Source organism: Asparagus officinalis, chromosome 7 (genome assembly GCF_001876935.1).
Source record: "Asparagus officinalis chromosome 7, Aspof.V1, whole genome shotgun sequence".
Taxonomy (NCBI): Eukaryota; Viridiplantae; Streptophyta; class Magnoliopsida; order Asparagales; family Asparagaceae; genus Asparagus; species Asparagus officinalis.
In genome coordinates, this window is record NC_033800.1 from 96,277,394 (window position 1) to 96,349,482 (window position 72,089).

The following is a 72,089-nucleotide window of genomic DNA, read 5'->3' on the forward strand; positions in this document are numbered from 1 at the left end:
CCATTTACTCCACATATGATTCAATCATAGGAGCCTGTAGATCTCCTCGTCGTCTTTCCAACGTATCTTGAACCGCGTAATTCCAAGTCCGGACGACGAACATACGATGGAAACAAACTCGACGCACCAAAAACAAGAAAAACCAAACTGAGACACCCCGGGGTGTCATGGCTTGGCCAAGACACTTACAAGTGTATCGACCAAGCTAAGACACTCCCAAGTGTCTCGGCCACGCCGAGACACTTATAAGTGTCTGCAACACGAAAATGCTGATTTTAGTTGTTTTCGGCGGTTTTTTCGATTGTTAACCGCCTGGATTTGCTCCAACTGATCTGATAATGTGGTTAAGTGGTTTCAACTGAAGATAAGAGGGAATCGGCCATTCTTATCCGAACACAGGGCTCCTGAAGCCTATAAATACAGCCCCAGGGCCTTTATTTTTTGAGATCTGGAATTCTCGAGCGTTAGCGAAGCCCTGCCGAATTGAGGACTGAAGAGCCACGAATTTCAGAGAGGAGGAGGAGACTTCAGTGGATTCTTCAGCATAAAAAAGAGGAGTTCGTCAGATATGCACCCCGGTTCTTCCCTTAAGATTACCCCGTTACGGTAATCTTAAGAAGAGCAATTATCTCGTTGTTATCGAGATAAGCGCTTCGGCTTCTTGATTCCTTCGCGAATCGACGAAGCTCCGGATCTGATCTGATCGTTTGGTGGTCCATGGATATCAACGTCCCCGTCACAGGCTAAGATCCCATGCAAGCAGAAGACCGATAAATGATCTATGTGTTGTTTGATGAGAATTGTATTTTCATTGTGTAAAAGTCTTATAAAAAGACTATCTTTTTGTATTTTCATTGTAACGACTGAAGTTGTAATGAGTACCTCAATGGAGAAACCGATTTTCTCCCTAAACAGTCTCCTCCGCCGCCGCCTCCGCACCACCGCCTCAACCTACCCAACCCAGGTACCTTGGCCTTCAATTATATCTCAGTTCTATAAGTTGATCTGAAATATTGTTCATTTTTTTGAGAAAAATGGTCTTAATATTCATGTTCATTTAATTTTTGAGATAGCTTAATGTTCATGTTCCAACAATATGTGCCTTGTGTGAAGCATCAATACATCTGAAATGGGAATTGTAACCAATGTCATACTAAAAATACCAATTTGGTCATTTAGCCCTTTTGTTATAGAGAAAAGTATTTGAAGTTTATGGTCGTTTTCGTATATTACAGTGGCGAGGTAATCCTGGATGCATGGCTATTCTGCTAGTTACCATTGCGGTCAATGGTCGGTGTGGAGGATATGAATTCCTATGGACTTATTCTGTATCGCATTTTTGGGATATACACAAATTTCACAAAACTAGCATGAAATTTGTAGAGTTTTGCTCAAACTGCCTTGAACCTTAATGGGTAAATAGTGCTTAAATTACCTTTCACATGATATTGCACTTATAAACCTTGTCTGTGTTCTATTATGTATCCATGCTAGGATTAGCTGAAGTGGATCTCCTTTCGCATGATTGTTTTGTTAAATCAAACTGCCTTGAATCCAGGATTAACTGAATCATCATGTATCCAACTGACATATATCAAACTACAAATTGGTTTATCCCAAAAATGCGTGAAATTTTGGTTAAATTGACATATATCCTTGATATAGTGCTTAAATTGACATATATCCTTGATATATATCCAGGATATATATCAATAAAACTAGCATGAAATTTTGTGTAGCTTATAGTCTTATTGATATTTAATAGAACACAGACAAAACTGACATATATCTAGGATAGAGACAAGCTATGCTCTGACATATATCAAACTGCCTTGAATCATCATGTATCCATGCTAGGATTAACTGAAGTGGATCTCCTTTCACATGATTGTCAAGCTTATAGTCTTATTGATATTTGCGTTGTAGGATGAATTTTGCGTTGTTTGATGAATTTTGCTTTTTTGGTCATTATTGGAATTTGCGTTGTAGGATGAATTTGGCTTCAGAAACTCAAAATGTTGAAGAGTACTCTCAAGATGGTAAGAGGGCCAAAAAGGCTAGGTTTGACTATGTAATATGGTCAGAGCAAGAGAATAGAGAGCTACTAAGGCTTTTAGTGGAGGAGGTGAAGAATGGCAACAAGATGGATAATGGAAACTTCAAGAAATATACCATCACACTAAATGTGTTGCCATTCATGAATGCTAAATTTGGAAGAACTTTTAAATTTGATCATGTAAAGAATAAGATCAAAAGTTGTAAGAGGAAGATTGAACCAATTGAATTACTATTGAGGAATAATTCCGGGTTTGGTTGGGACCCAATATCTCAGAGAATTACTTGCTCCGTTGAGGTGTGGGAAAATTATAAACAGGTTAGATTCTTAATTACCCAAAGTTTCTAACTACATAATATATTGTATGTTTGCTAATTATAAAAAAAGAAAAAATTAATTTGTTATCTTTGTTTTTTAACAGGCTCATCCTAATACACCAATGCTTAAAGATAAGTTGTTTGAAAATTTAGAGGATATGCAGATGGTGGTGGGTAGCCACTCAGCTAGTGGGAGAGCTGCTGGAGGCTTAGGTTGTGGGGGGTAGAGAGTGCGCCATTACATAATGCATTGGGTGAGGGTATATTGGATGATGACATTGGACTTGATACTATGGGTGAAGCAGAACCTACCCAACCACCAGTAGATCCTCCACCACCTCCCCCTAATTGCACTCCAAGCCCTACCACTCCCGTGGCTGAATCTGTTCCATCGACCTCTAGCACTAGCAGAAATATTCGTAGAGCACCTTCCCGCACCACCGCCTTTGCATTGTCTCAACCCGCCGTGCAAGAAATGGCGAGTGGAATTACAATTATAAGTAAGGCTTTACAAGAGTTAGTTACAGAGGTGAGGTTGTTGCGAAGTCGCAACCAACCGTGGGTCGAGGGAGTGGCTTCAATTCCAGAATTTACCGATGAAGAATGATTGACTATCCTTAGTCAAAATATTTCCCAAGACGTGAAGGATATGTTTGTGAAGATGAATGATGATCAAAGAAGAAGGTTTATGATTTGGCGTCTGACTGGAGTATTTCCAAATGACGACAATCACTATGCTTATTAATGACTTTTATGTTATATGCTTTTGGGAACATAGATGTTAGTTATATGCTTTTGGACTTTTTATGTTAAGCACATGAATGCTTTTGGATAGTTGTTTGCATTATCTTTTAGAGTTGATGTTAAGCACATGTACATGTTCTGATTTATAATCAGAATGTTTTGTATTTTGCACATGTACATGTTCTGTATTATATCTAATTTGGTTGTGTGATGGGAATTCTTATAGTGATTACTGGTTGTGTGATGGAATTCTTGTAGTGATGGGAAAATTATGAATGCTTTGGATAGTTGCATGATATGCTCATCTCTAAACATATAAATGTGATTTGGTGAATATCTTGTATTAAAAATCTTACTATTTTTTTTTCATTATTAATACAGGATGGAAGATAATCAGAATGTCTCTACTTTGCTATTTCATGAGGATATTGTTGATTATCTCCTCATTCGCATTATCAACATGGCTGCACAAATAGGAGGTCTAGTCATGAGTATCTCGCACCTCATATCACAAGAGGAGATAAATCTACCCATTTCCCAACTCAGACATGGCATTACGGACCTTGGCCTTCAATATTTGAAATCTAAGATGGAGAGCAATCCACGTGATTTTCGTTGAGTATATCGTATGTATTCAGATTGCTTTATGAAATTGTGTATGGTCTTGCGAGAACGTGGGCATTTACAAGATACACGGTATATCAGCGTTGAGGAGATAATTGCTATTTTCCTACTCACTGTTACTCAAAATCAATGATATTGCATCACCACTGAGAGGTTTGATCGATCCCGATTTGCCGTCAGTGTTTGTTTCAATAAGGCCCTACAGGCCCTTGTGTCATTAGCCCCTTGTATGATGGCTCTCCTCCTACCGATCCATCGGAAAAGGTCACATCCGAATCTCGTTTTTGGTCTTATTTCAAGGTATTGAAATTTAAATACACTATATAAGTCTTCATTCATTGTTATTATTATAATTTTAAAGTCACATTTCATATATGTTAATGGGAATATATAGGATTGTATCGGTGCTATTGACGGGACCCACATTCCATGTATGGTGTATGGCGAGGACCAAACTCCATATCGTTCCATGTATGGTGTATGGCGAGGACCAAACTCCATATCGTAATAGACATGGCTATCTTTCTCAAAATATTCTTACAGCATGCACATTTGATCTTAGGTTTATTTATGTCTTAGTGGGATGGGAGGGATCTGCCAATGATTCACGGGTCTTGAAGGATGCAATGAGTAGAAGTGCATGCAGTCTTCCACTTCCAAATGGTAAATTTTTTTTTTATCAAACTGTTAGATTTTATATTTATTGATTATAATTCTAAAGAAATGTTAATGCAGGTAAATTTTATCTAGTTGATTGTGGTTACCCAAATAGGCTACAATTTTTAGCTCCCTATCGGGGTACGAGGTACCACCTTAAAGAGTTTGGCTCATCTAACAACCGTCAGCGACCACGCAATGCTCATGAGTTATTCAACCATCGACATGCATCACTTAGAAATTGTATTGAACGTATTTTTGGCATTTTTAAGTCTAGGTTTACTATTTTTAAGTCTCAACCTCCAGGTTTTCCATATGAGACTCAAAAAAGTATGATCTGGGCATGTATCGGTCTGCATAATTTTCTGAAGATGGAGATCTCCAACGATGACTTTGAAGTTTTTGATCTTCCTCCGGAGGCACCACGCAATGTTGCTCCGATTGATGGTGATTCTGATGAGGACGATGACCTACAAACTCAACAAGCACAAAGGATAGTTGCATCACGTTGAAGAGAACAAATGGCAAACACAATGTGGGAGGATGGGACAAACGTAACCCAAGGAGTCTAGAGCAAAGTTATATGCCGGTAGATTATATTTATAATAATTAAGATTTAAGTTACCGACTGAGACTTTATTTGTTATAATTGAGACTTTATCATCATCATTGTAATAGATGTATGAATGATTAAATAATTATTGCAATTAAAAATTTATTAATATAGCATAATAGTTAAAATAAACATCAAAATATTTAAAGATTGATTAATATTAATAATATTATTATTATTATATCATTTTTAATATTTTATATTAAAATAATCATAAAAATAATATTATTGTATATTATAACTATTATTTATTTAATCATTTGATGTTATATCAAGTTAAACTTGAACTTAATTGAGCTATAAATATAATATTATAAAAAGATGTCATACCAATTGTCTCGCTCAAATTGTCCCATTACCCTATTTTACCCCACTTTATCCCACTCAAATTATCTCATTGGGTAAAATTACCCCATTGGAACAATTTAACCCAATTTACCCCCAATTTACCCCCAATTACCCCAATGAATACCCCCCCCCCCCAATTTNGTTTTAAGGCTAAGTTGCACTTAAACGCCATGTAGTTTCACTAACATTTCACTTAAATGAGCCCTATTTTAAGACCGAGCAAATAAATACCCTAAAATATTTAAATATTGCAGATCACTATTCCGAACTTAAAAAAAACCCCAGATGGTGTAAACATTTCTCTACATATCCAAGAATATCATATAACACAAGGTACTAAAGTGTAAATTTTAGAAACATTAGGGCGTTAAAGAGAGGTTATTTACAGACTGTATGTATTTATAAACAATATTGGGTAAGCAAAAGGGCAACAACCTGCAACATTAAGTAAACAAGAGGGCATCAAAGTATAGTATTTTAAAACTTCAGGCATTTATCTGTAAGATTTAAATACATGGGGTATTTATTTGGTCGGTTTGAAAATAGCAGTCACATAAATACATGATTGGTGAAACTATGGGCCATTTAAGTGCAATTTAGCCTAGTTTTAACCACGCTGATGTTGATAAGTAGAGGCTGAATACAAAATTACCAAGAGCTTGAATTATATCAGCGTCAATATACTATTATGATTACATTTCATTAATATTACCAGTTGTAATAACCACGAGAGCATTATCCATTTCTAATGTAATAAAATCCATGTGAATTATATAACATAATCTCTCTTGCCTCAAGCTTAGCAATTAGCTCGACTGATGACTACATTCATGAACGTTAAGATAGTATAGATAAGCACTTGAAGCTAAGAAAGTGACATAGAAAACGGGGAAAAACAAAATTAACCATTTGGTCATCTATCCGAGGAAAGAAAAATTATTACGGTTTATTGAGATTTTAAAAATTATTAACGTTCAATTGCAAATTGCTAAAAGACATCTATATGGCCGAGAAAATATTACGCGTTAAATACCATTTTTTAGAGCTAGCCACAACTCAATAAATAGCAATTTCCATATAAACCAATTTATAAATCAATTATAAAATGATTGTAATATAACAATAAGATGAACTTTAATAGGATAATATAATAAGATAATACTTCTGTGGAGAACTCAAGAAAGAAAGCAGAAAAACTGGGTTTTTCGTCATAAGTCGACTCATGCACAGGCATAAGTCGACTTAAGACAAGTCGACTTATGTCCGTACACGAGTCGACTTATGTTTTGCCCTCCAGTTGCCAGTTTCGTCTCTGTCAGGTCTACTTATTGAGACTGATAAGTCGACTTGCGTTCTGTTCTCTAGTTATTGTTTTGCGCTCAGTCAAGTCGACTTATGGTGACTGTTAAGTCGACTTATGGTAAGTCGACTTGTGCCCTCTATTAAGTCGACTTACGGGCTGTTTTCAGGCTGTATTAGGATTCATGTTTGCATTCTGCTTGGGTTTGATATAAATAGGAATATGTTGACTTCTAGGGTTTAAGTAAAGACGTTTTTGAGCAGCTTTTGAGAGAGAGAATTGTTGCATCTTATTGTGGGAGATTTGTGAGAGATTTAGAGAGCTTGGTTTTAGGGTTTTGAGTGATTTTGTAACCCTATTTTGTATTCTCTTCATCTCTAATAGTAAAAACTCTCCCCTCCTTGCCCCATGGACATAGGCAACTTGCTGAAACATAAAATTCGTTGTCTTACTGTGGTGATTGTGTTTTTGCTTGTGTGGTTGTGATTTATCTTGTTCTTGTTCGTGCACTATTTGGCTTTCGAGCACCCACTGCACACAACAAGTGGTATCAGAGTTTCAGGTTTGAATTGGGGCTTGTTCGAAGGATTCACTGAAGGATTTCTATTTGAAGAGTTAGATCTACAACATGAGTGAAGGAAGCACATCAGGTTCGTCTCTTACGAAGGCGATATAGAGTCTGAGCATCAATAATACGAAGATTAATGTTCCGAAGTTTGATGGCAAGATTAATTTCGAATTGTGCCATGTGAAGGATGCATTGGATGCACAGAATTTGGAGGAGACTCTTGAGTTACAGGAGAAACCTGAATACATGGAAGACAATGTTTGGAAAAAGATGAACAGTAGGGCTTGTTGAGTTATTCGGTCATGCTTGACGCTGGATCTTATTTATGATGTGATGAATGAGACGTCGGCGAAGAGATTATGGGAAACACTTAATGAAAAGTACCTTACTAAGAGCATTGAGAATCGGCTTCACTTGAAGAAGATGTTTTTACTAGTTCAAGATGAAGATGAGAGTTTCCATTAGGGAGCATGTAAAAAACTTCACGGAGCTACTTTCAGATATGACTAATATGGACATCATGGTTGAGGATGAAGACAAGGCGATGCTACTTTTGTGCTTGTTATCGAAGGATGATTATAGTACGTTCGTTCTCACTATGATCAATGGAAGAACTATTGTTAGCTACAATGAGGTGACCTCGGCGTTGGTGAATTATGAGTTGAGGAAGAATGATGACGAACCCTCCGAGAAGGCATCGTAAGATGCATTAGAAGATTGAGACCGTAGTCTAAACCTCCGCCAAGTCAACCGCTCAAAATCGAATAATAGAGGTAGCTATAAGAGTGTTAGTAGAAATCAATGTTATTTTTGTAAAGAAGAGGGACATTAGAAGATCGACTGCCCTGTTAGACCCTAGAGGGGGGTGATTAGGGTCTTATGCTAATCTAATCCCGATTAAATGCCAATTAAAATGTCTTATGCTAATCTAATCCCGATTAAATGCCAATTAAAATTATATTGATTAATTTGTTCTTGCAAGAATTATATGAGATAGATATGAACAAGAATGATTTATATTGATTAATTTGTTCTTGCAAGAATTATATGAGATAGATATGAACAAGAATGATATGAATAAGCATGAATAAAATATATGCTAAGCAAAACACAAGCACACGATATGTTTACGAGGTTCGGTCACAACGACCTATGTCTCCGCTCCTCACCTCGAGAAGATCTCCACTATCACAATCCGGTTTGGAAGCCAGAACTTCTACACACTCGGTTTATAAGTTTACCAAAAACTTTCACACAACAAACACTATGCAATCACACTTTACACACTAAGTGTAGGAACCTAGCCCGTGTCCTCCTCCTCAAGTGCTCGGATGTAACCTCTCCCTAGGTTTGTCAACCGACACCACTCCTATTGGATTCGACCCCGTCTCACGCCTCACACTTCTCTCAGTGTACAAGTATATTACAAGTGATACTCATAATAAAGGTTAAATACAACTCACGCCTCACACTTCTCTCAGTGTACAAGTATATTACAAGTGATACTCATAATAAAGGTTAAATACAATGGTTTGTTCTCGATAACAAATGAGAATGATACTCATAATAAAGGTTAAATACAATGGTTTGTTCTCGATAACAAATGAGAACGCAATGAAGCTCACACTCACTAAATCACACACCACTACCCACAAAATATAGTATGGAAAATTAAGCTCAATACAATGTGTGTGATAACAGTGAATGAAAATATGTAACTCAATAAATATAGCTAAGATATGAAAATGAAATTATAAGCTATATGAAAAGATGAGTTAGGAAAACTTCTCAATAAACAAGAAGAACGGTAGAGGATGATGAAGATAGGATCCTCAGTTGAATTGAAGGCCTCTTCTTGTTGTAGAAAACTTCTTTTGAAATAGATAATCAGAATCAGCTTAAACAGCTTTTTAAATACTCTTAAACTTTTGTTAAAACTTCACTGTAAAAACAAAACTTGGTATGATGAAAGAGAAGAGCAATGAGGTATTTATACCCACTCAAAATATCAGCCAAAACCAACTTGAAAAGACCAAAATAGCCCCAGAGAATCAAATCAGAATATAGCCGTTGAGAAAGCAATGATGAGTTCGATGGTCGACCGTGGAAATTTCGCGGTCGACCGCGAAGTACAAAAGTACTGAAAAAGAATTTTAAAAGTTGGCGGTCGACCGCGGGGGCTATGGATGAGCCACGATCGATCGTCACAGTCGACCACGATCTAATAAAAACCATACTAAGGAAATTAACTGCTGGCGGTCGACCATGGCGGTCGACCGCAAACTGATACATGGCAAAATACAAGTTTTGGGCTTATTTCAAAAATACGTTAAAAATATCAAATCAATTCCAAAAATAGTAAAACTTTGGGAAAAGTTTCTAATTGATAAAATAAACATGTTTGAAAAGGAATTTTTGGAAAAATAATTTTCGTTTGTGAAAACTCACTGTTTTTGAAAAGTGTTCATAAAACCTGTTTTTCGCGAATATGAAAATTGAAATATAACTTGTAAATTGTATATATATATCATGCATGCATTATATATATATAATGAAGTATGAATGAGCTGTAAACATGAAATAAAAACTATTGTAACAAAGTTTGATGAAAAATCATTTATATGATAGAAAGCGTCAAATCTGTGTTGTGTTTACATATTGAGCTTAAATATAAACATACAATATATGTAAGCAAACTACTCTTATACCTAGGTGAATGCACACACATGAACTTGAATCTTTAACTCTTGATTGTCGTGTGTTGAATTACCTGTAAAGAGAAAAACCAAACAACGAAAACTAGAAAACATATTAGCTATAAATTGTTTGATAAATCATCATCAAAACTATAGGGCCAACATGCCCAAAGTTGAAGGACAAAACCGGGAAGAATAAGAGAAAAGTTGTACAAGCTTCAGAAGTGAATATTGTAAAAGTTATTGATGAACATTTAGATACAGATTCTTCAGGTTATTCGTGCCCTGCACTACCGTCGGTTTGCTATGCCGACTCTACGGAGTGGATGCTGAATTCGGGGGCTACATATCACATTTTCCCTAGGAGGGATTAGTTCTCCAGCTTTGAGGATCTAGAAAGAGGGGATGTCGTGCTTATGAGAAATGACCACTATGCCCTATCGGTGGTATTGGTTCAGTCCGGATCAAAATGCATGACGGTGTGGTTAGGGAGTTGAAAGAAGTGAGGTTCGTGCCACAGTTGACGAAGAACATCATTTCTCTTGGTACTTTGGAGGCAGTAGGTTATCGAGTGACCTTAGAGAATGCTACTGTGAAGGTCACGAAGGGTTCTATGGTGGTGATGCGAGATGTCAAAGAAAATAACCTATACTACTTGATACGCAAGACCGTTACAAGGGGTCTGGCAGCTTCTATCACTACAGAGGAGGACACTACCACCCTATGACACATGAGATTAGGACACACAAGTGATAAGTCTCTACAGTCATTAGCGAAACAGGGGTTATTGAATGGTGCGAAAACCTGCAAGATGGAGTTGTGTGAGCATTGTGTACTTGGGAAGAAGACTAGAGTGAAGTTCGGCACCGCTATCCACAACACCCAAGGTACATTGCATTATATTCACACAGATGTTTGGGACCCTTCCAAGCACACATCCCTTAGTGTGGCTAACTATTTTATCACTTTCATTGATGACTATTCTAGGAGGAATTGGGAATACCCTATAAAGCATAAATATAAGGTCTTGGATATTTTTATAGAGTGGAAGAAGAAAATGGAGTTGCAGACAGGTAGAAAGGTAAAGACTCTTAGTTCAGATAATGGTGGAGAGTATAAGAGTGACCCATTCTACAGTTTTGCTGGGATCATGGCATTAGACGATACTTCACAATTCGAGAGACACCACAACAGAACGGGGTGGCTGAGAGATTAAACCGTACCTTACTGGAGAAGGTGTGATATATGATGACACATAGTGGATTGTCTAGATCCTTTTGGACCGAGGCGTTAGTTTATGCGAGCCATCTCGTGAATAGGTTGTTGTGTACTGCGATACAGGGGAAGACTCCAATGGAGAGTTAGTCTGGTTCGGTGGCTAGTGACTATGAGTTGCTACGGATATTCGGGTGTCCTGCTTATTATCATGTAAATGATAGAAAATTGAATCTAAGAGTGAGGAAAGCAGTCTTTGTGGGATTTAGAGAAGATGTTAAAGGCTTCAAATTATGGGATCTATAGGATAAGAATATAGTCATTAGCAGGGATATCATATTTGATGATGCGTACATGATGATGCCTCAAGTTCCTCAGCAGGTGGAGGAAGACCAGATTCGAGAGATATCGCAACAGGTGGAGGATGGTGTAACTCCACTGTAGGCTGTCTAAAAATCACAATAGATAGCTGATCCCCATCAAGCTTCAATGATGAGAGTTACAATGCGATGACTCCCATATCTCGATGATGAAAGTTACAATCAGATGACTTTCGTGTTAATAAATAAGAACTGCAAATGGAGGACTTTTCACATAGATCGAGAACAGTTACAAATAAACGATACTTCCGATAGCTGATGAAAACTCTATTCAATGGTCTTCACAATCAACAAAGAGGTTACAAGTCAACTAGGCCCTTTTAAATGCGGAATTCATCTTCGCGTTTTAATTCCTGAAACGCAGGCGACCCCCGCATTTCTAAGCTTCAACAAGCAAAACACAAGCGGCCATCGCGTTTTTGATGTTTGGTCAACACCCAACTCCGCGTCTCCAGTCTAAAACGCAGAGTTAGGGTCCTGAACGCCAAACTGGGCGTTGTTTGACTCATTCAACATGAGCTGAACGGTTCCAAAACTGTTTCTCACGATTTGGGGGCGGTTACACCCCACTTAGGAGCGATTTAAGGGGTAGTTACACCCCTTAATCCTCTATAAATAACTGAAAATCAATTCAGTTCAAGAGGGTTGGAGCGGAGGGGATTTGGCTCTCGGTTTTGGTTGGCTTTTCAGATCTAGAGGGCGGCAACGGGCATCTCCAATTCATCTTCTCTTTCGGCAGCAAAGAAGAAGTCTCTCGAGCAGATCATCGTGGAGCTTTCATACTTGGCTTGTCAAACCGATTTTCGGTTAAATCAACTCTTTTTCAAGAGTTTAAACTCGATCTGAGTTATCAACTCATCCAGAGTTTCAAACTTTCTTTGTAAGTTCTCCACAGCGTCAAATCGTGAGGAGGAGACACCGTTCCAGTGAATCAAGATGGTCAGATCGTCAACAGAGAGCAAATTCGATGCAAGCATTCGAAGGAGGCACTCCATCGCTACTAAGAAGAACCTAGAATTAAACAAAGGGGAGAATCCAGATCATTCTCCTCTCTTTTGTAATCTGGAAATCCAAATTATAATCAAGATTGAGAGAATAAAACATTTAATTCTTTCATTGTCTTTTTACTACAAATTTTCCACCAAACAAAAGGATGGCGACTCCGCTAGGGACGAGCTTCACCGATGAAGAAGTGGTGGCGCAATCCGACGTTAACCTTGTTGGAACGACCATTAAAACTTTGATTATCGAGTTTGATCAAGCCAAGTATGAGGAGTTACTCTCCTTCGGATCCCTTAGCCCTAAGGCTATGCGCAAGATCCACAAAGTCTTCAAGGAGACTAAAGCTCCAATTGTTGCTCCTATACCAAATGAAGCCCTCTCCTTTAGCCAAGTTTGCTCGAATAGCCCCTCCTCCGAAGGAGTGGGCTCAGCTTATGCCAAACGTAGTCCTCAGTGACGTGTTGTGCAATCAAAACGCATCCTTCAGAGGCGTGTTCTAACATCTAAACGCAAACCTCAAAACTCCGTTGATCTAGCTGAACGCAACTCTCAGGAGTGCGTCCCAGAACCAAAACGCAACTCTCAGGAGTGTGTTCCATCGTCTAAACGCAGACCTCAAAATTGCATTGATCTGGCTGAACACAACTCTCAGGAGTGCGTCCCAGAACCAAAACACAACTCTCAAGAGTGTGTTCCACAAACTAAAAGCAACTCTCAGGAGTGCGTTTCAGAATCAAAACGCAGATTTCAATATTGCGTTTTATCAACAAAACACAGACCTCAGGACTGTGTTTCACCAACAAAACCTAGACCCTCGGCTCGCTGACCGGGCAGCGAGACCCCCGAATACTCTGCGTAGCGCGACTAGATTAAGGGGTGGATATAAGAAGTTCATGGATTCAAAGCATCTAAACCAGATTCATGTTCACCAAGAGCTAGTCCTGTCCAATCATGGACTGGGGGTTCCAATTCAAACCTCACGATCAGTGAGTAATTCTTCTCGAGTCTTTACAATAGACTTAAGAATGTTCATATCAAGAGAAAGACCGATACAACAAGTCATTCGTTCATTCCAATGTGAACGACTGGTTCCTACGGTCCTCTCGGGACGTCAATGCTGCTCATATGCGGCCAAATCATTGATGTTCGACCAATTTTCCTAACCAACGATGACGTTCGCACAGGAAGAAGTCTCCAGAAATCGAGTATCCTGGAGTCACTATTAATGTGATCGGTAGAGGGAAAGCCTCCGATCATATCTCCGATGACTCTTAGACAAGTCGTTCACTGACCGTCAAAGAAATCGCTAATAAGTTTGAAGGAGTCTACCGATACACTCGGACTCGAACAGGAGCCATTCCTCCTATCAACTATCGGAGTTTAGCCAGAGGAACCAATTCCGATGATGAACATTTAGCCATTGCGGAGTCCTAATCATCAAGCTCTTTTGTTGGGCATGAGAGCTTCGCCCACATGGCAGAACATTCTGAAGATCTTTCAAAGAGGGTTGATGAGCAGGAGGCCGTGCTCAAATCACAGCAGAAGACCCTCAATGAACTCCTGGCCCTGTTGACTCAAATCGTCGCAGACAAGGCCAAATCTCAGAAGACAGATTCGCCACCTAGGCAAGAATCCTCCCAGAGAGGAAAAACGTCTTCATCCTGAACTCACACAAGTAAAGGGAAGGGAAAAGTGGTTGATGACACGGCTTCTGACCAAGAAGCCCACAACCTGGAATATTCCTCTGATGAAGGAAGAGAGACTGAGAACGAGCAAAATCTCCAATCTGTCAAAATGGAAGAATTGGAAGCCCGCTTCAATGCCATTGCTAATAGGAGCGCACTCCAAGATGAGGGAGTTGTTAGGCCATATCCAACCGAATGGGAGATGCAGCCCCTTATCCTCCAAAGTTCGAAGTCCCAACGCTACAAACTTTTAACGGCACAGGATCATTGAACCAACATATCTATCATTTCAAGTCACATACTGGGAATGTGATATCAAACGATGCCATACTAGCTCGATTGTTCATTGGCACCCTCAAGGGAGTTGCCTTCGAATGGTTCAGGAAATTGTCTGCGGGAGGTATCCAAAAGTGAGCGGACCTAGAGAGACTCTTCCTATCAAGATTTTTTGAAGAGGATACAGAAGTCTCCATCCATACCCTTCTCGTCACTAAGCAGAAGAAGAGGGAGTCCGTCAAAGCCTTCGTCAAGAGGTTCCGAACCATGGCTCTTTGGTGTTCGCCAAGTATGACACAGTCTACCTTAGTGGAGACCTATCGACATAACTTGCAGACTGACCTTCTAGCACAAATGAAGGTTGTAGAATGTCGTTCCCGGAGAAAACTAATTTCTCAAGGCGAACAGGCTCAAAAGATTGCTAGGATCAAAGCTGAAGAGCAAAGTAGGTAGGATCAACCTGAGCAATTGGGCCAAGCTCAATCTTCTCAGTTAGAAGGGGAAGATACTACAGCCACTGAAGACAATCCTCTTTAGTAGAATGGTGGGTCCAACAACTATCACGTTAACAGTTACCTCTGATAGTCAAACTCGTTAGATAGTGGCCCACTAGGCGATGTGCCCTGTCTACTCCTTTTCTCGCTGCACTTGTTCAAGATTGGGGGTTGGTTTATTAGTAGTTCATTGGATTATGAGTAATAAACTTTCTTAGTTGTCACAGAATATCTTTATCAACCATGAAATCCGCTAAAACTATCAAGTTAATAATACACCTCTGATAGTCTGTCTCCCCTACCAATCCTCTTTAAGTAGGATGGCGGGTCCACCGAAACTATCAAGTTAACAATACACCTCTGATAGTCTATTTTCTCCAAATTCCCCCACCAATCCTCTTCAAGTAGGATGGGCGGGTCCATAAAAAACTATCACGTTAATGATTACCTCCGATAGTCCATTTCCCCCAAATTCTCCTGTCAATCCTTTTCAATAGGATGGTAGGTTCACAAAACTATCACGTCAATATTTACCTCTGATAGTCCATCAATCTGCCAATCATCTTCAATAGGATGGTAGGTTCACAAAACTATCACGTCAATATTTACCTCTGATAGTCCATCAATCTGTCAATCCTCTTCAATAGGATGGTGGGTTCACAAAACAATCACGTTAACATTTACCTCTGATAGTCCATCAATCTGCCAATTCTCTTCAATAGGATGGTAGGTTCACAAAACTATCACGTTAATATTTACCTCTGATAGTCCATCAATCTGCCAATCCTCTTTAATAGGATGGCGGGTCCACAAAGCTATCACACTAACAGTTACCTCTAATAGCCAAACTCTTCAGATAACGACTTGCCGTGTGACGTGCCTCTATTCCAACCATAGTCGTTACACTCCAATGTCACTAAATGACTTGACGGATAGTGGCCCACAAGGCGATATGTCATGTCTACCCCTCTTTTTCTTCCCCTGCTAAGTCTTAATCAAGACTGGGGGTTGGTTACTTAGAATCCACTGGATTAAGAGTAATAAATCTTTCACATCGTCGAGTTAACATTATACTTCTGATGATCCATCACCCCCACGGAGTATGAATTCAGTTTGCATCGCTCCCAATTTATCACGTTAATAATACACCTCTGACAATTAACTTATCAATCCTCTTCAATAGGATGATAGGTACTCAAAATTGCTTAAATCGCAATCTTCCCCAGCAAGACGTTAAGTCTTCAAAATCTTATTCAAATCACAAGTATAAAAATTCATTGCTTCTGATGATAAACTCACTTAGCAATTCTCCCCAGCGAGACGCTAATTGCCAAAATCTTGTGCAAGTCACAAGTACACATTCTCTTGTCATGTTCAATAGAACACCTCTGACAACCAATCAACTTATCAATCCTCTTCAACAGGATGATAAGTCCCCAAAGTTGCTCCAATCACAACAAATTCCTGTCAAGTTAACATCACACCTCTGACAATCAACTTATCAATCCTCTTTAACAGGATGATAAGTCTCCAAAGTTGCTCCAATCGCAACAAATTCATGTCAAGTTAACATCACACCTCTGACAATCAACTTATCAATCCTCTTCAACAGGATGATAAGTCCCCAAAGTTGCCCCGATCGCAACAAATTCCCGTCATGTTAATATCACACCTCTGACAATCAACTTATCAATCCTCTTCAACAGGATGATAAGTTCTCAAAGTTACTCCGATCGTAATAAATTCCTATCATGTTAATATCACACCTCTAACAAAATTAACTTATCGACTCTCTCCAATAGAGTGATAGGTCCTCAAGTTTGCTCTGACCGTAACAAATTCTTGTCACGTTAATCCCACACCTCTGACAAAATCAACTTATCGACTCTCTCCAGTAGAGCGATAGAGCGATAGGTCCTCAAGGTTGCTCCGACTGTAACAAATTCTTGTCACGTTAATGATCACCTCTGACAAAATTAACTTATCGACTCTCTCCAATAGAGCGATAGGTCCTCAAGGTTGCTCCGACCGTAACAAATTCTTGTCACGTTAATCCCACACCTTTGACAAAATCCACTTATCGACTCTCCCTAATAGAGCGATAAGTCCTTAAAATTGCCTCGATCGTAATATTCTTCCTGTCACGTTAATCCACACCTCTGACGATACAATCTACTTATCGACTCTCCTCAATAGAGCGATAGGTCTACAAATCCGTCAAGTTAACATCACACCTCTGACGAAACAATCCACTTATCGACTCTCCTCAATAGAGCGATAGGTCTACAAATCCGTCAAGTTAACATCACACCTCTGACGACACAATCCACTTATCGACTCTTCTCAATAGAGCGATAGGTCCACAAACCCGTCAAGTTAACATCACACTTCTGACGACCAAATCAACTTATCGACTCTCTTTAATAGAGCGATACGCCTAAAAAATACTGTTAGGTTAACATCACACCTCTAACAGTCAAACCCCCCAATGAACTTGTTAATCTTTTTCAATAATAATAGCAAGTTTTTATTATAAAATCCCCAGCAGATTAAAGATTTCTTGGAATTATCCTAGTAATAACCAAGAAAATTTTTGAATTTTACTCTAAGTGAAAATTCATGCCAAGTTAATACTACACCTCTGGCACTTCCAACTTTCTTTCAGTGTTTCAAGTAAAAATATAACACAGGAAGAAATAGTGACCAAGTCTACGTATTCAATATCGTAGTCAGTGATTATCATTAAATTAATAATCTCTGAATCCATATCTTGTATGTATGGGGAATTTTATCCCGAATCCTAAGTAGGGATAAGTTAACGCCTAATACGCGTTGCAGTTTAGTCTTTGACCGTAAAAAGGATAAAAATCCATGTATTCAACATCATGGCAGGTCATTATTAATAACGCCAAAATCCATGCCTTACACACATGGGGGATTTTATCTCGATCCCTAAATAGAGATAAGTCTGCACCTCGCACACGCTGCCGGGTGGTCCGTTCTCGCGAAAATGACCGAGTCTACATATTCAACATCGTAGCACCAAAATCCATACCTTTTATGCATGTGAGACTTTATCTTGATCCCTAATTAGAGATAAGTCTACGCCTAACACGCGTTGCCTATTAGTCTTTTCCCGTAAAAATGATAAAGTCTGTGTATTCAAAAGCATAGCATCAAGTCTAAAAGGGCTCATTCTCTTAGCACAATGTTACATGTGGAACGGACTTAGATAATCCACATGCTAGCCCGACTCAAACGGTAGTCGGTAAAGGCTTATCAAATCCGTTAATGGCTGAGGGTTTGCCAAAAATCCTATGCATGTTTGTAGGTCCATTAACTTAATGGATATGAGCCGAGACTTGAAATAGATGAGCTAAAGATAACTCTCAAAGATTTAGTCACAAATGCATGAAAGCAACTTCCGCGTCTTAAGTCAAAACACCGAGGTCAGACCCGCGTTGCAAAAACCACAACGCCAAGGTCACACCCGAGTTCCAAATTAAAAATGAAAGGGTGAGACCCACGTCTCAAGTTCAAAACGCAAGGTTCATCCCCCACATTCTAGAAGCAGGATTATGATGCATACCTTCATACAGGTCCTGCGTGGCGAATCCCTTCAACCAAGATGCCTTCGAAGCGAGTGCAGAGAACAACTCCTTTGTGACAAGGAATCAACATCTCCAAGATCAGAGTTGAGATCCAAAGTATTTCAAAAATTCATCCTAGTCAACCGCGAACTTTCAGAAACTTTGGAGAGGGTTCTGTAGGCTGTTTAAAAATCACAATAGATAGCTGATCCCCATCAAGCTTCAATGATGAGAGTTACAATCCGACGACTCCTATATCTCGATGATGAAAGTTACAATCAGATAACTTTCGTGTCAATAAATAAGAATTGCAAATGGAGGACTTTTCACATAGATCGAGAAGAGTTACAAATCAATGACGCTTCCGACAGCTGATGAAAACTCTATTCAGTGGTCTTCACAATCAACGAAGAGGTTACAAGTCAACTAGGCTACTTTAAACGCGGAATTCATCTTCGCGTTTAAATTCCTGAAACGCAGGCGACCCTCGTGTTTCCAAGCTTCAACAAGCAAAACGCAAGTGTCCCTCGTGTTTCCAATCTTTAACAAGCAAAACGCAAGTAACCCTCGTGTTTCCAAGCTTCAACAAGCAAAACACAAACGACCCTCACGTTTTCGATGTTCGGTCAACACCCAACTCCGCGTCTCCAGTACTCTAAAACACGGAGTTAGAGTCCTGAACGCCAAACTGGGATCTAGTGTGCAAGCTAAAGAAGTCTCTTTATGGTTTGAAGCAATCGCCGAGACAATGGTACAAGAGATTCGACAGCTTCATGATTGACCATGGGTACACAAGAAGCCCATATGACCCATGTGTTTATATGCATAAACTACAGAATGGTGAGTATATATATTTATTATTATATATTGATGATATGCTTATTGCTTCTAGGAATTATTCGGCTATTCGAAAGTTAAAAAAGGAGCTGTCATCCGAGTTTGAGATGAAGGATCTTAGAGAAGCTAAGAAGATATTAGGCATGGAGATCAAGAGAGACAGGGTGAAGGGGAGATTAAAGCTTACACAGGGGAGTTACTTACAGAAGATGTTAAAGAAATTCAGGTTTGATGGTAATCCAAAGGCTGTGAGTACTCCATTGGCTCACCACTTCAAGCTTTCAGCTAATATGTCACATGTTTCAATTGAGGATAGAGATTACATATCGAAGGTTCCATATGCCAGTGCGGTGGGTAGCTTGATATATGTGATGGTATGTACGAGGTTAGATTTGTCACAGGCCGTGAGTATGATATCGAGATACATGTACGACCTTGGGAAGGGTCATTGGGAGGCCGTGAAGTAAATTCTACGGTATGTTAAAGGCACCATGGATGTTGGTTTGATTTTTTAGAAGGATGAGAAGAATGAACAGGATTTTTATTGGCTACATGGATTCAGATTATGCAGGGGATCTTGACAAGCACCCGTCTACTTCAGGATATGTATTTACATTGGCAGGAGCACCGATATGTTAGAGATGTACACTTTAGTCTATAGTGGCTCTCTCTACTACAGAGGCGGAGTATATAACGGTGACTGAAGCTGTTAAGGAGGTTTTATGGTTGCATGGATTGTTGGAGGACTTGGGGATTACACATGAGACCATTCAGGTATATTATGATAGCATGTCGACTATCTATTTAGAAAAGGATTAGGTTTATCATGCGCGCACGAAACATATTGATGTCAGATTCTACTTTTTTCGTGGTGTTTTGGATGATGGAGACGTCATATTGGAGAAGGTCCACACGAAGGACAACACTGCGAATATGTTAACCAAAGTTGTTGCAGGTGTGAAATTTGGTCATTGTTTGAAGCTATTGAACATTTTCAATGTTGAGGGCCTTTGGAGGCCATTTGGGTGAACTACGTTCGGCTTGATTCCTTGGGATAGATGATACGTAGACAGTCATGTTTGATGCAGCCGAGGTTGGATTTGTTGATTTCGATGAGGGGAGATTGTTTGAGCTCTCGTTTGGGGTTCCCGACTTGTTGTGGAATGAGTACGTTATCGTGGGTTGATTCCACTTCGTACTGGACGCAACAAGTGGCAACAAGTGGGACATTTGGATGATTTGGTGTCGGTTCAGTTTTGGAAGAAACTTCACCGAGGTGGAGATTTGTGGAGAACTCAAGAAAAAAGCAAAAAACTGGGTTTTCTTTCATAAGTCGACTCATGCACATGCATAACTTGCGCATGAGTCGACTTATGACAAGTCGACTTATGTCCGTGCACGAGTCGACTTACGTTCTACCCTCTAGTTGCTAGTTTCGTCTCTGTCAAGTCGACTTATCGAGACTAATAAGTCGACTTACTTTTTGTTTTCTAGTTGTTGTTTTGCGCTCGGTCAAGTCGACTTATGGCAACTATTAAGTCGACTTATGGCAACTATTAAGTCGACTTATGGTAAGTCGACTTGTGCCCTCTGCTAAGTCGACTTATAGGCTATTTCAGGTTGTATTAGGATTCCTGTTTGCATTATGTTTGAGTTTGATATAAATAGGAATATGTTGACTTTTAGGGTTTAAGTAAGGACGTTTTTGAGCAGCTTTTGAGAGAGAATTGTTGCATCCTATTGTGAGAGATTTGTGAGAGATTTAGAGAGCTTGGTTTTAGGATTTTGAGTGATTTTGTAACCCTATTTTGTATTCTCTTCATCTCTAATAGTAAGAACTCCTCCCTCCTTGCCTTGTGGACGTAGACAACTTTCCGAACCACGTAAAATTCGTTGTCTTGCTGTGGTGATTGTGTTTTTGCTTGTGTGGTTGTGATTTATCTTGTTCTTATTCGTGCACTATTTGGCTTTCGAGCACCCGCTACGCACAACAACTTCATAGGCTTTAATAAGATAATATGATAAGAGGCTGAGGTGTAATATAAACATCTTTTGCTTATAAACCCAGTATTTAGCCTAATTAGTTTTACTTTACCTTTCTTCTCTAATAAATCAAAACTCTCACCCCTTCCCCGCCAAATTTTTATTTTTAAATCCAGAAATATCCAAAATCACTCTTAAACTCAAAATACTTCAACCAACCGATTTATTCCATATTGTTAAAACCTGCTTGCTTCCAAAAAGGTCTTTTTTTTCCTTGTAATTACAAACTTATACCCTTATTTATTTTTGAACCCACTCATTACCAAAATCATTCCTACACCCAAAACACTCACTAGGTTATTATAAATTCAATTTGTATTCTAGTAGTTAATTAGATAGTGTGAGTTGTGATATTCTGTTATGACTTGCCAACTGAGTATTTAGCTATACATTGTATTTTTCAAACCAAATATTAAACTATTTTCTATTTTTTCATACTAATGTCGCGTCATCAAAATTTTAAAAGGTCATCAAAATTTTAAATGATTTTTTATCTACTCCATTGTGATATTTTGTTATGACCTGCTAACTACGTATAGTTAGGCATACATTGTATTTATTAAACCAAATATTAAAAATTTTCTTTTTTTTTTCATGCTAATGTTGTGTCATCAAATTTTAACTAATCTTTTTACCTATAAACAGGAAGTTTTACCACCACTTATTTTAAAACTCACAACAGTCTAGAAATGATTTTTGTTTATGAACCCAAAAGTTTTACCTTCATTTATTTTTAAAAACTTACCAACCTCTAAAAAACAGTCTTAGATCCATAATACTCTTTTAATTATTTTTAAACGCATTTTGTATTTCAACACTTTGGTAGATGTTGTAAGTTGCTATATTATCCTGTAGCTTTCTATACTTTTCTACAAGTTGTTATGTATGTGTTCTATATTTTGAGCCAAATGGTTAAATTTCTTTAGGTCTTTACTCACACAAATTTTGTGGCATTATAGACGAGTTTTAACCAATAAACTTAAAGTTTTATCCTTATTTAAAATTATGATCATCTACCTCCAAAATAATTTTTTTATCTATGAATCCGAAGATTTACGCTCATTTACTATTAAACCCATCTACTTCTAAAATCACTCACACAAAATACTCAACTGATGTATTTTTTGCTCACTTTGTATTGCAACAACTTGATATACACGGTGTTAACTGCTGTATATTATTTATTTTTCCTATAGTTTTTACTAGATAACGGTGAAACAGATTTTTTTTTTCAATGTTTTTCACGCAGAGGCCACGGTATCGCCTCGCCGGTCAATTCTGCTCGTTAGCCCTCTGAAAGTACCCAAAAGTTTGGGGTATATTGGCGGAATTTCTTCTTCGTGAAGTTTTATTATCACCCAGGTTCGGACATGATCTGTAACCGGGCTCAAACCCGACACCCGCTTGTTTTATGACAGAAGAGGCTCGATCTCTCTTCCCTAATCCGCATTAACCCTAATTTCTCTCCGTCGAGATCCAGCGAGTCGAGCATCCTGGCGTAGCCAATCTCCAGCGAGAACGACACAGGTACTACGAATTTTCAATCTATTTTTTTTCGTTTTCGCAATATGTTGTGATTGATTGAGTATTTTTCATCTCGATATGAGAAAATTCTCTCTGTTTCAGCTTTTCAATTTCAGTTTTGTAGCGTAAAATTTTCTCATAATGTGTCGAAATCCTTCATCCTAAGCTAACCGTGAAATTAGCTTCGAGAAACTAGATTCCCCCTCCCCCCCCCTCCCCTCCCCCTCTTTTTTTTTGTACAGTACGGTACTACGCTGTGTGTGTATAGTATGCTACCTAGCTCGCTGAATGGTTCTGCATCAGAGCCTAATTTCATGTTAGTTCAGCACCTGGGGCTCAGAGTATCCCTGTCCGGGCTATTGGGAAATATGTGGCCTAACAAAAGCTATTTAAGTTGGTGAAGTACATAATGGCCGGGGTTTCGAGTTCGGGACCAATCCTTTCTCTAAAACAGGGTTAAGTCTAGTCTTTAGGTTTATTCAGGACTATTTCTTGCCCAGTTATCGGGCAAAAAAGGGCGTAACAAAAATTGTCAATTCTAGTTTTTATGTTTTGCGGCTTTTTTAATGGGTATCCTTGTCATAGGAGGGGATTTCCTCCTATGACGTCTCTAAAATCACATGATTGAGCGACATTGTGGATGATCCGCTCCGTTGAACTTGATCTACATATTCTAAAACCCTAACACACCAAATTTGGGGTGAACCCGTCGTTGTTTGACCCTCCGTCGAGCCATGTAAAAAGTTCTATTCATTCAAAACCGTTAAAATTGATACGAGTGGATGAAGGGTCAAACCACAACAGGTTCACCCCAAATTTGGTGTGTTGGGGTTTTAGAATATGTAGATCAAGTTCAACGGAACGGATCATCTACAATGTAGCTCAATCAAGTAATCATCAACGGATAAGAAACTTAGTGGACGTCCACTTAAGTTGATAGGAGTTTTACTCTCTCTATATATATATATATATATATTATATCAGATTAGTTTTGGGTCAGCCTAATCCAGAATAACTCAGGACATGAAGATTAGATTATTCATGGTCTGGTTATTCGGAAAAAGTGGCCTAACAACTGCTTAAGTCTGATCTTTAGGTTTTGTCTTATAAAAACTGGTTAATTCTGGTTGCTAAGCATTTCCTAAGAATATTACCCTTTATTAAGAATATTACCCTTTATTTCTTTTCTTTGTGATTTTCTTTCAATAGACCTTTATACTGGTATTTGAACATCGTTACAACTAGCTGTTATTACAATATGAGTCTTCAGGGTGTGCTTGGTTTCTTGTGGTTGGAAATGCAATATGTGTTTGGATCAATTGCTCTCCCAACTACATCATCATCTTATTGTAGAAGTATCAATACTCGTTGACTATTTTAAATATAATTTAAAAAAGAATATATGACAATGATGGTATTATACTACCCAAATGGTTGAGGCAGTGATGTTCTACACAATGCCAAGATGTTGTTGCAACAATCTTCATTTTGAGTGTAGTTGCAACATTAAGATTTGAACCCTCTTATGTAGTTGCAACTACACAATATATATCCAAGTCCAAGCAAGCAAGCACTAAATTTTGTAGTGACCTAAAGTTGAAATGGGCGTATACGACTCAATGATAAAACATTGAAAATCATAGTTGAATGTCGACTTGAAGTTGAAGTGGGGGTTATAACTCCTAGTGACCAGGGGTGAGCAAACTGTCGGTTTGGTCAGTTTTAATTATTTCTTACAAAACCAAACTACTTAATGAATCGAATCGAACCGAACTGAATAATTGCGGTTCAACTTGGTCAGTTTTTTCGGGTTGCTATAGTACTCTTAGTGCCAAGCAACAATACATGGCTGCTATAGCTGCACCTGAGAAAGTGGATGCTTGATCATTGTGGCTCATGGTAATTGGAAAATCAAAGAATTATTGTGAAAAGAGTTAATGAAAGTGAAGACATAGAAGTAGATTATTGATATTTGAGATTTTCAAATGATTTATGATGCTCTCATAAGAGGAAACATAGAAGATGACTTTGTTTGAAAAGTTGGGGAGCAAATTCACCTTATTCATTTGATGATTGGAGGGAGTTGGTCGGAATTATATTAGGAAATGAATAGGCCACATTGGTGGGTCTCACAATAAGTATGGTAGAAATAGAGACGAGAGGATCACGATAGAGTTTGAGAAGTATACAATCATTTCCGTTAATAGGGGTTGAAGTTTTTCCAACCTGACTTGAACTGAATTAACTATAATACCAATCTGAACCACTAAAAATCGAGAGGATGACGATAGAGTTTGAGAAATATACAATCATTTCCGTTAATAGGGGTTGAAGTTTTTCCAACCTGACTTGAGCTGAATTAACTATAATACCACTCTGAACCACTAAAAATCGGACAGTTTGGTCTGTCTAATCTATTAGGGCTGAAGCTTGCTTAGCTATACTAGTGACCGAACGTTGAAAACACAGTGTAAAGCAGTGTTTTAAATATCGGCCGACATGTCGGACATGTCGGCCGATATAGCGGATCGAGGTGTCGAGCGACACAAATCGGGGAAATACAAGTCGCATATCGTTTTTGGGCGATATATCGGTCATGTCGGCGAAAAATCGGACAAATCGACCGATTTTTCCTATTTGAAAAATCGGCCGAGATTTATGAAAATCGGTTCAGCTTATTGGCTTTGGTTTGGGTTAATTGGGTCGATGACTTGCCCTCTTTTCGAACCCGATAGACACCCCAACGCCTGAATACACCCGATCAAAAGAAAAAGGAGAAAAACACCCGATCAAAAGAAAAAATGAGAAAAACCCTAGTTCTCGCTCGCGACTGGGAACCAGCGGCCTCCTCTCGTCGTTTTGCCTTCGTGGTCTCAACATCAGCAAAAACCCTAGGCCTTCGTGGTCAGAAATCCGAAGCTCCTCTTTCTTCTGCGCCATCGGAGCCGCCTTCTCATCTGTGGATTTCCCCGCGCTGCCGCCATCGAAGCTCCTTTGGTAAGCCTCTCTGACCCCTCTCTCTCTCTCTCTTTCTCTCTCTCTCTCAAAGATAAAGAAAACATAGATGATTCTCTGATTCTGACTCTTCGTGGCCTCTCTGAAGTCTGACCTCTCTCTCTCTCTCTCTCTCTCTCTGTTTCGAACCCGATAGACTTTGTTTTGGCCCTTGGGATGCATCTAAGGTTTTTAACTTTCCCTTTTTTTCTTTTTACTCTTCTTTCTTTTCCTAAATTATCATCATAAGTTTCTTTTTGTATCTTGGAGCAAATTGTGGGTAATTAAATAATTCTTTTGGATTAAAAGTAAAATTAGCTCTAACTTGATTTTTTTAGTAATCCTCGGAATATGAAAGATTCAACTCTGGTAATAATCCTTGTTTAATTAATATGATGGGAATGCTTGCATAAATATTTTTTTATATCTTTACATTTTAGCTCTAATCTTGTTTAATTAATATGAAAGATTCAATGTCTTAATTTTTTAGTGATCCTAAACATCATATATTGTTTACTTTTTTATATGTCTAGTCTATAAAGTTTATAAAGTATGCTTATATTGAATTTAAGAATGTTTAGATTACATTTAGGACATGATATTGTACATATGCGCCCACCCGATATGGCAATCCGATATTTAGTCCATGTCCCCCGATTTCCGCTATCCGACATGGATTTCAGCCGTCCGACATGAACCCGACATCCGATATTTAAAACATTTCCGCTATCCGACATGGATTTCAGCCGTCCGACATGAACCCGACATCCGATATTTAAAACCTTGGTGTAAAGGCATTGAAAACGCAGTTTAAAAGTTTCTAGTAGACTAATACATGTTCTGCGAGTGTCTAAGAAGCATGGTTTAGCAATATTTAGTACCTAAGTGTAACCAAAATTGAAATGTTATAGGCTCTATTTCAACTTCGGGTCACTTCCTCATTCCATCGCGTGCTCTATACTTCACATATGCTTGACTAAGCTACGTATTTGAGGTACTTATTAGATTACAATTTTCAAAAGACTATATTTTAGAGTGCTTGACTAAGCTACGTATTTGAGGTACTTATTAGATTACAATTTTCAAAAGACTATATTTTAGAGTGAAAATGCATCAAAATGGTGATTTGCATAGAACTTTAATAAGTTTATATATGTTTCTATCTATAGTGAGCTATTAGTTAGAAGTTTGAAGAGGTAAAATCTATTACTTTTGCTTGGGCATAACAAGTGCGTGAAATGTTAGAAGTTCGGCATATATACTCGGTAGATGTCTACAGTGGCAATCCTGGAATCTTTTTGGGGGCGGGCGGGCAGCGGAAAACAAGTGTCTATCTACCTAAAAGTAAAAATATAATATTATAAACTATAGTATTTGATATGAATGCACACTTGGTACACTTTATCAGCTTTATTGCATCATGTTTTACTTGTAATGTAATAGGTAAACAACATTAAGTATTTATACTAATGATTTACTTCCATAATTTTACTGTAGTACGTGATAGGGTAAAGAAACTTCTTTTAATGATTCACACAATTTTACTTTCTACAAGGTCAAGTTTTATATAGCTCAAATTCTCAAAGTAAATAACAATCCATTAACTATATATTCTTGTTACACTTTAATATATTTTAAACTTTTAGTGAAATTGAAACAACTACTTGACAAACCAAACTAATTTTTTTGCATTGGATTCTGTTTTCTTGATATATTAAAATTTTTGAATTGTTTTCATAAATCATAGATCAAAACATGGGAATATGTGAACTACTTGCTGAACAAAAAAAAATTACTATTTAAAAACAATCCAAAAGAAAATTTCAACTCAAGAAGTGCTTGGTGAGAAATTGATGAGATGAGGTTTGGAGAAGTTGAGGCGGTTATGGGTCTAGGTGAAGGTTCAGCCTCAGCGGGTTTGGGTGATGTTCTGGGCGGTAGCGGGTGTGTGCTATTACGGGTGAGAGTTTGTACAGAGGAGCGGAGTCAAGGTTACAGAAAGCTTTAGATAGTCTAGGCATTGGACCTGACGCCTAAAGTCTAGGTACCTAGACAGTAACCTAGGTGGGGCTAGGCGGTTTTCTTATTTTTATTTTTAATTATAATAATTGATAATAAATGCCAATATTATAGAAAGGGTAGGCATTGGACTGACACCTAGATAGATTTTTTTTCCTTCGTTTAAGTGGTGGTGGATGAGCTTTCGCTAATGGTCGTTAGAGGTAGAGAAAATACTCATAGTTAGAGGTTAGAGGAATTTGGAGGAGTTGGAGGAGGTGGAGGCTGTAACTGGAAAAATCACGATCAAGACCTAAAGGGTGTAGTCCTTAAAAATGGCTCACGCTCCCTTAGGCGCTACTAGAATCTAGGTGGGCAGCCTGGGCACTACATAAGCTTCAGCATTAGGCCAGGGACCTAGCTATTGCCAAGTCTTAGGCAAATTATACGGAGGTTTTTTAATACATTGAGCGGAGTTAGTGTTTGATCTAATTAGGATTGCTGATCTAAAGAGAAGAGGGGTTAGGGGGTAGGTAAGGTAATGCGTTTGAATTTTAGTATTATTTTTTGGATTTGGACTTTTGGGTTTCCAGTGTTGTAGTTATGCTGTTTTAGCATTGGGCTCATTTAACTTGAGCGTTAGAAATTTAAATGAGCTTTTACTCTCAAGCAGTGTTATCAATGCGCGAAGCGCAATCCGGGACGCAAAATCAGTTTACGCGCACATGCGCAATGCGCAATACGATGTGCGTGCCCGAGTGAAGCGAGACGCACTACACAAAATTTTTCAGGATATACAAATATGCATAAAGAAAGTTGTGGTCATGAAACTTCACATAAAAAAGATGTTAATGACTCAAAATAAATAATATAAATTACCAAAGTCATAAATAGAGTCTTAGTCATAATACTAAAACACTCAAACATTTCACTAATATCGATGAAAATTAAGTAGTCTACTAAAACAAAGTAAATAAGTAGCAAGATAATAGTCTAATGATTCTAATCATCCTCCTCAACATCATCATCATCCCCTTCAAGGGGAATATCCTCCTCAGTTTCCTCTTATTCGTTAAACTCTTCTTCATCTTTCGACTCTAAAACCGATTCCCTCCTCGATGATGAACCATCACCACTCGAAGATCCCTGTCCCCTACTTGTCGACCTTAAATATCTAGCATCATCCTCTTCAGCTCCCATTACATCTCCTACAAGACCAAATGTAAGGTCATCCTTGCCCTCAACCAAGTCATTTTCTGCATTGTCACATTCACCAAATTTCCCTAACCACCACTCATTGCTTTAATCTATCAAGCAACTTGATTGGATTAATGACATTTTTACAGTCAAATCTCTCCTTCAAAGCTTGATTGTACTTACAGTATACAAGATCTTGCAACATTTTATGATCCAATCTATTCCTCTTCTTGCTGTGTATTTGTAGTTCATACAAAGTAGTTAATTCAATATACTATATCTTCAAAAGGAATGAATCAATTTTGTTGTACTAAAAAAAACTTAACATACTTGCTCAAAAGTACTCCAATTTCTTTCACAACCTGAGAATCTACAAGTCAGGCTAAGGATTCTAATAACAAGTTTCTGATGCACCGTAGGACTCCTACAAATCAGCTGTCAATATAGATTATTAGATAGTGTTAGCATCGTATTTTTATTTCCTATGGAATATGTAGTAAACTGAGGAATAGATTATTGATATTTACCTGAAGACTTCTTTTTTCGATTTCTCTTGACTATATCCATACCAAAAAGCCCCCCAATGTTTCTGTATACATCCAGCTGTTTGTCAACCTTGTCTTGCTCATTAATGGGCACAATCTTCTCAATGACTTGATAAAGACCTTTCATAACCTAATCATCCCCTTGTATATTAGGGTGATAATATAAAAATATAGGATTAAGGTAATATCCTACAGTGTGCAAAGGCTGATGAAGCTGATCTTAATACTGAAACAAGCCTCTTTTCACTGTCAACAAGCTTCAAAACACGGAGTAGAGGAGCTGTGAGCTTAATAATACAAACAATATTATTCCAGAAAGAAGGCATGTGAACTATCCTCTCAGTTTATTTTCCCTTTGGATCCCTTGCCCAATTACTTTGTATCCATTTCTCCAAGTTGAACATCTTTCTAAGATTGCTTTTTTGCTTGTGGATGCTACAAAAAGTTATAAAAAAAGTTGCAAATCGCATCATTGCTGGTCGGAGGAACTCTCTGTAGTTAGTCTGGCCTCTCATCAATTTCAAAACCCACCAATGTGAGTAGATGAATCCTGTCAACGCCATAGCTCGACTCAAAGTCAATTTCACAGATTGTAATTTGCCAATATCCTTCAACATAAGATTGATACAATGAACAGCACACGGGTCCAATATAAATGAGAATATTTAGCCTCCAACAATTTTCCTATATCAAAATTAAAATCATGATCAGAATTGAATAACAAGCATAATTTACTCATAATGAAAATAAACTCAATATCTAAATTTTTATCTTTTAGCTTAAGACTAGAATGATTATCTGTAACAACCTGCACAACATTCTGAGGTCCTATTAGCTTAATCTACTCATCAAATATCTGATACATTCTTTCACCCATCTTAATCTCCTCGGAAGCATCAATAGAAGAAAAAAAATATTGTACCAAGAGGAGAATTTACGAGAAAATTGAACAATGACCTATCATTCCAGTCACTCCAACCATCTGACATGAAAGAATAACCTTTGGTGGCCACACCTCTTTATCAAGTTTCATCAAATCTTCGGTGTATTTTTTCTCCTTAAGCAAAGGCTCCCGTAAGTGGTGGAATGTTGGAGGCGTCAAGTTAGGCCCAAAAGCTCCCACAGACTTCAACATAATATCGAATGACCTAAGTCATGCTGCATTAAAGGTAATGCTGGCTTGATACTACCAACGAGCAATGTCTTGGTACACTTTATCTATTGCATCTTTGTTGAGGCTTTCATCAATACACGTTTGCCTCAACTTACGTCTTCCATCATCCTTAGCGATCTCTAGCGCTGGATCAAAGGTGAGAAATGCATCAATTAGCCCTTTCCTCTTTGTTGAAGATCTCACAATATTCAAGCTCAAACTTCCCTTTTCTCTTGCTGTTATGGAAGATGATCTATGAGTAGGAGCCAATGGAGCTTTCCCTTTGTCTCTAGTTGCTTGTAGTTGTTCCGCTTCAAGCTCCTTATCTTCATCGATCTCTACCATATTTTCATCTCCAAGCTTCAGAAGGTAATCATCCATAGCTTGTTGTTTTCTAGCACTCTCTTGCCTTTTTTCATACTCCTTTAACTCTTCAACTACATCGGGAGGGGATTTTTGACAAAGGGAAACATTTTTGCGTTTCCTTTGACCCAATAAGATGCTTCTTTTGTCTTGATATACCGTCATATATGATCTTATCATAAAAGATGCACTTGTCACTTGTGCTTGTTGGCATTTCCTTCGTCCACAAGTGAAGTGTATTTCCACGTAGGATCATGTCTTCTCCCACTACCGGCTGATGAAGACATACCTAATTACCTACATAAAAACACATAAATTAACAACTGTACTACGTAAGTACATAGATTTGGTGAATCACACTTATATTTTAATTTTCATTATTTCATAATCACACAAATAATACATAATCATATTAGTGTATTACATCACTAATAATTACATCACTAACCATTATATTGCTAATTTGCTATTTACATGTTACAAAAGGAAAATTAGCTACGACGACTGGTAACAACAATATTCATGAGTCTCAATTCTCAAAACAATGTTAAATGAACAATATAACAATAAATATCTAATAATCAAATAAACGACCGACTGTTACAAACTATTGTAGCGGAAACAACACTCTTACTGTAGCAACAACAGTAGGGCAATCAGATCAAAAGAAAAAAATTTAAAAGATAAAGGAGCTGGTACTGTTACTGTAGTAGTGGTAGTAGGTCAGTCAGTTCAAAAGAAAAGAAAAAGAAAGAAAAAAGGAAAAAAAATAGAAGAGAAAGGAGCTGCAACGATGGAATAAGAAAATAAAGGACTAAAGAAGAAGAAAGAGAAAGGATTGACCTTGGGTTGTTGTTGTCGGCCTTCCACGGTGTTGATGTTGCCGTCCTACAAAAGTGAGATGAAGCAGTGGAAAAAAACCCTAGCTGAAAGCCGACCAGATTGGGTGAGGTAAATGTAGTGGGAATCGGATCTAGACAGGATAACCTGCTATTTTTAAATTAAAAAACCCCTTAACCTGCTATTTCTCAAGCGCGCCCCCCACGCAACGAGCGAGACTCTCTTAGGCGCGTGCCTGAGGGAAGCACAGCGCCCCGCACTTGATGTGGGGCGTTGTGCTTGCGCGTCGAAGCGCCCTCAGGCGGCTACCTCGGACCGCTCTAGTAATAACACTGCTCTCAGGGCTAATCAAGTATGTGACCACTTTTCCTTTAGTGTTATTTGCATAGAGACCGTTGGATTGTAATTTTTAAAATTCCTTTTTTTTGGGGGGGGCAGATTGTAAATATCACAAGGCCTTACAACTAATTTGTAAATTTTTAGGAGTGTAACTACATCCTTATAGTGGTATAAGGATGTCTAGGCATTTTGATGTGCTATGCATATTCTAGTGTGTATGCTTCTTAGTAATTATGTATGAATTTAGTGTCATGTTATCGTATCGTACTTGAGGGAATTTTGTGTTATGTTTCTGCCTCTTGTAACCTTGTTGTGTACATGCTTTGTAATTTTGTATAATCACATTTTAAATAATTGACTGTCAACGTATCATCCAATGTTATTTCGAGTGCACTGAGGCAACAACCTCGGGCGCCGGGCGCTTCAGGCACTAGAAATGTGCCCAGCATGAGGTGCGACATTGCATAAGTAAGCACGTGCCTCGTTGCACCGTGATGAGCCTCATTGTGCCTTACCCCACCAATCTCCAACTATTTCTACATCTTTTTATTCCTCCTCTCTTGCCTTCTCTTTTGCCTTTATTTGCTCGTTCTCTTTCTTATCTTCCCCCAACTTCTTGTCTACTCCATCATCTGTTTACTCATTTTCTGTCTCTCTCTCTCTTGCTACTTCTATATCAGGAAGATTAGGACACTGACTAAGAATCACAAACTATTATTCCCGATTTCTGACATAAATTATTAATAATGCAAAACTTGATTGCACTACCGCCTCCTTTTGCTATGTTATATGTAGGAAGCATTGTTGAATCAAGCTCTGCATATGCTATTCTAGATGTTCTGCTTGTTAGAATGTTTGGAATTATGAATGTATGATTTCATAGCAAATGTTTAATTACTGAAAATATGGAAGGATAAAGTTAAATTGATATTAACACTCTTTTAACTAGGGCTATTATCACAAACAAGGACCCTATTTTGTGATTTGATAGGTGAGGATATTATCTTAACATATTTTTTCTACCAAAAGTTATAAACATGTTGCTTGTTTAATTTAATGTGTATCAAATAATTCTGTTTGTGGTATGTGCCTCCCTTCACTTAGGCGCGTGCATCGCCTTGAGCATGATGCACATAAGGGAACATGATGACATGCATTGCGCCTTGCACCTTGTTAACACTGGCATAGTCAACCTTTCACCCTATAGACGATTGAAAATGTTACTTAACTTGTAGGCTCCATGGTAATGTTAGTGATTTTAGTGGACTGTGCATTGAATTATATGCCTTGATTAAGCTCCGTGAAGTTGAATGTGTTGGATATCATGTCCCCATGATATAATTTTGATGATAACAATTTATTCATAATGTGAATCACTATGTGTATGTACTAACATTTCAATGTAGTTATCAACATGAACAAGTACAAGATGAGTTCAAAGCATCAAGAAGTAAAGAAGATAAAGAGCTTATGTATCAATGTAATTTTTACATTTTCTTTACTTAGAAATATTGTACAAGCCTTGATCACTCACACATACACACACATAGAGATTATAATACATTAACATAGGCTTAATGTGTTGGTTAACAATAGAAATCCTCTATGTTAACCATTAGAGTATTTAGTTAATCATTGAGTCTAAAATATTTCATACATGACATTTTCATCCCTTAGTAGTCAACTAATTAGATTAGTAGTCAACTACTGAAGTCTAAGATCAAAATATAAGTTTCTGTAAAAATACAAAATAGTCGACTACTAAGGATTATAATCGATTACTCAGCTTCGAATTTTGAATTCCAGATTTTTTTTGATTTACAGAATAGTCGACTAATGACAATAATAGTCGACTACTAAGGAAAATTCTGAGTTTTCTGAAGTCTGTTGAACTCAGAGTAGTCAACTACAATAACAATTAGTCGACTACTAAGACAGTTTTTTGACATTTCATATTCAAATTAATAACAGTTTATAGCCGTTTTGTGTACGTTTTTAGGTTTTGAAAACCTGTCTTTTCAAGGCTATAAATATGTTATATGTTCAAAATTTTGGGTCACGAATTCCTATACATAAGATTAAAGTTTTGTGCATTTTCACAAGAAAAATTTCCAGAGTTTCACTAACTGTTGAGAAAAAGCATTCTCTGTTTTTGCCTTTGATCCTCATTCAATATACAATCAAGTTAGGTAATTTTTCAAAGATACAAAACTTTCCTAAGCCACTGCTACACTTCACATATATATCAAGGCTTATAGAAGTTTTGTACATTGATTCAAGAAAAGGTTTCTCTCGATTGTGAGAGGTGTAATCTCTTGGTGAAGAGATTGGGTACAATTTGCAGGGATTTGTAAATTGGTCAGGTTTGATGTTTTGATGATGTAAGTTTTTCAAAATCATAGTGAAACTCTCAAGCGGGATTTATTTGGGGACTAGATTTACACCTGGGAGGTGGAACCAATATAAAATATTGTGTTTGTGATTGTTATTTTCTGTGATTGTGCTATCTCTTTGCAAATTATAATATTCTTTGTATTAATTTTTAAAAAGAATACTATTCACCCATCGTCTAGTGTTTTAGTGTGATTGGATCAAATCCTACATTTAGTATCAGAGCAAGGTTGAAGAAATGTCATCAACTTCGAATTCAACTTCAAAATTCAAGGAAGGACACTCTATAAATCGTCCACCAATGTTTGATGGATTGAATTATAACTATTGGAAGTGTCAGATGAAAATTTATCTCCAAACAATTGGCTACGAACTTTGGAACGTTGTGGAAACAAAATAAAGCCAACTACTCCTTTCACGGAATGGACTACATCTCAAAGGAACAATGCAAATTTGGATTCTAAAGCAGACTACATCTCAAAGGAACAATGCAAATTTGGATTCTAAAGCAATGAATGCCTTGTTTTGTGCTCTTGACAAGAATGAGTTCAACAATGCAAATTTGGATTCTAAAGCAATGAATGCCTTGTTTTGTGCTCTTGACAAGAATGAGTTCAACAGGATGTCAACGGTCACATCTGCATATGACATTTGGCACACATTTGAGGTAACTCATGAAGGCACAAGTAAGGTTAAAAGAATCTAAAATTTTTGTTCTTGTACACAGGTTCGAATTATTTAGAATGAAGGAAAACGAGACTATTAGAGAGATATTTTAATATTTATAAGGTTTACCGATATCACAAATTCTCTGATCGGTCTTGGAAAAGTATACACTCAAGTGGAGATGGTGCGGAAGATACTTCGTTCTCTTATTCCACAATGGGAAAAGAAAGTTACCGCAATAGAAGAAGCAAATGACTCGTCAATTCTTACGGTATAAAATCTCATTGGAAATCTCATGGCTTATGAAGTCCAAATTAAAGATAAAAAAAATAAGGATGAAACAAAGAACAAGAAAGTGCTTGTATTCAATACTACTTCGGATAAAAAAGATTCGGATGATGATGAAGAAATGAGCATGTTTGCACGCAGATTTAGAAAATTCATAAAACGAGATAAGTTTAAATCAAAGAATTTAAATTCAAATAAGTTACTTTGTTTCAAGTGTAACAAACCAGGACATATGAAGAAAGATTGTCCATTGTTGAAAAATAAGCAAAAATCAAATTACTTCAACAACTTCAACAATATTCAAATCAAACAATTAAAGGAAAGAATTTTCATCAACCAAGGCAAGTATGCTAAAGAATTACTCAAACGTTTTGGAATGAAAAATACAACAAGCAAATCAACACCAATAAGTACAACTACATCACTTGACAAAGATAAAAATGATAAGAATGTTGATGAAAAGCTATATCGAGGTATGATTGGATCACTTCTTTACATTACTACAAGTAGACCTGATATTATGTTTAGTGTATGTTTATGTGCTAGATTTCAGTCTAATCCTAAAGAATCACACCTTAAAGCTGTAAAAAGAATTTTTAGATATCTCAATAACACTATAGATTATGGTTTATTTTATCCTAAGAATAGCACATTTGATTTATTATCATATAGTGATGTTGATTTTGCCGAATATAAATCTAATAGAAAAAGTACAAGTGGTACATGCCATTTTCTTAGACTTTCACTTATATCTTAGTTTAGTAAAAAGCAAAATTCAGTATCATTATCAACTATTGAAGCATAATATATTGCTGCTAGTCTTGCATGTGCTCAAGTTTTATGGATGAAACAAATATTATCTGATTATGGTATAGGTTGTCCCAATCATCCATAATGTGTGACAATACTAGTACCATTAATTTATCTAAAAATCCTATACAACATTCACGTACAAAACATATTGACATAAGACATTATTTTTTACGTGATAATGTACTAAAAGGAGTTATTTCTTTAGATTTTATTTCAACTGATAAACAAATTGCTGATATATTAACAAAACCTTTAAAAGAAAAAATATATGTTAAATTAAGAAGAGAATTAGGTATATGTTCTTTGAAAGATTTAAACTAAGTTTTAAAATCAATATATATGCATATTCAGTCTTAATAGTCGACTAATCAAGTTAATAGTCGACTACATGCACAAGCTTTGCATATAAAACATTTTATTGATTACAGTGTAGTCGACTAATTTGACCTGTAGTCGACCAGTCTGAGTTAAATCTGAAATTTAGAATTCTCTTGATTACAGTATAGTCGACTAATTTTAGCTATAGTCGACTAGTCCGGTTAGATCTGAAATCCAGAATTCTGTCGATTACAGTGTAGTCGACTATTTTTTTAGTAGTCGACTACATGCACAGATTTTTCACTTTTACAGTTTTTGAGCATATTGGATTTTTTACTTATCAAATCCAAAACCCAATACCCATTACATTTAAGTGAACTTCATCTTAACCACTCTTTTAAACCTGATCAATCCTAGCCCTATATCAAATTCTATTTAGATCAAATCTTAACCATACATTTGTTTTTGTTGATCTAATCTTGATCATACATTCTTAAGTTACAAAAACTATCCTAAATCCTAAACTACCCACTCTCATACTCCATAAACCGATCCTTCTTCTTCCCTACTTCAGAACCCATCGAATCCAGGTTAGGGCATCATCAAACTTTCATTTTCTCAAAAAATTTCCATCAAGGTCTTTGTTTTCTTCAGTATTTCAGTTCTTGTAGTCGACTACAACAATTATTGGTCGACTACTATGTGTCTCTAGGGTTCTCAATAGTTTGGTAAGTCCTTCATCTTGATCTTTCCAAGTTCTTGTTTTTTGAATTATCATGTCTAGAGCAAAGAAGGCTAAGCAAGTTCATACAAGTGTTAATGATGAAATCATTGTCTATTTAAAAAATCCTGATTTACTTGAAGAATTTAACAATATATGTACATTTGAAGTTCTTCCAGGACGTTTTGTGAAATTTGATGATTTCATCCCTTGGAACTTCAGTTCATGCTTTAAAAATGTGGGATTGCTTGAATTATTTTCAACGGAAAATAGAAAACCCACATATTTGTTTCTAGTTCAATTGTTCTTTACAAATATAGAACGTGTAGGAACTATAAGTGGAACTGAAAAATTAAAAACTCTTGTGAAAGAAATAGAAATTGAATCGACTTCTAACTCAATTGAAAAAAAATCTTTAACATTTCTTTCATAGGTATTTCACTTAGATCAATCAAAATGAATGATGCAAATTTGCTATCTAATCATATTTTTCTTCCGGGTTATGGTAAACCTTTAAATAATTTAAATAAACTTCATCCAATTCCTCGTTTCATTGCTCAAATCTTAGCCTATAATATGTTTCCAAAAACTGAGAGTTTTCATTTTATTTTCCTAGATTTAGCAAAAGCTTTATATGCTATAATGGGGAATATCCAAGTTAATTGGGCTGAAGTTTATTATGACAATCTCTTGACAATACCAAAAGGATTTCTTCCTTATGGTGCATTTCTAACAAAGGTCTTTGATAAATTTCATGTCGATCTTGAATCAGAAAATTCTGTAGTTCGTTCCATTGAGTTTTTTTCACTCTAATGCCCTAACTAGGATGAAGTTAACTAATTTTGAACTTCATGATCAAAATCCCTAAGATGAGCCTCACCATCCTCAAGATCAAATTCTACATGATATTCCACAATCCTCAAGTCAAGTAGGTTCTTCTTCAAGAAAAGGTCTCTCGATTGTGAGAGGTGTAATCTCTTGGTGAAGAGATTGGGTGCAATTTGCAGAGACTTGCAAATTGGTCAGGTTTGATGTTTTGATTTTGTAAGTTTTTCAAAATCATAGTGGAACTCTCAAGCAAATTGGTCAGGTTTGATGTTTTGATTTTGTAAGTTTTTCAAAATCATAGTGGAACTCTCAAGCGGGATTTGCTTGGGGACTGGATGTATTTGTAAGTTTTTCAAAATCATAGTGGAACTCTCAAGCGGGATTTGCTTGGGGACTGGATGTACACCTGGGAGGTGGAACCCGTATAAAATATTGTGTTTGTGATTGTTATTTTTTGTGATTGTGCTATCTCTTTGCAAATTATAATCTTCTTTGCATTAATTTTTAAAAAGAACACTATTCACCCCCCTCTAGTGTTTTAGTGTGATTGGATCAGATCCTACTGAATGTGCATTCCCTGCAACTTGTAACTTGTGGCCATTTCCATATATGATAGACAAATAGGATTATATACACTATGGTTCTTTTTTTTTGTTTTCTTTTCTGTTTGTTTAATTCTGGTATTGTTGTACTTACGAAAACAATCACATTGAGCGCTAATCATTTATAATCTTTCCTATATGATCTTTCCTATATGTTTAATTTATCAGGATATTTAACATCTATTTGATGGTGTTCATCAACATGTTTTAGAAGTACTGTTCTCTTCCTTTTTCAGTGAATTTAAATTTACATGCAAGAGGAGTAAGCTTCTGATGACCTCTACAGATAGGCTACATTTTATTTGTGGTAAAGGTTATTTACATAGGCCAATTCCAAAAGTTTCACTGATTTTTGAGATAAATACCTGGAGTTTAAATTTTCCAAAACTGTATGGTTCCCAGGTATTTGAGGCCATCATCACTTCTCAGCATGTCGTCTTTAATTTTTTAAATATCTAAGAATGGGATATTTTATTTCTATACATTTTTTTATTTTTTTCCTTCCCTTAATCTTCTCTTTTTGTGTTGACAAAAAGATAATATATTCCTGAAATACGTAATACTTTTTTTTTCACTATCATGTTTGCACATTCAAGTGATTGAGGTTGTGGTGGCATCTCAATCACAAATTTCAGTTTAAAAGTACACATGCTTTGTCATGAATGAAGTGTAAAGACTTATCAAGGGAAGAATTTTGAGTTTAATTTCCCTCACACTGAACTTGAATGAACTACTAAGTAAGGATTACATTGACATATTATCAATTACTGTGTACTATTTTAATTGCAGGCCTTTTTCTTTGAAGTCGTGAAGAGCTCAATCAAGGTAAAATACTAACTTCTAACGTCGACGTCATTGCTTTCTGTTACATGCATCCGTAATAATAGATAACAGATGCTGGAAGTACGAGCTTTGCATCAATAGGAATATATTGGGAATAGAGAGAGATTATGGAGTTCTGGGTTTTTTGATAAAAGGAGATTCTGACATTCAATGTGGAATTCTATCCTGCTACTTGGATAAATTTATTCAACATTGATTTTCAATTTATCTATAGCTATGGAGCTTTTTCGAGGATATGAGCAATGGAGCTTGTGGAGCACCATTCACATCAAGGGTTACCCTCGTGGTTCGCTTCATTGTTTTGAAATTTTTTCCTTTTACCAACATTATTGCTATGCCAGGCCTATATTCTTCCGAAATTGTTCATCAGCAGGTCATATCTTTGGTTTTATTATATGAGTTTCCGTTTCTATCATGCCCCATTTTCTATACAGGATATACTCTTTCAGCTAGTCATGAGCGGTCGTGTAAACTGTATGATATATGTAGGAAACCTTCCTCTAGATATACGTGAATCGGAAGTGGAAGATCTGTTTTACAAGGTTTGTACTGATTACTTTCTCAAAGCTTAATTTTTCAGTTTCCTATTGACAATTATCGGTATCACGTTTTTAAGACCGATGTAGCTATTCAATTCTAATTTAGATATTGGTTAATATATATTCTTTTTTGGGCTTTTGATTGCTACATTTTAGCTTGCTTTCAGTTTTCATAAAGTCGTCAGTAGTTATTGTGAGTTGGGCTAATAGTTGGGCTAACTTGGTTTACATACAAATGCTGCTGACTATTTAGATGTCTGCATTTATCAACCTCTCAATTTCTCGTACTTCCCCTCATTATTCTTCAATTTGCTTGTCATACTCAGACAGGTAAGTAGTGGAAGGTAGAAACTCTTGAACAGAAGGATAAAAACTCAGTTTCAGTTTAGTTCATTGATCTTATTCTCTCCAAAACTTCGTTTCAGCTTCGGTCCACTGACCCTCTTCTCTACAACCTAACCCCCTCTTCTTTACCTCCTCTTATCCGTCATCTGTAAATAACACTATGCTTACCAATGTTGCATAATGCCTCGAAGTCTCCCAAAAAAATCGCTATGTTTACCACTGTGTCCATTGGCCCTCTTCTGGCGCTGCCTCTTCCGGCATGCAACCACCAAGCACCTAGGCTCTTTTTTTTTTAAATTTTGTTATACAACTTTAAATGAGGGAAGGGGAAAAAGGCTGATTTGATAACTAATAACAAACAATTTATATTAACAAAAAAGAAAAAAATCCAAAAAACTACGATATTTTCTATGCTTTTTTGAGCTTTTTAGATTTTTGATTGACAAAGAAAATTTGAGGGATCACTGGTGGCAAGAGTTGAGGATAATCGGAGGCATGGGAAGCAAGGGTTTTTTCCGCTTAGAGAAGACAGGAAGCAGTACTTTTTAGGCGGTGGAGGACTTCTAAGGGATTTTTTCGCAAAGAGAGAAATTGGGTTTCCACTCTAGTGTGTTTTTTACTTTACTTGTTGTTTAACGTGTTGAGCAGCCGCTTAAGCAAATTTTTTTATTTATTTACTGGTGGCTTCCTATGTTACAGCAAGTTTTTTAATTTTGAGCTTGGCCTTCCGAACGTTGATTCTTTCCCAATTAGTCCTAGGAGTAAGATTGTCCCATCCCATGATTTCAAGCTAAATGTCAAAGATACTACTAATGCGAGGTTTTCCACAGTAAATCTTATACTTACATTATAGCAAAGGTTTTCTTATGCTGCAGATGCACACAGTCTGCATGAACGTATTACACAAATAAACTTGCCTAAGAAAAAATGATGACTCATTGGTTTACTTATTAAAAATGCTGTGGTATGTGCAGTAAAATGACCTTTTTGCTATTCTTTCACAATACTTGAAGCACTAACATAAGAGAGATATATATGCATGTATGTATGCATGGATGCATGTATTCATGTATGTATTTATGGATGCATGTAGGCATGTACGTATGTATGCAGGCATGTATGCTTGCATGCATTCAGTACAATGAACCTGCTAATATCAACAATAAGGTATTTTTGCATGTCTAACCAAGTTTACATACACAGAAGATTGCCTACTTGACATTCACAAACTATTTTTTATAAGAAAATCTGATGTGATTATCGTATGCTGGAAAAAGATATCCTGAAGGTAGCCTGTGTCTGATCTTGCATAATTAGTTCCTAGTCACTTATATTTTTCTATTTTAATCATTCTAATCCTTGTAGTTGAAAATGGAACGCTGTTGTCTTTTCTATAGGTTATATATAACAGCCATTTGAAGCTTAATTTTTCTGTTTGCAGTATGGTCGCATAGTAGACATTGAATTGAAGAATCCACCTCGCCCCCCTGGTTATTGTTTTGTGGAGGTAGGGATTCATAATAATTTCTTGAAACTAAATGATTCTGATCTATGTTACTTACTCATTTGGTGGTTGTGCAGTTTGAAAGTGCTCGAGATGCTGATGATGCTGTCAGGGGTCGTGATGGCTATAACTTTGATGGATACCGTTTGAGGGTATACTAAAAAAATTCTTTCCTATGTTTGCTCAAACCCTCATCTAATTTGGAGGCAAATGGTTCTGTAGGTTGAGCTGGCTCATGGAGGCAGGGGACATTCATCTTCATTTGGACGGGGTAGCAGTTATGGAAGTGGCGGAGGCAGAAAATATGGAATTTCCCGCCGTTCGGAATATCGAGGTTCTTTCCAGAAATATATCTAAATGATTGTGCTTGTATATATGCATAGATATCTTAGCTGTTTTGCTACTTCCTTTTCTTACAGTGTACCTTAAAACCTTAACCCACATTGTTTTTGCAGTTGTTGTTCATGGACTACCACCTACAGCTTCATGGCAAGATCTAAAGGTGTACAATCATCTATTATCTGAGAAAATCCTTATTCTGTAAGCTAGCATTTTTTCCTAAACCTGATATCTTACAGGATCATATGAGAAAGGCTGGGGATGTTTGCTTTGCTCAAGTTTTCCGTGATGGGGATGGTAGGATCTTTACATTTCCAACTTCATAATATTTTTTTTGTTAACTTGCTTTGTAGGCCCAGTTAGAAGATTGAATAAGGTGAACATCCATAGGTGGCAGATTCCAACTGCAACTTATTTTAGCTGTATATCATAGACCTCGCATTGGAACAAATTCATGAATCATTATAGAAAATATCAATGCTAAACCTGCGGCTCAGCAATGATTGTGGTTCTACTCCTTTAATAAATTTTGTACTTAAAATTTAGGAGAGATTGAACATGCAATTAGATTTTACAGCAAGGCCTGATAGGTTAGCAGCTGCTTGATCCATATGCTTAATCTACTTGGTATTTCGCTAAGGTAACATGAGATTCCAGTTTTAGAATTAACAATTGAACTACTGATTCAAGTATAAGACACATAAACCAAAAACCAACAATGGTGCAGAAATTTCCATTGGTTGAGGTCCTTTGCAAAGAAAAGGTGCATTTGAAGAACTTACAAATATGCATCTAAATAAACTGACCAACACGCATCTTGTTCTTTATGGAATAATCAGTCTACTTCAATGGGGTTTTCAATGCACTGGTCTGATCAGAGGCATTTTGTTTTTCCTGGACATAATTCTTATTATACTATATATGTAACTTCAGGAAGCATGGGTTTGGTTGACTACACCAACTACGAGGACATGAGATACGCCGTAAGTGCCCATTTACTATTTCTCTTATATATTATTTTGGTTTTCATTTCTGGTAGCTAATCTTCTCTTTTTTTAATAGATTCGGAAACTTGATGACACTGAATTCAAAAACCCCTTTGCAAGGTCTTATATTCGGGTATTCTCCGTAGCACGTTGGGCTCATAGGTTTCATGTTTGGTATGTGTCACCGGTCTTTTAGGTTGGACTGCATGAATGTAGTTTTTTCATGATATCGTAAATACTCCAGTCAAAATTTATAAATAAAAGAATGTTAATTCATTCTCTTTATAATAGATTCATTTTAATCCTTAATAAAATCTGGTACATATGAACGAATGCCTTTATGAGTCTTATAATTTGGAATAATAGCTATCAGCATCCTATATGAAATTTATTTTAGTTTTGTGCAAGATGCATTCTTTCTTTATGGATGTGCTTTGGATGCATTTCGAGTAAATTGACCAACATTCTTTGTTACAATTTCTCAGCCTTTCTTATCTTAATAAATTGCTTTGGCTATAGGTTAAGATGTATGAGGGAAGTCCACCTCGTAGCCGGAGCAGGAGTTACAGCAGAAGTAGAAGTCCCAGACGGAACCTAAGGTGATTTTTTCTTGGTCTTGCATTCCTATCCTTCTTTATACAGAATGATTCATTTCTGAATATTATGCTTTCCAACAAATCAAGTGATAGGTCTACTTTGTCAAGGTCTAGGTCTGTCTCTCCTGCCTGATCGAGGTACTTTCTGCACATAACTTGTTTGTGTGTGCGCCTATACATGTATTATAAATATACATAACTGTATGTATGTGTATTTATTGGTGGAAATTAGGTCTTTATGTTTGGATCCATCTTCAGGAGTTTGTTTGTTGATGTGCGTATTAATCAGTAGCAATTCTCTCTCTATCTCTGTCTCTCTCTATATATGTTTGTGTGTTTCTTTATATGTCAAGTTATTGCATATTTGTTCTGTGTTCTAAAATTCAGAGGGTAATGTTTATTTTGATTAGGCTTCAATTAATCTGATTATGCCGAATCGTGTGAAAATGATTGCATTTACATACTCAAGGAAGTGCTTTTACAACACGTAATAAGGTTTGTGACAAGTACATAATAGCACATGTTTTGACTTACACGCCTAAATTAGCAGAAAGTGAGAGATTGAAAGTTTCATATAATAAAGTTTTACGATTCACGTAATAAATTTTGTAACATCTATATGGTAGGCCATTTATGGATGATCCGCATGTTTTGACTTATATACCTTAATTAGCAGAAAGTGAGATATTGAAATTTGTGAGGCTTATAATCAAAACATTAAAAAATTTCCAAGCCTAGAGAATGTATTTTGTTTCAAGAGCTTCCTTTTTAGGAAGTAGACCTTGACCTTATAACAATGTTTTGTCTTTTTGAGCAAGCACTTGATGCACAAACAAACAACTTTGAAATGATTTGATCTCTCATTCTTTATGTTCTTACTCTAGTTTTGATCTGTAGATATAGATGAATCATGCAAATGGGACATCTGTGGGATGGCTCATGGTGAAGTTCTTATGAAGCTTGTTTAGAAACTGGTCTCATAAAAGCAACTCCCAGTAGATAGACATAATTACGTCCATAGAGCTGAAAATTCCCAACAAGGAAAATGAATATGAGAATCAAATACCGTTAACTTATGACAGATGCTGCTTTTTAGTACCGGAAACCATAACAAAAGCTAGAAACTCTTTTCTCTATCTTATTAGAAGCAAGTATCTGAGAAAGTTAGAAAAACATGTGGGAGGAAACCTACTTTTTCTTAAAGAGGCTCTTGCTTGCCACCAAAATGAACTTAGTATTAAGTAATGCTAGTGAAGACTTAGACGAGCATATTTGTTTAACTTCCTACGGGAAATAAAGAAGAGGAATAATGAGAGAAAGTTGTAGTATTAATTGACATAAATCACTAGTGTCAAGTGTCCTAAATTCAAATACTAAACATTAAAAAGACACTGGGACATAACCTATGGGAAATAAAGAAAGGGAATAACGAGAGAAACGAACGGTATAAAAAAGCATCGTTATCAACTGTTCTAAAGTTCGACGCTAGGACTTTAAAAAGACACGGGGACATGAATTTCAGCACATCCATTGGTGAAACCTGAAAGTCGAGTCACCATGCTTTCTTTTAAGTGAACCTTGAAAAATCTTGGAAATGTGCTCTCCTATTGCCTGTGAGTTCTCATTGAAAAGGAAAATCAGAAATCTCAATGTAGTTATGGGATTTCCATTAAAAAAACTCTACAAATCTTTAAATTAAATGTATATATTTATTACCAACTCCACAAATTATTTCTAAAATTATCTGAAGGTTGCTATAGAAAGCTCTTATTTTTCTTGATAATGTGCCAAAATTTCTTTACTAAACTTCAGTTTTAATCTATGAACTAGAATTCAATTAGAATTATCATTCCAATTATAAGTAACTATTACATTTATTAAGGAGATCCGTATTCGATCAGTATAGGGTAATTAATTATGACCCTTTATTTGTTTGTGAACTGCACTTGAATCCTTTTAGAAGTTTAGAACTCAAAAGTAAAAAATTTTCGCCTATTATAACATGTAAAATTGAAATGCAAATATATAATAGTTCATTATTTTAAGAAAAATGTAAAGGTTTAGTTGATTTAATTAATAATTTTTAATTAATACTGAGCTAATTATCATTAAATAAATCTAGGATTCTAATTTGATCAAGAGACTTAAGGTCTCATGGAAATATAAGCATAATTTTAGATACTCAAATTCTTGTAATCCCCTCATTCCAAAATTAATGTCAAAATAAATGCTAAATCTTTTCCTAATAAATTACAGTTTGTAGATATTCAAATCTTCTCAAACTCTTTAAATCCTAGTAAGACTAGTAGAGGGTGGCCCAGTGCACGAGGCTCCCACCATTGTGAGCTTTGGGGAGGGTCATATGTATGTAGCCTTACTCTCGCTTTGCGGAGAGACTATTTCCTAGATTCGAACCCATGATTTCCAAGTCACAATGCAGCAACCTTTACCGTTGTGTCAAGGCTTAACCTTGTAAGTTAAATCGTAGTAAGACTTGTGTTCAACCAAATAATCTCATGTAAGTTAACTCTTGTCATTAGTTTGATAAATCCCTCAGGAGACAATGAACAAAGATGAAGAAAGTTAACCCCTATTTCCAGGAAACATGTTCAAGTAGTGAGATAAATTCAAATCTAGCCAACTCACTAGATCAAGTAATTTGAGTAGATACTTGTTTAGCTTGTAATAGTTAGCAACTTTAGAATAAAATTTATTACAACTTAATTTCAAGTATATGTTACATATTAATTAGCTTTATCGATATTCGTTACATAATACCATGGGCCTCTATATACACACTGGTATATATATGTACTCACGTGCATACATATACATTTATTTTCATGCATGCGTGTGTATATATAGATCCATATACACATATCCACACTCCTATACATGTATATACATGTAAATATATGTTTATATATGTATATACATATACACGTGCGCGCGCATGTAATATATATAGAGAATACTGGGTATGAATTGGCAACACTATATATATATATATAGAGAGAGAGAGAGAGAGGAAAACTTATGTCAACTTAATTGGACGTCCACTAAATTTCTTAGTCATTGATGATCACTTGATTGAGCGACATTGTGGATGATCCGCTTCATTGAACTTGATCTACATATTCTAAAACCCTAAAACCCCAACACAACAAATTTGGGGTGAATCCGTTGTGGTTTGACCCTCCGTTGAGCCATGTAAAAAGTTATATTCATTCGAAACCGTTAAAATTAATACGAGTGGATGAATGGTCAAACCACGATGAGTTCACCCCAAATTTGATGTGTTGGGGTTTTAGAATATGTAGATCAAGTTCAACGGAGCGGATCATCCACAATGTAGCTCAATCAAGTGATCATTAATGACTAAGAAACTTAGTGGACGTCCACTTAAGTTGACACTAAGTTTTTCTCATATATATATATATATAATATATATATATATATATATATTATATATATAATATATATATATATATATATAATATATGGTAAAAACTTGTGTCACTTAAGTGGATATGGAATAGTGTGTCCACCAAAATTTTAACCACTATCATATTCCTAGGGATCCATGTATTAATGAAAATGTGTTTAATATTAATAAATGTGTGGCTACAAACTTTGGTGGATATCAACTTAAGTTGATAAGGAGTCTTGCTCTCTCTCTTCTCTCTCTCTCTCTCTATAATATATATAAATATATATATATATATATATATATATATATATATATATATATATATATATAGAGATAGAGAGAGAGAGATTAATGGTATCATTGACAAGAGAGGATTTTCCTATATATATATAATATATTATAGAGAGAGAGAGAGAAGATTAATGAGTATCATTGACAATGAGGGGATTTTCCTCCTTGACAATTGATGTGGCACAATCCCCATCATGTGAAGGAGAGAGAATCAAAGTAGGAGAGAGAATTTCACATGGTGGGGATGTGACCATAATCATTGTCAAGAGGGAATCCCCTTTGTCAGAATACCCATTAATCTCATATTATATATATATATATCATATAATATATAATATATATATATATATATATAATATATATATATTATATATATATATGAAGAAATATGGGTATCGCTTGGTACCAAAGCAAAAAAAGTTGTGGGTTGGTAGTGAGGTGTCAAATCCCCTCGATCCTCATTCAAATGTGGGAACAAATTCACCGATGGGTAGATGAGTGGATGGGGATGTGACACATCACTACGAAGCACAAATTTGTGCTTGGGTACGCAAGCATACGATATTTCTCTCATCTCATCTCTCTTCTCTCTCTCTCTATATATATATATATACATATATTATATATATAATATATAATATATATATATTATATAGTTATGCATGTACGTGTACAGTATGTTATCTATGTATGTATATATGTACATTTTATGTATGATAGATTTAAGTATACGTATATATGCATATATCTCGCGCACACGTACACATGCAGACATGCACAATTATGCTGTTTTCCAAGTGACCTCTTATTTGTACCTTAACAATACATTATGAATTATTGAAATTGATCCGTTAAGTACATGGATATTTGGAAATAAATAGGTTTTTTGTTTCGATTTTGTATACAGATCAACATCTAGGTGAATGTCCGGCTGACTACAACAGGTAATTCTTTTCCTTATTAGTACGCTGTCTTTAATAAGAGTCTTGTTCACAATGAAATGCTACATGTACTAAGAGGACCCTAGCTGTGGAGATTATCATTTTTTTTGTTATTTCTAAAAAGACAAGCAGTGTGGATGATTCAAGAAATGATTTGATATATGAGTAGTATAAACTATCTTAGGTTTGTTAAGGTACATAATAAAAACTGTGTGATGAAGCATATTCACCGGTACTTGCTGAATTGATTTACAAGTTTCTGCTTGCTGTTTTTCCCCTTTCTTTTGGGGAAAACGTGTAGAAGAACATTATTTCATTGTGAGGTTTGGATTCGATAATTCTAAACATATTATGTTTAAGAAACATTAGACTAGATATTAGCGCGAATGCTAAAGCATTGACTGCATAATGTCATAAAGTTGTACATATTCCTGTGCCTGCATTTATGTCTGATCCTCTGCTGAAGTTTCATTACAACAATGAATCAGTAAGGGCCTGTTTGTTTCACCAATTTTATGGAATAGGAATGGTATTTGGTCCTGACAATGGCGTTTTCGTAATTAATAGATTCCAAATGAATCCTAATCCTGAGTTTGGTTCAAAAAAAATTTATAGAATTGCTAATCTATAAAGTGGCTCAAACAGTGTATATTTCAGGAAATCCAAATCCAGTCCATTTGCTAGGAATTGGGTGGAATTTCTGACACCTCTCCTCTTTTTTATTCTGATTCCTAATCCTATTCCTAATCTTTTGGGTGAAACAAACATAGAATACAAAAAAAATGGGATTCTATAAAACTAAAACTTGTCTATAAACTTTTTATGGATTAGGTTGGAATCCATAAATAAAATAGGATTCCTAATCCTATTCCTACCCTCTATTGAACCAAATAGGCCCTAAGAGTTCTTCACTATGTTAAAAGTAAAAGAGGATTAGGTTGCGGACTCATATCTCTTCATCCTGTAGAGATAAAGATTCCATGATCCAGAATAAATGGGATAGATTGTGAAGGGAATCAGAATTTTTTTAATGAAAACTGCCATGGATCGTTATTAAATAAAGAATTTCTGACATGGATCATTTGGAGAAGTGGGAACACCCAACACTACAACAAAATATTTGGAAGAGTTGTTTAAAGTTAAGAGGAAGCCTTCATTATAAGATGAGGAAGAGAAGGAAAATTTAGGAGATGAATGACTTAATGCACTTTCCAAAGGACCAGCGGGGTGTGCCTCCTGTCAGATTGTTTGAAGTATATTTCCAAGGGATATAGGGCGATGCTACTGTCCTGCCTCTGAGAAGCTGGTGTTTGAGATGAATTATAGCGGGGCTTCCATGCAAATACAAATGATGAAACAAATCAAATGGTTCAATTAATTTCACAGTTAAATATAGCTCTACTCCAATGAAGATACTGAATATTCCTTAATATCTGAGGTTCAAAATTCAGATGCTTTATTTTCACCAATTGAAGGGCTACTTGATGCTGCTACCCTCCACTGAAAGGAGCAACCATTATATCTGACTTATGGCTTCATATTCTAGTGAAAAGTTAGAAAGGAAGGTTCCCTTTTGATCTAAAGGATACTAGACGGAGGGAAAAGTAGAGAATTCAAGCTCTATTTTGATGACTTCTTTGCAGTATTCACAACTGCTAAAAGTCAGGTTGATTTCAATTCCAGAATAAGACTCAACATGATGACACTCGGTTGAGCATGGAGAACCTTGAGAGAATGGGACACATTAGTCATCATATTATTAGTACTACATGACAGAGGAGGAATGTTTTACTACTCAGGTGCATTTTGTGTAAACCATATCAACAAAAAATTAGAACAATGCTAGCAAATAGGTACCAATATTTTATGAGTACCTTACAGGAAAACTGAAGACATTAATAATGAAAGCTCATAAGGGTAATCACCTATAGAATTTTCAGATCTGGCAACAACTGCCACGTCAGATCCACCACTCCTGGTACTTGATTGGGTGCATAGGGGTTAATGGGTGTTCCATCATGATAGTTCTCTTCGTTAATGCTGTAAAAATAAACTGCATTGGTTATCACCAATCAGCATACCTCTAGCTCCATTGTCCATTCAGACAAAATCTCACATACAACTTCCAAGCGCAAGTCGTTCACTGATAGAGAAAGATTTCAACTCTGAAATCTAAAACTGTGCAATGATAAAGAGAGAAGGCATACAGTTTGTAGAAGAGCAACCACCCACCTATTATAGAAGTAACCCATGCAAAAGAATTTTCTTGCAATGTCACATAAGGTTTAACAAAATAAACGTAAAAGAGGACATTATATATGGGTTCATAATTTAGATTAAGTTAACAACACTGAGTAACAAAGTAAACACAAAAAGAAAAGCATATTAAGAGTGGAAGTTGTTATACATGGTTTAAGCCTAACTATATAAAGTTAAGCTTCAAATTGTGCCAATTTGACCAGTTGCAGTGGCTGATGAACATGTCCGATGCAGTAGATCCTGCAGTGATCTCAGCCTGCCCCACAAATCAGAACTCAGTTCTAAACCCACTGCAATGGGTATGTTCCAAACCTTGCTCTAAGTTTCATACAAACACCAATACTTCTAATATCAGCATCACCCCACTCCTCCATTTAAGCTTCATGTCTCTTCACTGTGACTGTGAGCAGCTTTTACCTTTGCCATTTAATCAGTATCATCTTCTTTCATGGCCTCTGTGGTTTCGCTTCCCCTTTCCTTTTCGGTGTCCTGCATACTTGAAAAATTAAGGAATTACATATACTCTGTTATTCTGCAAAGGTAGATTGATGATCTATTTTTAACTGTTCAATTCCTATGCCAGATCCTACTCCAAAGCAAGAACGGGGAGTGAAATGATGCAAAAGGGTACAACTGGAGCTCTAAAAATAAGAAGTTTCCCTATAATCGTCATAAAAACTACAAGAAAGGTCAATGAATTCGCACTAAATAAAATAAAAAGCATGAAATGTGTAGATGGCATTATGTATTTTAGGTTAGTGGCTGTATTCTTGAATGATACTTTGAAGTTTTGTTCTTCAGCTTCAAATCTTCCTCTTTGATTGTTAACCTTTCAAGATGGATTTTATTACGAGATACGGAGCTTAATTCTTTATGTCCTAGTTTCTCTCCTAAACAAATATCAATCACTCACTCTCTCCCTCAACCTCTTTGCTGATCATAACCTCCCTCACTCCAATCCCATCATAATGGGGATCAAGATAATAATTATGATTAGTTTCGATTTAGTTTTTGGTTAGTTTTTGAATTCAGTTTTAAATCTTATAAGATAAGAGTTCTTTTAGATTTTGAAGTGTAGTAGGATAAGATTTGTGACTCTATATATATGGGTTGAACTTTTCATTGTTTTTCAGAGATTGAGATGAATAAAAATTGAGATTTTGACTAAGTATTGGAGTGATACCAGAGAGTAGGTGCTGCGAGTAATTCCGGCCTATTCTAAGGTTTATTTTCTTTATTTTTCGTGTGACTAATCTCAGCCATTCATTTAATCTCAAAATCCATTTGTCAGTTATTCTCCCTCATTCCAGCCCCCTGCCAAATCATCTGAAACCTCAGGTAACACCAGAAAACTCTCACCTCCGCTTCTCTACTTCACACAAGAACTAGAACCTGAAACTTCTTTGACTTCATCTTCTTCGAGCAGTGAATACAATCAGCCACGCCCTCATCCAGACACCCTAATCTTCAACCTGCAATGTTCCTGCGCCCTCGACAGTGACCTCAACTACAACTTTCAGCGACACATTTCGCTGCAGGTTTTCAACAGCCCCTTTCTCGAACATTGCTGCCTCGGTTTTCGACTATGGACCAGCAAAGCTTCAAATCAGAATCAACACAGACATGTCAAAGTTAATAAACTATAGGTTTTTGTTTGGTAACAATTCGAAATTCAAGTATCTTTTGATTAGTTTGATTCGTTGGTGTTCAATTCAGGAAGTCATTGCTCTTTAAAGTTTGCAAATTGTCCGAGAATTATTTCACTTCTTAGGTTTAATTCGAACTTATCTTTTCATAGTTATAGTTACTATTAAACGTGTAGTTTTATTTATTATTGATTTATATTTTTCTTATTTATAGTTTAATTCCGCTGATCATTTGTGTTAATTTTACATGCATATCGCATTGAGTTTGTTAGATTACTTGTTTAGTAAAGCCCTATAGATTGTCCTGCGTCTCATCACCTTCCCTTTTTTTATTAGCCTCAAAATGGCTGAAATGCTTAACACACCCTCCCTCGCCCATTATCATGTTTCCAATCCCATGGGGCACACCCTCCCTCATCTCCCTCACTTTCCTCACCCACTCCCTTTTTTCAATCTCATCACAGTCTCCTTTTTGTCCTTAGATGGCTGACTATTTGGTGAGAAATGAGAATCGAATCTTGAAATTAAATGAATAGTGGAAGCTGAAATTTGGACCAATATTTTCCGGAAATGCCTCAACACAAAGCATAGCAATTAAGTTAGAAACTGTGAAATAAGGTAATAGGTTAGGGTAGAAAAGGAAAACCAAAGAAATTTCTCCTCCAGCTTTTAGGAAATGTGTTATTATGCTCATCAATCTTGCTGTCATGTTTATGAATAAATTAAGAAACAAACTGTAGTACATAACTTCATGGGCAGTACATTTCAGGAACCAAACTGGAATTATAGATTGTCTTTGAAACAAACTATAGTACATTTCAGGAACCAAACTGGAATTATAGATTGTCTTTGAAACAAAAAGAAGAATATAAATGCATAACTATTTAGACGAAAATGAAAATGGAGAAGTTACTGTAGTACTTTCTGTACACATCGTTTAACAGTAAAGAAGAGTATTCAAGTTTCTTTGACTGTGGAATATAATGGCCTAATTCAATTAAGTAGGTTTAATTGCACATGGGCCCCTGATCATATTGCTCCATGGAACTTATTATCCCTGTCGTTTTGACCTGGGTGAAAATTTTTTTTGGACTCCTTTATATTGGATGAAAAGTTTTGCGGATATTTTCCCTCAGTGAATTACGGAGGCTATCTGAGGGTAATATAGTCAAAAATTCATCCAGGTCTACATGGGTAGTAGTAAGTCATACTACTTTTGTATTACTACATACAAAAAAGTGAGACCTTTTCTTGTAAATTGCAAAGAGTTTCTATGGACCCCACTTGTTTGTAGCAGTATAACTCTTCTAGTATAGTTACAAGATGCAATATTATTAAGGGGGTTTGGGAGGGTTTTGTGCAATTAACCATTCAGAAAAACCTCTATCCCATCATACATATCAAGCATTACTTTCCATTACAATAAGGGAATTGTTGTCAAAACAAATAGAAATTTTCTACTCAGAAATGGGCTTGTGATGTTATCCTTCTTTTATTATTTGAAATTTAGAAAAATAACATAGATAAGTTTCCAGAAAATATTTACTTGATTTTTTCCCAATACAATCTATTTTATACCACTATTTTGATCAACATGAAAGTTCTATGTTATTGTTCTTCACGAGTGTCCCAAGGCTCTAATAATGTTGACCCATTTTGTTATTATGATGTTACTTTTTTTATGCAGGTGGGTCTTCAGGGTATAATTACTCTCCTGTGGCCGTCAGCTAATTTATGATATATGAACAATCACCATATGTGCTTGCGATTACTGTGCATATAGAATGATTGGTTTATACTGCTGGTTTGTGCTTGGAATTCTGTCTGTATGGACATTTAGTATTTGGATGCTGCTACTGCTGATTGCTCTTGCTAATTGACATTTAAAACCTTTTATTGTGTATATGAACAATCTTTGCATGCTACTTTGGACAAAGTTGACCGGGGAAAAGAAAATGGCTGGATCACTGAGCAGGGTGTATGTAGAAACTAGCAGTGGTATCATGCGCTGCTACCTTTCTAAATTTGATTTGTTAGGTTTGGTCTTTCATTTGTGCGGGACGGATATTTCGTTTCTATTTATGTGCTACTTGATGATTTCCCGTTATTGTGCGCAACTGATTAACAGCTCTTGTAGTTATTCTGTGGTCAGTTTACAAGTAGGGTTGATGACGGACTTCGTTCGTGCCCTCCCCTGCATTTTAAATGAAAAACGAGAATTGAAGGAGACGGGAGGAAATGAAGACCATCTAAGAGGTTAGGAGATACGAAGATGGAGAGGGGAGGCATGATTTGCGAGATTGAAGTATTTGGAACTTCGAGAAGTCATGCCTTTTGAAAATCAAGTCTCACATCGGGACAGTTTCATGTTACAAACATTAATACCATTTTCTCTCTGTCTTCGCTCCGCTACCGGATAAAAGCAGCAAACGTTGTGGATGTCATAATGGATTTAGAGAACAAATTTATACAAAAAAAAAAAAAAAAAAATTTGAGTGTGTTTGAAACACTCGAGATTTGATTGAATTTCATTCAGATGGGGAAGAAACTCAGTGACCTGTAGAGTTGTCGTTTAAGAAATTTTTTTAAAAGGCTTAACAAGGCTTAATTACATTGAAGTAGTACCTTGAAGATCAATGACGTCCAGGTACCTTGAGATGTAATTACATGATTAATTCAATAATTTGGTTGTATCGAACGAGTAGATTACTATCTGTAACAGTGACCCTGCAGACTTTTTATTTTTCTTTTCTTTTCAGAATTATTCATGTAGATACAGTCAATAACCTCAGGATTGTCCATATAGATATATGGACTCTTAAGGTCACTCATTGAATTATATCATATCTATTTTTCTATGCGACTCTTGAGGTGCCTTAATGTAATTAATCATGTCTGGAAATATTTGTTTTTCATCTTGGGACGAAGGGGTAATGTAACTGCTGGACTTTTGGTCACTGTTATTGTGAGACTTGTTCTAATTCAGTTTATTGTTTGTTTTTACATGGACTAATATTCGAACTAAATTAAAAATTCAAACTTAGTGTTTGTTTTTGGAGGGCCTAAGACCATTTAAACTAATATCATAATCAGAACCATCCTTTTGTTCCCTCAAGTCAACTTATATAAATCGTATTAATGCGGAAAACCCACCTCAATATCAATGGAGGGCCCACCATTCACTTCGTCCATCTCCTCCACCGTACCATCGAGCACCTGTCCTCAAATAGCAATTTTTTCTTTGGAAAAATGTGTCTATGCCCCAAAAGTGGGAACTTCGTGTGACTAGCCTCTTTGTATTTTGTCTCATGTGGAATAGCCCCAAAAAGTAAGATGTAATGTTTTAAGCCCCCTCCACGTCAGCATTATACTAAAAGCAAAATGTATTTAAAAAAAAAACCAAAATTGTCTTCTCTTTCTTCCCCAGACGAGGCCTAGTCCCGAACAACAGTAGTCACTTCTCATTAATGCGATATGATGGAAAAATGGATGAAAATTTTCCCCTTTTTTTACTCTATCATGAGCAATAACTATTTAGTTCTTCATTACTCCTCCTCAGACTAAAATTCTCTCCATTACTCTCTCCATTACTCTTACATTCCCTTCAAAATGGCTGAAAAGGACATCATCTGTATTGTCTCTTCGCGGTATAAAGCGGTATTCTTGAAGATTAATTCTTCAAGTTTGATGTGGCAGAGAGGTTAGATCTTCCATATGAGTCATTAATTTTAGCATACGAAGATGAAACTCAAGTTTGATGTGGCAGAGAGGTTAGATCTTCCATATGAGTCATTAATTTTAGCATACGAAGATGAAACAGTTGGAAGCTTAAAATTTTCCATATGAGTCATTAATTTTAGCATACGAAGATGAAACAGTTGGAAGCTTAAAATTTTCCATTGAGAACGAGGGAGATCTGACGTCTATGGTGGAGCATTGCCACAATCATGGACTGAAAGAGGTTCATATGCAAGCTTTTAAAGAAGCAGATGATTCTTCGAATAAACAAGAAAACGAGCAAGTCCGACAAGACATGTAGGTTAACTGTATAATCAATTAACTTTAGTTCTAATCGTCTTCTTGTTAGATCTATGCTAGGTTTAACTGGATTTCAGTTCTAATTGATCTTATGTTAGTTGTAATCTTGGTTCTGTTAGTTCTAATTGATTTATCGTTAAGCAGTTCTTTGTTATGCTTCATACGTTAGTTCTAATGGTTTCTTTGTTAGTTCTAATCGCTATTTTGTTAGTTCTACTAGATTTATTGCTACTTCTATCTTTAGTTCCATATGCTGCAAGCGCTGCAAAGTTTGTTAGTTTTAATTTATGTCTTTTTAGTCCTAATGGTTATATTGTTAGTTCTAATAGCTATTATGTCAGTTCTAATCAATGCACTGTTAGCTTTAATGGTTTTCTTATTAGTTCTTGCTAGTTCTAATTGATTCTAACTGCAAGAAGTTGTCCTTTTTGTTGCTCGCGGTCGACCGCCGATTGCCCAACGGTTATATTGGGTACAGAATCATATTTCTGATTCTTGGGGGTTTTTGGTCTTTTGTTTGGGGTTTTTGCTGTTGGTTTTTCTTCCTATATAAACCCCTCAAACCCCTTCTACCAGCAACAATCAAAGAAATATTTTAACAAAGTTTTAACAAGGGTTTAAGTGTTGTTTAAGTTTGTTTAAGAAGCTTTTAAGCATTTAAGAGTTTGAGTTTGTGAAATCAATTTCACAAGAGCTTGAGGAGATCGTCTATTGGTGTTTTAGCATCCAACTACTCTCCCTCGATCTCTTGATCTATTGAGAAGTTTTCTAAACTCCTTTTTTAGATTTATATCTATTTGTTTTATTATCATTTTATTAAAGCTAGTTTTATATTGAGTTTAGATTTGTTTAATCTATTTGCTTCCACACACAACCATTGAGCTTATTGTATTTGCATACATTGTATAATTAGGTTGTGGGGAGTTATAACAATTAAGAGCGAGCTTTATTGTGTTCTCATCCATATTATTGTGAGATTATAAAGTTTCCGGTGAGCTAGAAAATCGAGTATGAGGTGTAGACGTTGATCGGTAAGCGTTGAAAACCGACATTGTGAGAGTGTGAATTGTGAAGTTTTCAGTGAACTAGAAAACCGAGTGTGAGGTGTGGACGTTGATCGGTGAGTGTTAAAAACCAACATTGTGAGATGTAAACGTTATTCGGGTGAGCGTAGAAAACCCGGTTGTGATAGTGGATTTCTCCCTGGGAGTGGGGAGCGGAGACGTAGGACGGAAGGTCCGAACTCCGTGATCATATCGTGTGTTTGAGTTTGCTTTGACGCACTTCTCTTATGTTTATATTTCTTGTCACCATTATCCATTGCTCATTATTTATATCATCCACTATCTTGTTTATTTTGTTTACCCTTGTGTTAGTTTATATATCCTTACATATAATTCACCATATATCTCATTGCTAGGATATTGCTCTTTGGTTATATTGCTCATTCTTGCTTATAACATATTGTATATCTATCTTGCAAGAATAACTTGTTAATTAGTTTTAATTGGCATAAAATCAGATTAGATTAGCATAAGACCCTAATCACCCCCCTCTAGGGTCTAACACATATCATCCATCACTGTACACTGTTTCTTCTTTATGTCTTTGTTCATAACCAGCAAGTAATAATTATGCGACAAATCTTGCTCGCATAGCTTCAGGGATATCGTTTGGAGGATTAATCCACGATGTTGAGCAGCCTTCAATTATTACTTTTATATAGAGGTAGACGAACAAACCACAGTCAAAGCTGTAACATAGAAGACTAAATTAGACATTTTCATAATATCTAATATTAACACAAATTAACACAATATAGACATCGGAACTAACCGCCCTCTTTGTTGCTCGCATTTGATGGCTTGATATCTAAATACTCCGTGCACATTTTGCTCAATAAAATTAACATGATGGGCATCAAAGTAGTTTATGATTTTATTAACAGGCTCTATCCATGCTTCGTGCCCAGCAGAACTGTAATGCTTGACGACCTTATCTTTAAAATTAACTTCAACAAGATGCCAATGATCATTCCTGACCAAAGGGATCAATAGATGCTCCATGCGGAATGCGGTATATTTGTCAATGAATGTCAAATATAGCTCGTAATTATTCGGCTCGAAGCCATAGAGTGAGTGTTGCAAATACATCATGTTTGAGTTGAAATTAGAACTAACATGAGCTTGGACTGCTACACAATAGAACTAACATCGTATCAATTAGAATTAATATGCCATCAGTTAGTACTAACATGCAATACATTAGACCTAACACGCCATAAACTAGAGCTGACATGCTACAAAACAGAACTAACATGATGCAGATTAGAACTAACACGGTATAAACTAAAACTGACATGAACTGCGATAGAACTAACATGGTATACATTAGAACTAACACCATATCAATTAGAACTAATAGCGCTCTCATTAGAACTAACACGCTACAGAATAGAACTAACATAACTTATCGTAGGTCTAACTTGATGCTAATTAGAACTAACGTGACTCATGGTATAACTAGCATGGATCCAACAAGATCTAATATCGTATCAATTAGAACTAACATGCTACAAAACAGAACTAACTTGGTACAGATTAGAACTAACACGACATAAACTAGAACTGACATGAACTGCGACAGAACTAACATGGTATACATTAGAACTAACACGCCATTAGTAAGAACTGACAACGCTTAAATTAGAACTAATATGACTTATGGTAGGTCTAACTTGACGCCAACTAGAACTAACGTGACTCATGGTATAACTAGCATGGATAACACAAGATCTAACATGTATTTCAATCAAAACTAACACAGTGAATTTAGAAATAGCATGTTCTTACAAGAAAGAATACTGATACGACTCCATATCCTTTGTCATATGCCTCTTGGTTAAGCGTGTCCAATATTGCTTCTTCCATCTGTAATTGTTATGAAACATTAAAATTCAATTTAAACAAGACATTTTCAATTATTAAGCATGTATAATCTAACATTGTCGTCAAGCCGGTCACCACAAAGCAAATATAACAACTCTTCTCTGTTAATACTACTGTTGGATGTTACTATAATATTATATCTCCTGAAAATTAGAACTAACATGAATTAGAACTAATATGTGAAGAATTAGTATAAAAATAGTCAACTGAAACTTACCTGTGAATCTTCTGAGAGCAAAATTTGGTTAGGCTCTCAATTTGAGCTTTGTCGAGTTTGTCTGCTACTGAGATGGTATCTTTAAATTATGTACAAAAGCACCTGTGCTATCTATTATGCGTAAGTTAAACAATGTAGAGTCTGGAAGCTCTTTATTCAGCTCTCCCAATAAAGCTACCTCATCATCTGTCATTGGCTTCAAACTCAATGCATCCCAAGTGGGGATTTGATTACCGGGGTAAAAATGAGTAACTTTATCAACTAGTTTTACTTTTTCAGGACTTTCAAGTATATCTATTTTAATTTTTTGCTTTTTCTTTCTTTTGCCTTTAGTATATGGGGTCCTCTTCCATTTAGATCTCTTGCCTACCCTTCTTGGCTGTGGGCTACTCTTTGGTTCCACATTGCTCGTTAGAACTTCTACAAGTTTGTCCACATTTTGTTTAATATTCACAATATCCTCTTCCTCCTGTGCTTCCAACCCCTCTACAGCTTTGCCATCAACAAGACTGTTATCTGCACCTTTGTTATCTACAATAACCTTTTCACAACATGATCCTCTTCCATATCCACATGTTCCTCCTCCATATATACATTATCCTCAGCCTTACTATCTACATTCGCGTCAACCGTACTATCTACATTCTCCCCTTCTCTATCAACATGCTCCTCCAACTTATCTGCATTCTCCTCCTCCTTATCTACAATATCCTCCTCCTTATCTACACCATCAACAGGATCCTCATCAAAACCTTTGTTATCTACAATAAAATTTTCATGTTAACAGGATCCTCATCAAAACCTTTGTTATCTACAATAAAATTTTCATGTTCAATATGCTCCTCTTCCTTATCTACACTATCCTCAGCCTTACTATCTATAGTCGGGTCAACCTTACTATATACCCCCTCCCCTAGAGAAATAACAAGCTCCTCTTCTATTGCCTCATCGTCAGCAGGATGCTTCACATCCTCTTCAACAATCTTATGTACATGTTCTTGCATGGTGGGCTCTTCCTTATATACACTGCTTATTTTGGACTTCTGTTCCTCTTGAGCTTCCCGTCACTTCTTCCTAATTTTATTTGTAATTTTCTGTTTGATATTTGCCTTAAGCACCACCGGGTCTATAACCTCATCATGTCTTCCAAAATTTTTAATTATCCTGTTTAGCCTGTTTATCTCAATCATGAATTTTTTATAATATTTATTCTTGGTCTGCTTTGTAGCAACAAGTAGTCGCTTGAGAAATTTAGCAGAATTTCTCCAAAATGTGAGTTGCTGCTTAATGGGAAGAACATTATCTCCTCTTTCTCGTCAAAAGTAACGTCAATATGCTTTGCTATGATCTGTTATTGATACGAGATTATAATTTTAAGTAGGATTATACATAATTAGGATATTATTTGCAGTTAGTGTGAAATGAGTACGACTTAACATAACAGGATACTTACGTAGCCTATTGAGAAGTTCTTAGTAGTTTCCTCCTAGATAGCCTTCCTCTTTGCCTGACGCTTTTGATGAAGAACTTCACCCCTCTGTACAACGGGAACTTCACCCCTCTGTACAGGAGGAAGTGCATGAACATGACCTGGAGAAGCGACCTCCACAATAGGCCTATGGACAAAAGTTATTGACGCTGACTTAGCCTTTGCCGTAATTGTCCTCATCCTCATAGATGAGACTTTCACCTCCTCTGGTGCCCAATTTGTCATTGGAGGTCTGGAGGTGTCTACGAGGGCATATTTCTGTATGCCGGTCATCTCGTAGTACCAAAGCTGTAGCAAATATATTTATCATTAACAATTAATACTAGACTAGACCAAAGAGAGTAAAATATGGCTGCAGCTAGAACTGACATGGTGTAAATTAGGACTAACGACATAAATTGACCAAAGAGAGTAAAATATGGCTGCAGCTAGAACTGACATGGTGTAAATTAGGACTAACGACATAAATTAGAACAAACATAAACTATGTTAGAACCGCTAGAACTGACATGGTGTAAATTAGGACTAACGACATAAATTAGAACAAACATAAACTATGTTAGAACCACCATGAGCCCAGATAGAACTAACATGACCTATGATAGAACTAACATGGGTGCATATAGAACTAACATGGTATATCTTAAAACTAACAAGGTGCAGATTAGAACTCACAAGACACAAATTAGAACTAACAAAATCTACAACAGAACTAACATGGTGTAGATTAGAACTAACATGGTATACATCAGAACTAACATAGAATAAGTTAGAACTAACAAGGCATATGTACGAACTAGAATGAACCAAGATAAGTAAAATATGGAACTTACACACAATAGTGTCATGCAACCTGGGACATATATGACCCCTTGCTTCTTCTTTCCCTCCAAAGCAACTCCAATGCCCCTGATAATTTCATCATAAAAGAATTTGGCCCATGCAACAGAATTGACCCTCTCAATGCTATCCAGGTACCTGAGTAAGGGTCTAGGGATACCTTCCCCGGCTCTGGGACTCCATATCATAGAGCATTGGTACAGGATTTGTAGCAGGAAAAAATCCTAGATATCCCGCTTTTCTGTAGATTCAACTAGCCGTTCCAGTTGCCATTCAAGATGTTTACGTTGGGTGGTTTCTACTTTTTTTAACTTCTTACCTTCTTCAGAAATGAAAAGATTAGCAAAGTATTCCACACATATTCTGCTTCTTGAGTCCCGATTGATACTTATGACTTTCCCATAAATTGGGAAATAAGTATGGTTATGGACCCATTGCAAATCAAATTTAACATTTTTCACACACCCACTTTTTAAATTAGGTATAGAAAATGTGTTATTATCTCTATCAAAAAAGCTCAGTAGCAGCTCAAGTGTGAGCCGATCAGGCGCAGGAGCCCCAAATAAAATATAGTGCTAAAATATAGAACCGCCGTATGCATCCCTATGTCACTAACGAATCTTCGGGGCAATGCGCTTCATGAATTCCCAATAGGCCTCGATATTGGCGGGTAACCTTAGTGATTTTGCTGCACCTGTTAGAGTAATTTTTTCCCTGCAAAAATATTTCGAATTTGTAAGTTCAATAAGACCTATGAACTCATATTAGACCTAACACTAATGTGAACAAAATAGAGCTAACGCGTAGTGTTATAGAACTAACATTGGACTCAAACTAGAACTAATATTGGACTCAAACTAGAACTAACATTAGACTCAAACTAGAATTCATGTGGACTCAGACTAGAACTAACAATACTGTGGTAAAACCTAGCATTGTTTAAGGGGAAAAATGTGTCCAAGCCTGTTTAAGATGAACTGTAATTAGGTAAAATTAGGTCGAGTTCCCAAATACTGAATAACATAACACTTACTGTTTTTTTGAGGGGGGTTTGTTGGTACGATCAGCCATTACCGTTCTCCTTTTCTGGGTCGCAAATACTATGCATATTTGGTATGCGTATTTGGGGCTTATACACATGGGGCAAAGTACAAGGTGTTATGTATATATATAAAACTATATATACATAACAATTGGTATCATAGCTTGGTGCTCTTTGATTTAAGGACTAATCGCCTTGAGTTAAAGATCCAAGTTATATTTTGTGCTAATCTAGTTATGATTGCATTTGTCTTGCTTGCATATATTCACATATATATCATGAATATAAATATATTTCGTTTAGGCTATGAATCAAATGTTGCTCCCAAATTCATTAATTTCCCCTATGCACAATGGGCTTCTAGATTTAAACTATTTGTGCAATCTAGAAATATTGACTTATGGGAAGTTATTGATTGTGCTTATATTGTGCCCACATTGGAGAAATCCAATTGGAGCAATCATGATAATAAAATGTTTACAATGAACAAGCTTTTGTTAGAATTTTTGCTTGATGCTTTTGACTCATCCTTTTCTAACAAATTTGCTCATTTTGATAGTGCTTACAAACTTTGGAAATTTATTGAAGCACATCAAGGGGACTTGGAGGTAATCCGACAAGCTTTGGAGGATTCTTCTTCAAGTTCATGTGGAGCATCATGCACACAGCCACAAGAGGATAACTCTTGTGTAGTAAGCGATTCCGATTCCGATAATGATTTATCTATTGATGAACTCGCTTGTGCGTATGAAAGATTATCTCATGCCTATACAAAATTACAAAATAATTTTATTGATCTTAAAAGCAAGCATGTAGAATTAAAATCCGATCATGAGTCGCTAGCTTCCAAACTTGATATTGTTGTTAAAGAGAATGCTATTTTAAAAGAAAACAATGAGTTATTAAGTTTGGAAAATAATAACATGTCTTCATCTATTGCTAGCTTAACTCATGCTAAAAATAATGCCATGATAGAAGTAGAAACTATTAGAAATAAGTTTAATTCTTTTAGAAATGATCATGTTTCATCTACTTCTATTTCCAATGCTTGTATGCCTAAAAATGAGTTGGATCATGTTAAAGAACGCATATCATCTTTAGATTCAACCCTTAAAACATGCATTGTAGATAATAAGAAACTTATGGACTTGGGTGCAAAGTCTAGTACTACAACTTCTAAACCCGTACACTTTGCACACTTGTATAGCAAAGCTTATAAATGTTCTATTTGCGGTCGTAAAGGCCATTTAGCATGTTTGTGGTAGGTTTGGACATCTTGCTAAATTTTATTTTGATTTGCAAAATGCTCCAAATTTGCAATTTGCTCCAAAAAGACCACCTTTGTTTAATGATGTTTCTCATTTGCAAAATAATCTTAAAAGAAAATCCTTATTTGCAAATGATTCCCGTGCACGATCTAATGGTCCACAAAAACAAATGGATCTCTTTCATTGCACAAATTACAATCGGAAGGGTCATTTGAGTAATTATTGCTTTGACCGTGTTAGTGCACCACATATGCCCAAGAGGGTTCATAACCCTAGGGCTTTGACTTAAATGATAGGGGTCATGTCCCTAACCAATCCGGCACCAAGAATGCTTGGGTGCCGAAATGATTTTTCTTTTAACCAAGAATTTTAGTGTTCTTATTTTTCCTTTTCTTGGTTTTGAAAATTATGTTTTAAAATCTTTTGGTTATGAAAATAATTATTTGTTTCAATTTTAATGAGAGGTTTGTAGTTATATACCCTCCGGATTTATTGGGTGTTTATTCCCAAATCATGTTTACCGGATGCTTAAATGTTTATATGGGTTATTACTAGCTCAAGAGCTAGATATGGTTGCCTCTCATGATTTTTTGAATCAATGATGATTTGGTCTTACGTTTTTGGATTTAAACTTTGATTTATGATTTCTTTTGGTTGATTTTTTTTTATTTGAAAACTTTTTGCATGATTCTCATGTTTCTCTTCTTTTTGATTTCATAAATTTACTTTTACAAATGGTTTTTATGTTCGTTGAAATAAGACACTATGTTCACTTTGATATATTTATATATGTGTGTTCTCATTGTCTTTTTGTATGTGAGTTGTGTTTAGCATTTTTTCCATCTATGATTGCTCACATATGTTTGCCATGATCTTTATTGCATATATTCAATATGACATTTTGATAGGGGGAGCTATTCCCTATTCTATGTTTATTTTTATACTCACCTATGCTTATTGATAGGGGGAGCTTTCGCTCTCTTAATTCTTTTGTCCCCTTTTTGATGTTGTCAAAGGGGGAGAAATATTATGAGTATATTCTTTCTTGTTTATATGCATGTAAACATGTATATATATAACTATATATGAAACTAAAACTTGTATGTGTGTATGTGATTGAGCTTAAAGTATTGAACGCACTGTTGGCCTCTTTGTTTTGATGATGTTTAACAAACAATTTACCACTAATGTTGTTTGTCTAGTGTTGGTATATTTTTATTTATTATAGACAAACAACGAGTTGGAGGATGGATGGAATCGAGCCTTAACGATCATATCAAATGGAGGTTGGAGGAATTGTGGAGTGAAGCAACGTCAATTCAAGTTAAAGATCCAATTACAAGCTTCTTCCGCAAAGTTTAGGTTTTATATTATGTGTGTTAAGTACCTTAAGCTCTGATACCAATTGTTAGACCCTAGAGGGGGGGTGATTAGGGTCTTATGCTAATCTAATCCCAATTAAAATCTAATTAAAATTATGTTGATCAATTTGATCTTGCAAGAAGAAATATGATATGGATATGAACAATAATGATGAATAAAATATACGCTAAGCAAAACACAAACACACGATATGATTACGGAGTTCGGTCCCCACGACCTACGTCTCCGCTCCTCACCTCGAGGAGATCTCCACTATCAGAACCTGGTTTTTCCACATATCAGTTTTTGGTCGACCGCACCGGTCGACCGCTCAATTGTTCATTTGTTTCTGGGCAGCAGAAAGTCTGTCGGTCGACCAGTGCGGTCGACCGAGAGCTAAAAATTTCCATCGGTCGACCGCACCGGTTGACCGACGAAGTCTTTGCGCGATTTCTTTGGTTGGGATCTGGATCGTGGTCGACCGACGAAATTTCCGGTCGACCGCCAATAGATCCGTTGCTTTCCCAACGGCTATTTCCTGAGCTGTTTGCTGGGGCTGTTTTTTTGTCTTTTGTTAGGGGTTTTGACTGAGATTTAGAGTGGGTATAAATACCCTATTGCTGTTCTCATTCATTTTGATCTAAGAAGCTTTTAAACAAGGGTTTTAAAAGAGTTTTACAGGTTGTTTTAAGTTTGGTTTTTGTTTACAAAGGAGGAAGCTTCACTACAGATTGAGGGATTCTTTCTCAATCCTCTTCATCATCTTCTTTGTGTTTTAGAGAAGTTTTCTAACTCTTTTCTCTAGCAATTTTATTATTGATTTTCATATTCTTATTGCTAGTTTGCTATTTGAGTTAGATTTCATTTTACTCATTGTTATTGAGCTTATTGTATTTGCATACATTATATAATTGGGTTGTGGGATTGTGTGACATTGAGTTGAGCCTAATTGAGTTCTCACCTTGTTAGAGAGAACAATCATTTGTTATATTGTGCTTATTGTGAGGAGTCACTTGTAATACACTTGTACACTGAGAGAAGTGTGTGGTGAGAGACGGGGTCGAATCCAAGAGGAGTGGCGTCGGTTGACGTGCCTAGGGAGAGGTTGTAACCGAGCACTTGAGGAGGAGGACACGGGCTAGGACCAACACTTAGTGTGTGAGGTGTGATTGCATAGTGAGTGTATTGTGAGGTGTAAACGTTGTTCGGGTGAACGTAGAAAACCCGGTTGTGATAGTGGAGATCTCCTCGAGGTGAGGAGCGGAGACGTAGGTCGTGGGGATCGAACTCCGTAATCATATCGTGTGTTTGTGTTTTGCTTAGCGTATATTTTATTCATCATTATTGTTCATATCCATATCATATTTCTTCTTGCAAGATCAAATTGATCAACATAATTTTAATTAGATTTTAATTGGGATTAGATTAGCATAAGACCCTAATCACCTCCCCTCTAGGGTCTAACAATTGGTATCAGAGCTTAAAGTACTAAACACACATAATATAATTAACTGAAGACAAATTAGTTCCAAAAATAGATTAGCTTACTTTCTGAAGGAAAATATCGAATCATGTTTACAATAATATAATAAGTTAGATTATTATCTACTCAAAAATTAAACAATAAAGCTCGTACTAGCACATCAAAGCTTGAAAAGGCAAATGAGCTCGAGTTTGTTGTAGAGAATTGGACCATGCGTCTTTAATTTATCACTTGCTAATCTAATTAAATCGCGAACAAAATTCAATTTTCCTATAGCTCTACTGCTGTAGTTGTCACTTGCTTTCTCTAACAAAATTCAATTTTCCTATAGCTCTGCTGTTATTTTCTCACTTGCTTTCTTTTTACAAACCTTAATTAGGTGCTGCCCTGCCATCCTCTCCAGAATCCTCGTAGTATCTGTGCCCTTCTCTAAATTTGATAGGTATCTAGCATATATTCATTAGGTAAAGGATCTAAGCAGTTAAACTCAACGGCGCTTTAAGTGTGATTCTATGTTTATCCTCTTATTAGAAGTATTTCATTTTGTGCTCCACTTGAGACATTTTTAGACTTGAGAGATTTATATTCTAGAGTTGTAAAGGCTGTGTGCCTTATTTCATGTACCAGATGTTTTGTACTTTGAGATATGTTGAGATCTCCAGACTGTTATAATTCATTTCAGACATTAACTATGTATTCCAGCTTATTTGGTTGATGAGATGTATTAATCCGAGATCTATCATTTCATCATGTACTTATTGTAAAATCTTTTACTTTCTTTGTACCTACACCTGTTGTTGATTCCACTAGAGAGATATAATTGTGATGGTGAAACATGTTATTGCACGGTGTGGTACATGGCAGGTTTGACATTCCTGGTTTCACCTCGGACTGCAGCCTTGTGTGAACCCAGGGGCGTCACAGTTGGTATCAGAGCCAGGTTCCAGTATCCTTAGGATCATCCTGTGTCGAGTCGTGGAGCTAGGTGAGAGTTTCTTAGGATTCATGTATAGAGTCCGCTAAGGATTTCCTAGTATGAGTGAGGACGGTATATGCGTATATCTCAAAATTTTGAGAATTTTTTTTATGACAACTATTTTTGTTTAAAGTATATGTGTAAATACTATATGGTGTGAAAATCGTATTGTGATACATTATGTATGTATATATGTCTACTTTGACTCATGAACTTTTATTTTCTTATGATCAGAGAGAAATGGCAGGACGTGGCAGACCCCGTACTCTTAGAGCCGCTCAGGCAGAGCCCCAGCAGGCTCCACCTGAGCCACAGCAGGCTCCACCCAAGCAGGAGCAGGCACCACCTGAGTCGCAGCAGGCTCCCCAGTACCTCATTGATCTCATGGCTCCCATCGTAGCTAGGATGGCAGCAATCGAGGAGCTTGTGGCGAGTCATATCGCGCCACCTATTTCTTATGATCAGAGAGAAATGGCAGGACGTGGTAGACCCCGTATTCGCAGAGCCGCTCAGGCAGAGCCTCAGCAGACTCCACCCGAGCAGGAGCAGGCACCACCTGAGCCGTAGCAGGCTCCCTAGTACCTCATTGATCTCATAGCTCCTATCGTAGCTAGGATGGCAGCAATCGAGGAGCTTGTGGCGAGTCATATCGCGCCACCGACACCACCACTACCTCCAGTAGTTCCACCACAGGGGATACCAGACGTCCCAATCAGAGGGAGAGACCCAGAGGTAGCAACTGTAGTTATTCCACCAGCGGTACCGGATAGAGCCACGGAACAGGAAGCTTGGCTTCGCTTGGTAGAGAGGTACCAGAAGATGAGAGCACCAGAGTTCTAGGGCTCTTCAGACCCACTTGTAGCCCACAAGTGGAAGGAGGATGTGAGTAATGTCTTGGATATACTCAATGTAGACACAGTTCTGAAGGGGGATGCCGGGAGATGGTACCGATTCCAGTTTCCACTAGAGCAGCGGATGATCCTCACTTGGGAGGATTTTGTTTACTTCTTTGATGCACAGTATGTTTCTTCCACAGCATGGACTGGGAAGGAATTTGAGTTGTCCCGTTTGACTCAGGGGGACATGTCAGTTGCAGAGTTTGAGAGCAAGTTCATGGAGTTGCTGCATTTCACGGGGATGTGGCAGACAGGAGAGCGTCAGGCTCAGGTCAAGCTCAGATGTTCCTAGCAGGGCTTCGCCCTAATCTTCGTCGATACCTCGTCTCGAGGAAGTTCTATTCAGTCCGGGAGATAGCTGAGGCTGCCACCTCACAGGAGAATGAGACGACTATGTTTCAGAAGGACAAGGAGGGGAAGGCTAAGATAGAGCAGATTGGAGACAAGGGGAAGAACAAGAGGCCCTTGTCAGGACAGCAGCAGCAGCAACAGGGCCCTCATAAGAGGGGACCTCAGCAGGATCAAAGGGCACACCATCAGCGTAAGTTTCAGGGGGTATGCTTTAACTGTCGTAAGGTGGGACACAAGGCATCAGAGTGTCGTAGTGCACCAGCAGGAGCTCAGCCGGGCAGGGGTCCGAACCAGCAGCAGCCGCGATAGCAGGGCCGAGGTCAAGGTCAGTAGGTCAGGCTTGAGGCACCGCCAGCAGCGCAGAGGCCAGAGGGTCAGGTTCGAGCAGTCCAGGAGGCCCCCCAGGGGCAGATTATCCCGTACTTTCCAGCACCAGTGGTAGAGCAGTCATCAGCACCAGGCAGAGTATATGCAGTGGTTCCTCATGATCATGGTGCCAGCGGTGCAGTTGTGGAGGGTACGTTCCTCGTGAATTCCTTTCCTGCCCGTATTCTTTTTGATTCAGGAGCTTCGCATTCTTTCATTTCGTATGCTTTCATGGTTAGACTCCAGCTCGTAGCTCATTCGTTAGACACCCCTTTATCAGTTTCCACCCCTCTAGGAGAGGTATCGCTTCTGGAGAGCGTTTGTAGGAGGTGTATTATCAGTTTAGACGAGTCCGAGTTCATAGTCGATCTTATAGTTTTGCATATGTCCGAGTTTAATGTCATCCTTGGTATGGATTGGTTGTCACCCTACCATATTAGTATCGACTGTTTTGCGAAGACAGTCAGATTGCGAGCGTCCGATGGGTCCGAGATGATTGTGGCCACTTCTCAGGGCAATCGCTTTGCGGAGTCGTTTCTGGCGTTCATTAATGAGGTGATGCGACGGGATCAAAGTTCTGATTTATTGGAGACTAGAGTTGTCTCGGATTATCAGGATGTCTTTCAGGACATACTTGGGTTACCTCCTATGAGAGAGGTTGAGTTTTATATTGAGTTGCAGCCGGGCGCATCCCCGATATCCCGCGCATCCTATCGCATGGCACCAGCTGAGATGAGGGAGCTTCAGACCCAGTTGGACGAGTTGTTAGCTCAGGGTTTTATTCATCGGAGTCATTCTCCGTGGGGCGCGCCGGTCCTCTTCGTGAAGAAGAAGGACGGCAGTATGAGATTGTGTATAAATTATCGGGAGTTGAACAAGGTCACTATCCAGAATAGGTATCCACCACCTAGGATTGATGACTTGTTCGACCAGTTGCAGGGAGCGTAGTTCTTCTCGAAGATTGATCTTCGTTCTGGTTATCATCAGTTGCGGGTTCGGGAGATGGATATCCCCAAGACCGCTTTCCTCACGCGATATGGATCTTTTGAGTTCTTGGTCATGCCATTCGGATTGACCAATGCACCCGCTGTATTCATGGACTTGATGAACCGAGTTTTTCGTCCCTTCTTAGATCAGTTCGTGATTGTTTTCATCGACGACATCCTCATTTATTCGAGATCAGAGGCAGATCATGAGCAACATCTCCGATTAGCTTTATAGACCTTACGGGAGCACCAGTTATACGCCAAGTTCAGTAAGTGTGAGTTTTGGCTTTCAGAGGTCAGATTTCTCGGCCACATCATCAGCAGAGAGGGCATATCAGTAGACCCAGCTAAGGTTACAGTAGTGCTTGATTGGGAACCGCCGAAGACGGTGATGGAGATTCGTAGCTTTTTGGGTTTAGCAGGTTACTACAAGAAGTTCATCCAGGACTTCTCGAAGATTTTGACACCACTTACACGCCTTACGAAAAAGGGTGTACAATTTATTTGGAGCACAGGGTGCCAGGAGGCCTTTGATATATTAAAGGCTAAGTTGACCACAGCACCAATTTTGACTATTCCGAGCAGCGACAGGACATTCGTCGTCTACACAGATGCATCTTTGACAGGATTGGGAGGCGTTCTTATGCAGACTCAGAGAGTAGTAGCTTACATCTCGCGACAGCTGAGAGTGCATGAGCAGAACTATCCTACTCATGACTTGGAGTTAGCAGCAGTGGTATTCGTACTGAAGTCATGGAGGCACTATTTGTATGGAGTGCAGTTTGAGTTGTTCACAGATCATCAGAGTCTGAATTATCTTTTCTCTCAGAAGGAACTCAACCAGAGATAACGGAGATGGATTGAGTTTATCAAGGACTACGAGTTCGTGATTCAGTATCATCCGGGGAAGGCGAACGTCGTAGCGTATGCTTTGAGTAGGAAGCGTCAACATCAGGTTGCGGTTTTGAGGTGCTCATTGCATCGAGACCTTCTAACCCTTAGCCAGTTTGATTTTAGGCCTGAGGTTGGTGGAACCAGTGTATTTTTAGGAGTTGTGTCGGTGCAGCCATCTTGGAGTGGCAG

The 72,089-nt window shown here is 37.0% G+C and overlaps 2 protein-coding genes across 16 annotated transcripts; both read left to right on the top strand.

Annotated features, from left to right (window-relative positions):
• LOC109847532 (uncharacterized protein At2g29880-like) lies at positions 887–2,600 on the top strand. Its single transcript, XM_020416763.1, has 4 exons — positions 887–964; positions 1,074–1,138; positions 1,990–2,374; positions 2,478–2,600. Exons 1-4 carry the CDS (start codon positions 887–889, stop codon positions 2,598–2,600), a joined length of 651 nt encoding a protein of 216 aa, XP_020272352.1.
• LOC109848208 (serine/arginine-rich splicing factor SR34A-like) lies at positions 22,662–54,789 on the top strand. 15 transcript variants are annotated; one of them, XR_002248739.1, is made up of 16 exons: positions 22,664–22,972; positions 39,815–39,850; positions 40,083–40,154; positions 40,303–40,410; positions 42,194–42,259; positions 42,334–42,408; positions 42,479–42,590; positions 42,712–42,758; positions 42,835–42,892; positions 43,529–43,578; positions 43,658–43,714; positions 44,101–44,180; positions 44,286–44,315; positions 48,806–48,842; positions 52,390–52,436; positions 52,525–54,416. XR_002248739.1 is itself a non-coding variant. In XM_020417592.1 (15 exons), the coding sequence occupies exons 3-13, from the start codon at positions 40,104–40,106 to the stop codon at positions 44,308–44,310; spliced, it is 744 nt and encodes a 247-aa protein (XP_020273181.1). In that variant the 5' UTR covers positions 22,664–22,972; positions 39,815–39,850; positions 40,083–40,103; the 3' UTR covers positions 44,311–44,315; positions 48,806–48,842; positions 54,432–54,789. The 15 variants fall into 15 exon arrangements, 8 of the variants coding, with proteins under 8 accessions (XP_020273183.1, XP_020273181.1, XP_020273185.1 ...); XR_002248734.1 differs by having other exon boundaries at positions 22,665–22,972; positions 44,265–44,315; XR_002248737.1 differs by lacking the exons at positions 52,390–52,436; positions 52,525–54,416 and adding an exon at positions 54,432–54,789 and having other exon boundaries at positions 22,662–22,972; positions 43,658–43,755; positions 44,271–44,315.

Coding starts and splice junctions, on each gene's coding strand:
- LOC109848208 (XM_020417590.1), top strand. CDS start 40,104: ATGAGCAATGGAGCTTGTGGAGCACCATTCACATCAAGGGTTACCCTC. Junction 42,759..42,834: donor CTTCATGGCAAGATCTAAAG/GTGTACAATCAT, acceptor GATATCTTACAG/GATCATATGAGAAAGGCTGG. Junction 43,579..43,657: donor ACGAGGACATGAGATACGCC/GTAAGTGCCCAT, acceptor TTTTTTTAATAG/ATTCGGAAACTTGATGACAC.
- LOC109847532 (XM_020416763.1), top strand. CDS start 887: ATGGAGAAACCGATTTTCTCCCTAAACAGTCTCCTCCGCCGCCGCCTC. Junction 965..1,073: donor CCTCAACCTACCCAACCCAG/GTACCTTGGCCT, acceptor TTTTTGAGATAG/CTTAATGTTCATGTTCCAAC. Junction 2,375..2,477: donor TGTGGGAAAATTATAAACAG/GTTAGATTCTTA, acceptor GTTTTTTAACAG/GCTCATCCTAATACACCAAT.